Source organism: Lynx canadensis, chromosome E3 (genome assembly GCF_007474595.2).
Source record: "Lynx canadensis isolate LIC74 chromosome E3, mLynCan4.pri.v2, whole genome shotgun sequence".
NCBI lineage: Eukaryota > Metazoa > Chordata > Mammalia > Carnivora > Felidae > Lynx > Lynx canadensis.
In genome coordinates, this window is record NC_044318.1 from 40,874,783 (window position 1) to 40,944,013 (window position 69,231).

Sequence of the window (69,231 nt, forward strand, 5' to 3'; positions counted from 1 at the left end):
ACCAACGGAATGGGAAAAGATACTTGCAAATGACATATCGGACAAAGGGCTAGTATCCAAAATCTGTAAGGAGCTCACCAAACTCCACACCCGAAAAACAAATAACCCAGTGAAGAAATGGGCAGAAAACATGAATAGACACTTCACTAAAGAAGACATCCAGATGGCCAACAGGCACATGAAAAGGTGCTCAACGTCACTCCTCATCAGGGAAATACAAATCAAAACCACACTCAGATATCACCTCATGCCAGTCAGAGTGGCCAAAATGAACAAATCAGGAGACTATAGATGCTGGCGAGGAAGTGGAGAAACGGGAACCCTCTTGCACTGCTGGTGGGAATGCAAACTGGTTCAGCTGCTCTGGAAGACAGTATGGAGGTTCCTCAAAAAATTAAAAATAGATCTACCCTATGACCCAGCAATAGCACTGCTAGGAATTTACCCAAGGGATATGGGAGTACTGATGCATAGGGACACTTGTACCCCAATGTTTATAGCAGCACTCTCAACAATAGCCAAATTATGGAAAGAGCCTAAATGTCCATCAACTGATGAATGGATAAAGAAATTGTGGTTTATATACACAATGGAGTACTACGTGGCAATGAGAAAGAATGAAATATGGCCCTTTGTAGCAACACGGATGGAACTAGAGAGTGTGATGCTAAGTGAAATAAGTCATACAGAGAAGGACAGATACCGTATGTTTGCACTCTTAGGTGGATCCTGAGAAACTTAACAGAAACCCATGGGGGAGAGGAAGAAAAAAAAAAAAAGGAGGTTAGAGTGGGAGAGAGCCAAAGCATAAGAGACTGTTAAAAGCTGAGAACCAACTGAGGGTTGATGGGGGGTGGGAGGGAGGGGAGGGTGGGTGATGGGTAGTGAGGAGGGCACCTTTTGGGATGAGCACTGGGTGTTGTATGGAAACCAATTTGACAGTAAATTTCATATATTGAAAAAAAAAAAGAATAGGAATGAACAAAAATATGGTTGGTGTGGGGCAGAGAGCGCTAGGATGGGAGGCTGTGCAAAAGCCCTGTGGCACCATGGAGGTGGTGCGTCCATAGCTTCCACTGCCCTCCCCATGAGCCCCAGACTTCTTCTGTGTTGAAGAGAGTGTCTGTATGTGTTTACTGGTGCACAGAACTTCCACTCAATTCTCGGTGAGGATAATTCATCCATTCGGGGGTAGTTTTTGAGTGGCAGGCACCGTACCGATCCTCCTGGGACAATGAAGAGGCCCCTTGCCTAGGGCCACCGAGTCCTGGTCGCTGTAGGACAGGCGGGCCTGGTTGGTGCTCAGGTGGCTGGCTGAGGACCCACCTGCCAGGCAGATGAGCGTCCCCACGGCCCCTCCGCCCTGAGGCCCTGGATTGGGGTCACTGGCTTTTAGAGCGGGTCTTGCTGTTCGCGGGCTCTCCTCCAGGTGGTGCCAGTGGACCAGGCATGGGGAGTGTCCTTGGTGCAGGCCTCCCCAGGCCTTTCCTGGGGCCTTTCCCGAACGATGGTGACCGCGGGACATATCTGGCCACGGCGGCCAGTGGTGGGGAGTTGTCTCCTACCGCAGGCTAGCCTGGTCCGGGCCCCGCACCTGCTGTACCCCATCCGGTCTGACCTGCGGTTGGCCTCTTTAAAGGTTTCAGCCCACTGTTCCCGTTCAGAACGCCAGGCCGGGAGCTGTCCTCACCCCACTGAGACGGGGTGGACACCGTACCCAGTTCCCAGGCGGGCTCTGAGCCCCCTCCTTCCCAGGGCCAGCTGCAAGCAGAGTGGGGAGAGCCCTCTGCACACGTGGGGCCCTCCTCGCGACGTGGGGACTCTGGGGTCAGAGGCGTGTCGTCCCTCACCGCCCACCGCAGCCCACACCCAGGCGGAGGCTGCTCGAGGCCTCCTCTGCTCGCCTCTTCTGTTAAGGTCCCTCTGGGAGGGGTGTCCCTCAGGGACACGTGGAGGAGTTTCCCTGGGAGACTGGCCAGGGTGTGGGAGGGACGTGGGAGGGCAGGCGGGAGCCCCTTGGGCGCTGGGTACTGTGTTCACCCTGTCCCAGTGGGGTGAGGACAGCTCCTCTGCCTGGGGGCTTGGCCTTTGGGGCTCTGGCCCCAGGGGTCTGTGCATTCAGCTTACTCCCAGGTGACTGGGTGCCAGGTACACTGTGGGGGCCACCGGGGGTGGGGGGAGGAGTCCTGCAGCCCGTGAGGCTCCTTTGTCACCCTTCTGTGGGCCATGGGGGTGTCCTTTGCTGTTCGTGCATCTCAGGCTTCTGGATGGGGGGCCTGGAAACAAGAGGGGGTCCACCCACCTGCACTACTAAGCCCCACTGCAGCCATGTTGTCCCCTCGTGAGGGTCCCTCGTTACACATTGGTTTCCTTGTTTATTTACTTCCTTTAATTTGGGTAGTGGTCCGAGCCAAGAGCCTGCCGCCTCTGTCTGGGTGCCCCCCCCACCCCCTGCCTCCCGCCTGCCCCTCACTTCTCCAGAATGAGTCCCCCGGCCCACTGAGGGGGCACTGGTTTTGACACCCCCCCCACCCCCCCACCTCGTTTTTTGTTTTTGTTTCTGTTTACATCACGTTTGAGTTCTCGCCCGCACTTTCTCCTGGGCCCCTCTTGAAATTTCTGTCCAGTCTGTGGACCAGGCAGGCTGGGTGATGCCCCCAGGAGACCCGACTTGCACCAAGAGGAGTTTTGTGGAAAGCCCTTTTTCTTCATTTTGTTCGGGACCGGCTCCCTCTGCCCCCCGCCTCTCTCCACCCCACGAGGTTTCATAGGAGTCCCGGGGCAGGCCGGTCTGGGTGTGGGTCTGTGTTCTCTCTCAGCAGCTGACGGTGTGTAGGGGCGAGGTGTGGTCTGAGCTTAAAGACAGAAAGAGGGTCTCCTGCGTCTAAGGGTCTGGCCGATCCAGGCCCCGAACACCTCTCGCTCACCGCGTCGGATTCAGGAAAGTCGTTTCTCCGGTCGGGGACTCAGTTGTGACAGCTGTAAAATGACATAGTTGGGCGGGGGGTTCTCTCGGGCGGTGCTGACCCTACGGCCTCCAGGCCCGCAGCCCAGCCCCTGACCCCACCTCCTCCCCCTGTATCTTCAGCCGCATTCCGGACGTGTGCCGGAGAAGCTGATGGGCGCACCTCACGAAGCCTTGCGTAACCCCGCCGTCAGGCCGCACAGAACAGCGGAGCCTGCTCCTTCCCTCCTGCTCCCACCACCGCGTCCCCGGGGAGTCCCGCCCGTCTCCCTGGATGCGCTCGCTTCCATTCTTGTGTTACCTCCGTGCTTGACAGGCGTATGTTAAACTTTATATTTCAAGTTTCACCTAACACCTGTCGACTTTGCCTCTTGCAGAGAGGGCTTAGCGCTCAGACCACGTCCTCCCCGGCCCCGGCCCGCCTCGGTCACACCACCTGTGCTTTCTTTGGAGCAATAATGTGGGGCATGTCTGTAAATACCGTCCAGAGCTGAGTCGTGAGTTCCCGTAATTGCACATCCTCTCCCGAGGAGCTGATCCTCTGCACAGAACGGCCTTTCCTGTCTGCCCGGTTCCCGGAAGGTGCTCGTCACCGGCTGGGCTGTGCTGTTGTCTCTTCCGGTTCCTCGAAACAACCGCAGAGCCGGTTCCTCGCTGTTCCACGTCTTCCTGGACACGGCCCTCCCGCCCCCGTTCTGCCCACCGATCCAGGCTGGCATCCCTCCCCGTTCCTGCTTCCTGGTCTGCTGGCACGGCCTCCTGGGCACAGGCCGTTCAGGGCCCGTGTCCTCACCCAGGCCCGGTAGGCTCCTCGGTGGGCGGTCGGCCTGCTGGGCCGTTGAGGGAATGTGGCTTCTGGCGTCGTGCCCTTCGTATCCCAGTGGCTGAGCCTTGGGAAAGGGGTTCCCTGTGTCGCGGGGACGAGGAGCCTCCTTTCTGCCCGAGACGCCCTCTTCCCAAGTGGCCTCGGCCTTCGGACTTGTGCGTCGGCTTCGCACTGGCCGATTTTAGCAAGGACCCTCCTAAGTCAGTTTAGTGAGAGCCTCGCCCTGGATGTCGGCTCGGGTCCCCATCTCCAGGGGGTGTCTGGTCCCCCCGGCCCGCTTCAGCAAGAATCTTGACCCCATGCCTCCTCAGTAATTTCCAGCCCACTGACCCCCTGCTCCGTGGCTGCGAATCCCCGCTTTGTCACGCCGTGTCCTGAGCTGAGCCTGGGTGAACAGGGACGTCCCTGTGCCCACAGTGTGCTCTCACTGCCAGCCTGCGCTGGGCTTTCTCTGAGGCACCTGCACGTTCTGGTGCCAGTGATGCTGCCTGGCTTTTGAAGGGCGGCAGATTACGTCACCCCGAGATGGGCCTCTTTGGCGTGAGGATTGTTTCGAGCTGGTTGTTTTGAGAGTCAGCAGACACAGGAGATACTCTGAAGTGGAGTGGAACTTACCCGTTTGCCGGGGATGTTCGCGCTGAGAAGGGGAACCCCCACGTGCAAGGGTGTGCCCCGTCCTGGACCAAGAGGAGTCCGGGCCACAGAGCCGGGCCCAGACCTGAATCTGTGTGACAACCGCACGCTCACTCTTTCTGGTCACCTTTTTCATTCTCTCTTTGCTCAGGAAACTCCAAGAGACCTGGGGGTTCTGTGTTGGGACCCAAGAAAAAAGACCAAAAGCGTATTTCCTGTTATGCCACAGGCGCCCCGGGAGCCCCACCTACCAGGCAGCTTACGCACGGGCTCTTAGAGCAGGTGTGGCTCCTGGTGGGGTCCCCTGCTGGCCTGCAGGTGGCTGTCTCCTGCCTGTCCCCACATGGCCTGTCCTCTGCATGTGCGGGGAGGAAGACTCCCCTCCTCTTACGAGGAGGCCAGTCCTAGCGGATTGGGGCCCCGGCTCTTGACCTCACTCAACCTTATTGCCCCCTTAAAGGTCCATCTCCAAATGCACTTACAGTGGGGGTCAGGCCTCCACCCAGGAACTTGGGAGCAGGGTCTCTCCTACCTCTGTCCCTTCCCCATCTGTCCCTGTCTGGAGTGGCCTAGTTTGTGCCTTACGCATGGGTTGGTCACCTCTGGTGATGTCCCTGGGTCACCAGCGGGTCCTGCAGAAGCTGCCTGGCCAACCGTACTGGACCAACGGTGGTTGGACGGGGGGGGGGGGGGGGGGGGGGGGGGGAGACGTGTGCAGCACCGACTGGCCCTGAGTCAGAGGCCGTGACACCAGCACTCCGTTCCCTCGGGGAGGCCTGGGGTGGGGGGGACGCACCGTCCGGGCCACGGAGCTGTCTGCTCCCTCTCGTGGAACCACGGCAGGCCCTCCTGGGCACTCTCCTCCTCCCCACGTGGCAGGGACAGGGACCGAAGCGGGAGACCGGAGAAGGGTGGCGGGCAGGGCCAGAGGTACGCAGGTGCCGGCCATCGGGCGAGCGCCGGGCTGGAAGCCTGTGCGAGGCAGGGAGCGGGCGGGAGCCACGTCCCCCGTTTACTTCCTTGCAGCCTAAGGCTCTTTTGTAGCTGGGCTGTGGGCAGGCCTCCCGCACCTGAGCGCGGCCCGGGTGGGGCTCAGGGACATGGAGGAGCCCTCCTGCCCCTCAGTGAACAGCTGGCCGTTCTGGGAACCTGAGCTCACTTTGGGGCCCAGTGTCAGACCCTCACGGAGCCTCAGTTTCCCCATCTGTGAAACGAGGAAAAGAAAATCCACCTGGCCATGTTGCTTTAGAGACCAGTAACAGTTCATTTCGGCTGCTTTGCAAGGTGCCGAGCACACGGAAAGTGATGGTCCTGGGGCAGCAGTGGGGCTGGGAGCATGAGAGGGGGTGCCCAGGAGGCACCGGGGGCTCTGATTTCCAGCGCCCTCTGCTCCCAGGCGTTCTCATGCTGCAGGGTTTACGTGAGCCCTCGGTGGCGTGCTCTCCTCGGAAGCCTCGGGGCTGGCCTGTCACGGCACCCTCTGCCCTCACGGTGCTGCACACGGAGAAGGTCTGGGGAGCCTCCAGGCGGGCTCCCGGGGGAGGATTCAGGCCCCGCGGCCAGCGGCGCGGGGCAAACGTGGTGTGCCCACAGGCGCCAGTGCCGTGTAGATGTGATGCCACCCTCTGGGACCAGCCCGTGTCTCCGGGGACCCCCTCCCAGCTTTGTCCGCGCCTGCCACGGCAGGAGTGGGATGGGCGGTTGCCCCCGGGCCCACGCCTCCTGCTTGCCTACGGGCCACCCTGGGCGCTCCCAGCTCCAGGACTGACTTCTGTGGACGGTGGGTGGGCAGGCAGCCGAGCTCAGGGTGTGGGGACCTGGACCCCAATACACATTTGCTGTATTTTTATTGCACTCTTACCACATTGCAATCTATTCCACAAAAATGCTGCAAAATTAAGCCTGTTGCTGAGCCCCGCGGAGGGGCCCGTGTGACGTATTTACACAACCATCAGAGCAAAGTCAGAACAGCAGCAGCACCCTCAGCGGCCGGGGAGCGTCCCCGGGGCTGCCGAGCGGCTCTGAGAAATGGAAGACGTGGTCGTTTACGTCACTCTGGAGCCAGGAGTCTGTCGACCAGCCCGTGGTTCCATCAGGAGCCCCCCGGGCACCGGGATGGGACGGTCGGCCGTCCGGCTGCAGGGCCCCCAGGAAGGAGGGGAGGCGGGAGTTTATTTCAAGTCAGGTCCAGATGTGAGCAAACTTGGTGGGAGAGGCCAGCCAGCCCCGTGGGCTCTGCCCCCTTGTGTGCATTTGGTAGCTGGGCTGGCGTCCGTGTGTGTGGGCGTCGCTCTCTGCCTATGCACATACACGCCACGTATAAATACAAAATAGTACATGAACGCTTCCTTTCCATACAAAAAAGGTGGGTCGCCCCCGCCGCCAGGCCGCCTCCGTCCGTGAGCACAGAGCGCCCGCTCCCGACCTCCTCCGGTCCTCGAGGACGAATACGACGTGTCCTGTCGGACCCACCGCCGAAGGGTCCCGGACTCTGGAGTGGCCTGTCTGTTCCCAAAGTCACTGAACGCAGGGTGTGGACGCACGTGTCCCTCCTCCGTGGCAGGCCGGCGGCTCTCGGTCACTACCTGCGGGGGGGGACTCTGTGCTCAGGGCCCAGGTCGTCCTCCAGCACGCTGTGCGGCCCGTCCTTCTCCACACAGTCCCTGACGGCCTGCAGCACGATGCGGAGCCTCCGGTCCAGGGCCTCCAGGTGAGGCTGGTACAAGACGGGGGCCACGCGGTCCTTGCTCAGGGACTCTGCCATCAGCAGGCTCAGCTTGTACTCCTCCTTGGCCAGGAGCTGCAGCCGCAGGTAGGTGGACTTCCTGACCCTGCGGGGGACAGGGAGGTCAGGCGCCAGCTCGCAGGAGGCGGTGCCCGGCCTCTAAGGACTGGGCGCGGGGCGCTGGGGCAGGACGAGGGACCGCGTCGGCCCCGAGCGGGGAGGCCACGGGTTGGTCCTCGGCCTGCCTAGGCCCCTGCGTGCCAGAGGCGCCACGGTGAGGGTCCCGCCTGGCAGAGCAGGGGGCCACGTGAGGCCTGGCAGTACACGGGCAGACGCAGGGCGGGGAGGGACGGCCTGACCCCCCGGGAGACGGCGCTCGGCTCCGCGGCGCACGCCTGCCTGGGCCGGGCAGACCCAGTGCGCCTCGCAGACTGCTGTCCCGGCCCTGACAGGAGGATCCGGTGGGGAGCCCCGAAGAGGGTGGCAGAGAGTGCTGGGGACGGGACCCCTGTGCGGGCGCCAGTGTCTTCAGCCGTAAGGTGGGCCGTTATGGGGTCTGTGGGCTGTGTGCTGGCAAGGGCCTTGGGGCTCTGGCCTGCGTGCTGCAGGGACTGGGGGGTTTCTGCTTAGCCTGGGGGCGGGCCGGGGCTCCCTAGGGGGCAGGCAGTGGAGGCCTTACCTGCAGCACTGCTGTAAAGGCACCAGAATGGACAGCTCATCGTGGGAATATTTTCCAAACCTGCCCAAAGAAGAGAATTGTCCAGGGTGTCGCCTGCGTGCCGAGGGTACCACAGAGCAGCCCCGGGGACACCCAGGGCCCTGGAATGAGCACCTCACGCGTGCCCTGCTGGGACGCCAGGGCCGTGTGGCCCGGCCCCTGCTGTCCCCGGCACTGGACGCAGGGCCTGGGATGAGGGAGGTCCTGGAAGGTAGCCTAGCCTTCTGGCCGCTGCGTGGGGCAGGAGCTCATAAACGCAGGGCCCTAGGCAGGCAGTCGGTGGTCAGCTCAGCCCAGTGCCATCTTTTATGCTGGGAACTCGTGGCCCCCACATGTCAACTGTCCGGGCGCCCGGTGCCCACTTCTCCGAGGCATCTGAGAATAGCTTTAGTGGCAGCTTTAACAATTTGGGGAGGGCAGGTCCTGTGTCCGTGCCTGCTGATCAGGCAGATGGCCCTCCTTGGTGGCTCCGGCCAGCAGTGGCCACAGGCCCCCCCACAAAGGGGGCAGGGAGGACCGTTTGTCCCTGCCAGCCAGTCCCAGACATCCACATGAGGCATAAAGGGCTCCTCACGGCCCTGTCCTTCCTGGCAAGCACCCTCTCTGGGCCTCAGTTTCCCCAGGGCGACATGGGGACATAACAGGACCCAGTGCACAGGGTGACTGACCCTGAGGGTCAGAAGGAGCAACACGACAGGCACTTTCTGCCGATGGGAGCCAGAGGCCAGGGGCCCCCACCCTGCACCACACACAGAATGTCTTTGGGGAATGGCCCTCCCCGCCGCCACAGTCTGGGCCCCCCAGGTCTGTAGGAGCAAGAACACAGCTCACCCTCTTCCGTTGTCCAAGTGGATGATAAATGTCTCATTCCCAAACTTCTCAAAAGTCTCATAGTGATGACGGTCCATGTTCCCTGTGGACAGAAGCAAGCTGAAAACCCAGGGCTGTCCCCCCCTCCCCCCGCCCCTGTGTGACACCAGAGCCGAAACAACGGAGCAAAGCGTGTGCCGTGGCCACAGCCGGTCACGTGCAGGGTGGGAGCCCCGGGTGCAGGCCGGGGCCGCCGACATACCCATGAGGAAGTCAAAAATGGTCATGTCCATGACGTCCAGCACACGGCGACTGCTGTCATAGGGGGGCGTCTGCTTTACCTCCTCGCAGTAGTCGGGGTCCACTTCCCACCTGCAGGGGAGCCACTGTGAGAAGGCTGAGTTCCTCCTCCGTGTGGACAGGGTAGGCCCAAAGCAGCTCAGCACGGCGGGATTACCGCAGCAACGACGGGGGGTGCAGAGAGGCGTCAGCACGGAATAGCGCCTCGCGCCTCTGGCCGAGGCTGCATTAACGGGAGTGCGGGGCTGGGAGGTGAGCAAGCCATGTCTGGAGGCCGTCATCAGCCCCAGATGCCAGGTTTCTGGCGGGGGGGGGGGGTCGCCGTTAGGAAGCAGAGCCTGGACAGCACGCCCACAGAGACACCTCCACGGCCACCTCTCTCGTCTGAGGGACAGGAAGGGCGAGGAGTGCAAGCCGAGCTTGGACACTGAGAGCCTGTGCTTCTGGGCTGGCCAGCGCCACCGCGGGGGGCACCTCTGATTCTCAGGGTGAGGAAGCCCCGTCCCGCCATCTATTCACAAAGCGGAGGTCTCGTCCGCGTCACAAAGGGAGGCTGGGCGCGCCTCCCTTCCCCGACACCCCTTCACACCCCGTGGCCCTGGACAGGCCCGAGGCCCCTCCGAGCAAAGCGCTGTCAGAATGAGCAGGCGGGCCCGGCCTGGGCTCGGCCTGCCCAGCACTCACTCTGCCTTCTTGCGCTTGTGGTAGGAGCGCCGCCACGGGTTCCGCCACGTCTTCCTCTTGGCCAGGGACAGGTCTGGCAGGAAGGCCGCCAGGGAGCCCTCGATCTGGTCGGGCTTCCCACACAGCGCGTGCTCGGTAGAGCAGTAGTAGGAACACTCACCGTAGAAGCAGACGTTGTTGGCTGGCGGCAGACAGACACAGGGGTGAGTAGGGAGCGGCACGTCCCACGCCCGCCCTCCCGCACGTCCGCCTGGGCCTCCCACGTCCACACCGTCCGTCGGACTCGCGCGGCCCAGATCTCCCATTGCTGCGACCCCGTGGTACGGGACACGGAGGCCCACGGAGCGGGGCTGAGCGGCCCGAGGCCGCACAGCTGTGGGAGACGGGACGGCCTCGACAGAAGCTCTAGAGTCAACGCTCAGAGGCTTAAAAGGCGTAACGGAAGCGTGGACGCTCCGCGGCGGGAGGGGATGTCTGCGAATCGCACGTCCGACGAGGGTCTGGCGTGTGGCACACGTCAGGAACGCCTCAAGCGTAAAAAGCTAAATAATCCAACTGACGCACGGGAAGGGAGTTCAACAGATACTGCAAAGGCGCGAGGGGCCAACAGGGACGTGGGAAGATGCTCCACACCATCGGTCGTCAGGGGAATGCGGTGGAGCCCACAGAGACGCCCCTTCTTACCCACCAGGCCGGGTTTGGTCAAGAGAACAGGCGTTTACAGGTGTTGCGGAGGATGGGGAGAGACCGGGGCCCCGGACAGAGCTGGTGGGGCACAAACGGGGGAGTCCCACACAGAAATATTGGTGGCTCGGGGGCTGGGGGGGGCGGGAGCTGGGGGTGACTAACAGGGACGGGCTCCTTTTTGGGGTGAGGAGAGCGTGCGGAGATCAGCGGGGCTGTGGCACGACGTGACGCATGTAGCAAAAGCCACCGAATGGCACACTTCTAAATGATGAGTTTCATCAAAAGATAGGGTGGGGCAAATTTAACTCGATCTAACCAATATGTATAGGCAGTTACTTAATAAAACGCCCTGGTCATTTTGTTGCCCAAAAGAAGTTAATGAATTCCATGGCGCCCGAATCACGTCTCGATGAAACAAGTAATTTAGAAAGCGGGCACCTCTTGCTGACCAGGCGACACGCCAATTTGTTGCCAGAGGCCCCTGCCGGTCAGGGGCGCGATGGCGCTCGTGTGAGTATTTACCGGGAGAATCTTGCGTTCAGTGACTTGTCTGTTTGGTGGAGAGACCCTCGAGAGCCCGGGGAGTGCGGCAGCCAGAAGCCCCCTCCCGGCTGTGCAAACGGCCAGTTCCCCAGACGAGGGGTCTCCTTTCGTGCGGCTGCGCGCCCTGCCCGCATGGCAGTCACGAGGCTCCCGAGTCTTCTGGCCACGCGCTCGCTCCCCGTGGACTCCTGACGTGAGCCTGGCAGGCCCTTCTCGCCGCAGTCTCCGTGTCTGGTGGGCAGTCTCCGTGGGCAGCCGTCCAGAGGAGATGGGGGGCCGGTGCAGGGGCTCCCGCCGCGCCCCGCCCCGCCGGCACACGGGAGTCTCCGCCTGGATGGCCTGCCTCTCTCTTCCTGCCCCTGACCTCATGATCCCCGAGCCGGTGCTGGGGAATTGCTGTGAGGACAGTCTGGGAAAGGCCGGTCTGTGGTCTCGCCTGCGTGTTGACGCAGTTCATCAGCGACCCCCCGACACACAGTGCAGCCATAACCGAGGCGGCAGCCCCACTTTCAGGGGGACAGTCTATCTGATCCTGTTGGCCGGAGCTCTGGGATTTGCTACGCTAAGAGCCTAAGCTGGCTTTGCTCAGAGAGAAACAGCACGGTCCTCGACAGACATCCAAATCTGGTTTCTGAAGGAGCAGCCAGGGTGGGGCCCGGAACACTGCCCAGAGGTGCGAAATCAGTGTGGTGTTTCACCTCCTTGTGCCTCGGTTTCCCCACCTGAACGAGGGCCCCGGTAGTGCCTGCTCATGGGCTTGGGAGTATTAAACAGGAAATGCGGGTAAGATCAGATGTCTGACACTGAGTCAGAGGGCAGTGCAGGTGAGCGGTCACTAGGTCACCCCCGCACTTGGACGGGGGAGGGGGAGGGGGACGAGGGGACATGAGCCCTTTCTCGTCTCAGCGATGACGTCTCAGCAGACGGCGGGGAGAAGGTGGGGGCCAGAGTCAGCCCAGGAGAACCTGCTTCCCTGCCACTCTGGGGCCACCGCCTCCAACTCCGGGGACCTCGGGGGTGGGGTGGGGGCAGGACGGGTGACCCCGAGCGAGAACCTGGTCTCCGTGGAGCTGGAAAGCATGTGGCTCGAGGGCTGAGCATTGGGACCGGGAGTGTTCCAGGCCTTTGCACGGCAGGGAGGAGGGTCCAGAAGAACGGGACGCTTACCGTCCTAACCCCACCTGGATGGATCTGGTGTGGGTGGCTCTCAGGTGGGGCTGGAATGCTGGGGAGCCACCATCGCTCAGGAGTGGCCTGAAGGTGTCCGGGCACAGCTCTGGGGACCCTTCTTACCCTCGTGCGCATTTAAACTGGACGCTGTGTCCACAACGTGTGGGTAGAGGCCTTGTGCCTACCCAGCCAGACCCAGGCCTGCGTAGCAGGAAAAAGAGTGACTTGAAAGATGTGGGGCTGAGTGGCTGGGAGGGAACAGGAGGGGCTCCCAGAGCTGCTCACAGTCTGTGTCTTGTCCTAGAGGTGTTTACGTAGGTGGGTTCCCCTTGTAGAAACCCACGGATGCGTGTACCTTCCAGGATGTATGAGATGTGTCCATGGAGATTTACCACAAAGTACAAAGACTTTTGTGGGGCTTGGCACAACTGGGTTCCGACCCAGCCTGCCTTTGTGGGGCTCGGCACAACTGGGTTCCGACCCAGCCTGCCTTTGTGGGGCTCGGCACAACTGGGTTCCGACCCAGCCTGTCTCTGCACTGTTGCTTGGCGGGGGCGCTTAGCTGCTCTCCTGAAAGAAGACGTATCTGCTTAGACTAGGAACCGATTCTGCTTTTGTTTATAGGAAGGGATCCACACCCTTCTTCACCCACCACATGTGGGACTTCAGTGCTGGGATTCTGGACACTGGTGGCTCCGTGGCCCCTTTGAGAGCCCCCGGCAAAGCTGCCACGCGCCCCGGTGAGACCTCGAGACCCAGAAGCGGGGTTCCTGCAGGGAGGTCGCTGTGCACCAAGAAAGCAAAGTGTAGAAAGTTCTTGACTCATTTTCCTTTCTTGACATTTCCTCCACTTCATTTGGGGCGGGTTACTGAGTCCCCTCTCGGCGGTGCCCATCACCAGATGACCAGGTAAACGACATGGGACGCACCCACCCAGGGCCACGGGACCCTGACATAAAGAGCAACACGCAAGACACCACACAGCGATGTGGAGGGACCTCAGAAGAGTGCTGTCGAGCAACAGAAGACAGACAGACCGCCGGTCACCCCCACTGTGCAAAACCGTAGAAGAAGCAAAGAAACCCTCAGATAGGGAAAGCACATAGCGCTGTTGGGGGTACAGGGCAGGATGGGACCGGGGCAGACGGGCCAGTTCGTTGCTTCTCTGCTCGTGTCAAAACTCCTCGAACTTCGCACGTTGATACTGTCTACACCATGCCAATCGTACCTCAACAAAATGCTTAAAATGGGGAGGGGGGGGCGAGGAAACAACCCGCCCCCACAGGCTGGCCTAAGAATTAAAGGTGGAATCCCACAGCAGGTGCATACCAGTGCCTGGCATACCGCAGGTGCCCAGTGATGTCCGTGTTCCCTTGCTGCGGTAGAATCGCCTAGAACATCCCTGCCGTGTGGTGGCCAAGGTGGAGGGCCCGCGGTGCAGGCCTTGCGGGCAGCAGCAGCCCTGTCTGAGGGCGCTGGGGGCTGCTCACGGGGGGACAAACTTGTTTCAGGCTGAGGGGACACTATCCAGCCCGAGTGGCCCCACCCACGGCCCGCTCTCAGCAGCAACAGGCCTTTTCGGCCCCTCCGCCGGCACCAGAACAGTCTCTCGGCGGGCTCTGTGATCGAGGCCCCAGAACCCGTCCAGGTCAGACCTGTGGAGGAGCATCCCTCTAACGGGGAAACCGGGTGATGGGCGTGGGGGAGCGGGCGTGTTTCATCTTAAGTTCTGAACACTGAACGACGTCACTAGAAATGCTGCAATGAAAATCGGAAAGACCACTGACGGGGGGCAGCGGCCTGGGGGGTCCTGTGGGCGTGGCCTGGGGCTGTGCGGGCGTGGCCGTGGTCCAGAGGGCGTGGCCTAGTGTCCTGTGGGTGTGACCTGGGCCGTGCTGGCGTGATCGTTGTCTGGAGGGCGTGGCCTGGGGGTCGTGTGGGCGTGGCCGTGGTCCGGGGGGCATGACATGGGGCCGTGTGGGCGTGGCCTAGTGGCCTGTGGGTGTGGCCTGGGCCGTACGGGCGTGGCCGTGGCCTGGAGGGCGTGGCCTGGGGCCGTGTGAGCGTGATCGTGGTCCGGAGGGGTCTTGTGGGCGTGGCCGTGGCCTGGAGGGCGTGGCCTGGGGCCGTGTGAGCGTGATCGTGGTCCGGAGGGGTCTTGTGGGCGTGGCCGTGGCCTGGAGGGTGTGGCCTAGTGTCCCGTGGGCGTGGCCTGGGGCCTGTGGGCGTGGCCGTGGCCCAGAGGGCGTGGCCTGGGGTCGTGTGGGCATGTCCTGGGGCCGTGTGGGCGTGGCCGTGGTCCAGAGGGCGTGGCCTAGTGCCCTGTGGGTGTGGCCTGGGCCGTGCGGGCGTGGCCTAGTGTCCTGTGGGCGTGGCCTGGGGTCCTGTGAGCGCGGCCAACCCAGACTCCGAGGGCTCATCGCCACGTGGGGCAGCAGCCGGGGCAGCAGGGGCGGCTGACGATGAAGGTGCTGGGGACGTCCAGGCTGGAGGACGAGAGATCCCAGAGTCCCTGACAGGCTGAGGTGGAGGAGGAGCTTGCTGTCTCGGGGGTGGGGGGGTGGGGATTCCAGGGGAAAGCACTAGAACCCAAGGTTGGAGGGGCAGGTGTCCACCCTTGGAAAAGAAGGGCCTTTCCAGCAACTCAGGCTGTGCAGACAGGAGCTGAATTACCTCTGAGCCGACGGGCTGCCCGTCACCGGGGGCGTCCAAGCAGCCTGCAGCCTTGGGCAGGCTTAGACAAGGCTGATGAGAAGCCCTCCAAGCCCCCTCCCCTTTGGTTTCTGGTCGGGTGGTGAGACGCTGCCAGCACAGGGCATAGGGGCACATAACCTCTTCGTGGGTTTTATGTGCACGAACTAACAGATGGACCCACACCACCAGGAGGGTATCTGTCTCGGGGTGGGTCCCACTTATCACCGCACTCCACTTCTCTGCCATTGCCGGGACCTTCCAGAACCGAATACGAGGTAGAAGGTGTCCCCACCCTCAGGCCCAGCAAGCACGGGGTGCTCAGCACGGGGCCTGGCCCAAAGGAAGTGCTCACAGGGACGGACGGACAGATCGCAGAGCCCTGAATGCCACATCGAAAAGCTCCTGGGGCAGGTGATTCGGTAGGGCAGGAGTCTGTGTGCGTCTGAGACTATTAGCACCGCTCTGTGGCAGGCCCTTGTGCTGGCCCTCGAGGGCGCCAGGGGAGGCCGCCACTCTACTCGCTCTCCCTGCTGAGCCGGGGGAGGGAGGCAGAGGAGTCCTTGTTGCTGTGTGAGGGTCTTGCTGCGGGGGGGGGGGGGGGGGGGGGAGGGAAGGGGCAGGGTGGTGGTGCCTAAATCCGGGAGGAAGTTCAGGGAACAGAGGTCTCCTCCAGCCGGACCACTTGGACGAGACTCTCTGGGGAGGCTGAGATTTTTCAAAAATGCACTCATTTTCCTTTAAAACAAATGGTAGGAAAAAACCTCTGTGCCCAGCCCAGGGGATCAATTCCATGAGATGACTTGGCCATTTCTGGCAGGCTTTTGACACTGTGATGTAGATACACCCCGAAGCGGAAGGGGCAGCCCTTGGGTGGTCCCGTGAAGGCGGTGGGCTGCATTATGCAAGAAGAAACTGTAAGTTTCTTTCTTCTTCTTCTTCGTAAAGGTAACTAAGCTCGCTGTTCTGTGTGCAGTGAGCCAGGAAAGGGGCCTCCCCGAGTGCAGGTTACCTGGAGAGATGAAGAAGGTTCTCCAAAGCTTCTTGTCTCTCGTGACGTCCCGGATTTCCTTGGTCATGTTGACCATCCTGCCGGCCACCGGAGGGACCCGGCGGAAGTCCAGGATCCTGGCGGGAAAGTGACAGGGGAAGGGTCTTCACCTCCATGCCCCGGCCCTCGCTAGGCTGGTGCGGAGTGAACGCTCCCGTCTCTGAGTCCCGCTAGGCCCAACGCGGGGCCCACAGCTCTGACTGGTGCCGTCGGCCACCCACGAAAATGGGCCCCACGAGGACCACGGCGGGTGGTGTTCTGCTTCCCAGCACCGGCCTGCCCGTGCCTGGGCCCCCAGGGCTCAGGTCGGAACAGCGTTAAATTAGCTGCTTTTAATGGGACGCTAACTGCGCTGCACTCGCTCACTTAAACGGGACGCCTATGGGCCTGCAGCGGCCTCTGGGGGCAGCGGCTGCGCGTGGGGAATGTGGGCGTCTTGCGTGCCGCCCGCGCTCCGCCCACTGCGTGAGCTGTCCTGCGTCATCAACAGGCCTCACCTCTCCGAATGAGGAACCCTCATCGGCTTCGTGGCAACTGTTCCTTTCACAGAAAGGCCTTTTTCTGGGTTTAGGCTGCACAATAGTTGACATTGTTGAAAATCTGACTTGGGGTTTCTGTGGCCCCCAGACAAGATTTTTGATCTTTAAAAAACAAAGCAAAGTAGGGTTTGCAAACTTGAGTGTGCACACGAATCGCGTGGTGTAGAGAGGGTCTGGGGTGGAGACCGGGAATCTGCATTCTAACCAGCCTGGGTGACCTGGAAGCCGCGGCCCAGGGCACACCCCGAGCTGGAGGTCAGGACCCTGCGGGGCGGTCGGGGAGGCTCCTCCCCCTAGACTCTTGGAACTGACTCCAGCCCCAGCCCCGTGACTGTCCCTGCAGGGCAGGGATCTCTGGGCCAGCAGGGTGGCTGCTGAGAGGCCCTCCCCCACGGCCCCCGACACCGCTGCCCACCTCGCCTGCAGCAAGGGGCCACGTGGAGCCCAGGGAGGAATTCATGTTCTGCCCGGTAGAGCCAGCCCAGAAGACGGGCGATGATGGGGGAGGAGGCTCATGTCCCTTGGTGTCACCGTGGCCCCAGAGGTTACACCCTGCAACCTCTGGGTTAAAATTCCCAGCACTCATAGCCCTTTCCGCTCTTCCTTTGTCATTCCCAACGGGCCACGTCCACACTCTGATCACCAACTGCTCCCGAGGATCTCCTGTCTGGCACCGTTCGTGGTGTGGGGCCTACCGCGGGGTGTTGTAACATCTGCAGGCCAGACTCCAGCTCTGTGCGGCAGAGACTTACCATGCCTCGGTTTTCCCATCTGTACGATGGGGCTAATTATAGGATTCCCGACACCTCGGCAGGGTGTTGGGAGAGTTATTCGGACCCACCCGCACGGTGCTCAGGCCCGGGGCGCAGGCGGGACGGCTCACCTGTCCAGGTGGAAGGCAGCGATCTCTGCGTTGTGCCTCTCATAGTCAGAGAAATAAAAGAAGTCAGGGGGCGTCTCCTGCTCCCTCGTCTGCCTAAAGAAAACAGGGTTTTTCATCACTGTGCGAACCCTCCGGTGAAAGGGTGCAGGAGGCTTGTCCCGGCTGGCGAAAAAGCCGGCTGTCAAACTGGCAAGAATTTCGTGAATCGGTTGTTAAAGTCATTTTATAAACATAAGTCACGTTTTATCATTTGCTTATTTAAAAAGTTTATCTATTTTGAGAGAGCGAACGCATGTGAGTGGGGGAGGGGCAGAGAGCGAGCGCGAGAGAGAATCCCAAGCAGGCTCTGTGCTGTCGACACACGGCCCGATGTGGGGCTTGAACTCATGAACCGTGAGATCATGGCGCCCAGAAGTGACCTTTTGTAAGTGACGAGTATTTAAATCGCACCACTGGCCGGTTATTTAATGACGTTCGCTGGTTTCTTCTTCTTCGGGCTGCTACCCACCTTGCATCTGCAGGGGCAAGCAGAGGTGACGCGTGCCCCCGCAGCCCCCCTCAGTGACCTCTTCCTGGGAGCATGCCGTGAGCCAACGAGGAGGTGCAAGCTCTCCCGTCAGGCTTCTCCCCCGCGAGCGAGCTGGTTACCAAATACCGCTCAGCCCACCCGCCGGTCCGCAGCACCGGCCGAACACAGATCCTCTAGGAAGGCAGATGGCCAGGCGGCCCCCGGCCCCTGAGCCTAGGGAGTGTGTGGATGGCAGAGGGCCAAGGGCATCACAGGAGTCACCCCGACGCAGAGCAAGGGGACCTCCCTGGGGCGTGAGCTGGGGCCAGGCTCAGGCGGCACCACTTGTCCCTCTGGCTGCTCTCAGCCCCCCACCAGCATCCCCGCCCAGACAGTGTCCCCCTGGGGGGCGGGGGATGTGAGGGAGTCTGCGAAGCTCCTTGGGGGCCACCCGTGGGACCCCTCTCTGAAGCCCAAAGAGGAGGCGGTGCGTTTTCCACCAGGCACCTGCCGTTGGGGACTGTACAGCCGGCCTCCTCCCGCCCCCCCCCCGGCGGCGGCAGCTCCCTCTGCCCCCCTTCCCCTCTCCTGAGCCGGAGTGAGGGCCATCTGCTATTTCTGACTTGTCTCCACTCTGCTGCCTTTGCTGTCACTGTTCCGTCTTCCCAGAACGGGCTTCCTCTCATGTCTCCCGAGGGCTAAGTCAGCATTCCCGAATGTGGGTCCCACCCAACCAGGTCCAGGGGCTTCTAGCACAAAAGGAGCCCTCTGAGAGGTTGGCGTTTGGGGAACATGCCTAGTGGAGCACCCTCTGGGGTCTCAACAGTGCATGTTACCACCATAAAGGCCCTGATAAGGCCTGCGGCCGCTCTGTTTCTTTACACTACACTGACTACAGAGCCCGTTTTTTTCGTAGTACGTTACCACGCGGTGCACTTTTGGGAACTGCCGGCTAAAGCCTACAGTGCAAGCCGTTTCTAACCGCTGCTCAAAGGCAAACTCCCTCGCAAAACTTTCCTGGTGCCTTGGTGGGGGTGACCTGAGGCTCACCCCGGACCCTCCCGGACCGGTGGGCAGACAGGAGGGTTCTGTTTGGAGCAGTGCTGTGGGTCACCCCACGATGGCCCCGCACGAAGCCAGAGCCCAGCCCCAGCTGCTGCCCCACCTGCAGCATGTGTGGTGGGGTGAGCAAGGCGGGGCAGCCCCCGGCTGGCCGTGCGTGCAGTCCTGGCGTCCACATCTCCTCCCAGGGAGACAGAAGAACTCTAGGAGCCCTGGGCTCGGACATCCACGCCCCACAGTGAGCTGCAGACAGGCCCTGAAGGAGTAACACGTGACCCTCCGCCAGGGGACAGGAAATCACACACAGGACTCTCTCTAGTCCATACAGGCGAACGGCATCGTGTAAGCACAGATACTGGGCAGACGCCTGGGGAGCAGGGACGCATGACGACTGCAAGTGTTTGACCTCGGCAAGCAGGGAATTTCCAAAATCACGTCAGAGCAAAAACGCTCCCTGCATTAAATCCAGCTCTGTTCTGTGCCCCTGCCCGTACCTGCAGGACCACGTCCACCTTCCAGGCTGGGGGCAGGGACTAACTCAGCCCTCCACCTGGTAAGAATTTACCAGATGTCGGGGACCTTCTCCGTGCTGGAAGACGCAGGGTGGGGAGAATCACGTGTGACCTGGCCGGTGAGGTGGAGGCTTGAATGATGTTCCAGCCCTAAGAGGCCCGTTCAGGGGCTACGGCTGGCCTTGCTGGGCAGCACAGACCTCCCCGCCCTTGGGGGCCACCTGTCCTCACCCTGTCCAGGGGGCGTGAGTCCAGGGGGCAGGTCTGGTGACGACCCTGAGGGTCGCTGAGGGCCCAGAGTTTTGCCTGCCTGCTGCACCCCACGTGTGCACACAGGCGCACGCACACACAGACACACACTCACAGGCACGCCTCGCCATGACAGGGCCGTCAGGAGGGTCTCAGAGAGAATAGGGCCTGGTCCTTGCCTCCTCTCTGGCACGGCCATGCAGGCGGCTGCGAAGGAGCCTTGGGCGTCATGGAAGGACAGTTGGCTTTCCTCGCATTTGTGGCGGAAGAGACTCCGGGCCAGAGAGGGGTGTGACTGATGTGATTCCAGTCTTAGCACATCCCGCCGCTGCTGCCCTGCTCCTGGCCTGGCAGCGGACGGGCGGTCGGGGGCAGGCCCAGCCCAGGCTCTGTGGCCAGGCCGGGGGTCCTGGGCCCTCAGCCCCGAGGCCTTCCGGCCGGTTCAGCGCGCCTATGGCTGTGAGCCCCGGGCAGGTGCGGGGGGCCCGGGCAGGAGGGAGAGGCCACGAGGGTGGGTGAAGCCACAGGCTGCTGGCCAGGCTCAGCCTCCCAAACGTGCCCCCCGTCACCCCGTATCTGGGGCACCCACCTCCAACCCAGGACTTTTGCCCGCACAAACCTCCTAGCCGTCTCCAGCTCTGCCCTCCTCTCTCCTCACCCCTGTGGCTCCATCACCAGACCACTCCCAGCCCAGCCCCAGGCCTTTCCCACTTCTGCACCTTTGTGCCGGGCTTTCCACCGGCACTCGCCTTCTCCATCCTTCCCAAGATCTGTCCCAACCCCACCCCCGCCCAGGCCTCCCACGGAGGAGCTTAACACTGCTATACTAGACCACTGTATGCAGGGTCTGGGGACAGGAGTGCCTAGCCAAGCGCCCGCTTTAGAACGGGTGTGCCACAAACAGATGAAACATTGATGGAGGGAGGACGGCGAAGGGGCACGAACCGGTCCACGGCCTTGAGCTCCTCCCACCCTCGTTTCTTCAGTTTGTACCAGTGTCATCATCAACACCATCACCGTCACCACTCTCCCCTCCACAACCATTATTCCTACTGCATACTGACCCCTTATTGCCTGAGGTGCCTGATGTGATCACAGCGGCTTGATCTGTAACGCTAACACGTGAGCGTTTCTGTTTACCAGTGCTTGGGCTTCCGTTCATTTCTCCCTTACTCCAGCCCACTCCTCTGATCAGGTCAAACACGTGAAAAGCGGGTGGCTCTGAGCCCTGCTACTCTGCGAAGAGACCAGCCACTTCTCGGAAGCCCTGTGACCAAGTTCCAGAACGGTTCCTGGTTCCCTCACATCTTCCACCTCAGGGCTTTTTCCAGTGACCTCCGTCCCCAGGCTGTTTACACAGAGAGGTGGCTCTTTCCCGCAACCCCGAGGCCACACACGAGCCTTCCGCCTGGCTGTCTTGGCCTCCAGATACCCCTGTGCAGAATGACCCTGGACGTGCAGAGAGGTGGTGACGAAGTGCTGTTTGTGTGCTCAGTGGCTGTCTTCACTCCGGAGAGGCTGCGAGGTGCCCCTGGGGCCTCTGTGCTCTTCGGGCGTGCCTCCAGATGTGTGAAATACCCCTGGGTGATTTTAAGGCTCCTATAGGCTGTGAGCAACTTGGGTAGGGGTCCTAGCTTAACCCGTCCTGATAAGGGCCAGGCTGGGCGCTCAGGCAACACGCAAAGATACGAGGGGCACGCAGGGTGGAAGGTAGGCTTGGTGTGGGCCTCTCCAGTCATTCGTGCCCTTGGGTGGGAGTGAAGGCGCCCAGGTCAGCACCCATCGCCAACTGGGGGGGTGGGGGGGGGCGAGTGTGCTAGACTTCCAGACCCTCCGTTGCTCCAGCTGTCAAATGGGTTCATTCCGTGCATCTCCACCCCCGCAAGGAGAACAGGGCTCTGGGCGTGGCCGGCTGGCTCCGGCTCCGGTCGCCCAAGGGGTCAGCGCCCGCTCGCAAGCGGGGAGCGTGAAGCCGGGGCTGGCAGGAAGACGCTGGGGACTACCTGGTGAGGGTTCCCAAGGGCGAGGCCGGCTCCCTGCTGGTCTCACCGCTGAAGGTCTGTGCCGAGACCACCCAGCATCGCGGAAACCTAGCCGTGCGCCGGCGGGACAAGCGTGGGGTCCGCCCGGCCCCTCGCCCGCCGGAGCCGTCTGGCGAGACGGCGTGAGCCGCAGCCGGACTCCTGCAGGGTGTCCTTGCCGCCAGCCCGCGCCTGCGGGGAGAACCCGGGGGGTCCGAGAGCCGGGTGTCGTTGCTGTCTGTAGAGCAGGGCAGCCGGGGCGGAGGGATTTCCGGCCTCACGCTGGGCAGGCAGGGGAGGGACACGGCCCCCCCCCCCCTCCCGGGGGGGGGGGGGGGAGGTCTGCCGGCCTCCCGCCACCTCCTGCGCGTCCCCAGAGAGCCGGAGCTGCCGCCGAGCCAGCCATTTGGGGACGCGCTTCGGAAAAGTACTGAGCCCGCCGCACCCGGCGGGACCCCTCGCTCAGCTGACCCCGGTCGCCCGGCCCCCTCTCCTCCTCCAGGCGCTGAGGCGGAAGCTGGGCCCGGGTGTGGGGGGCAGGCGAGGGCGCGGCCCACCTGGGCCTCTTCCGGGGGCGTGGGCCGTGGAAATGCGCAGGGGAGATGCTATCGGGTACTGTGGGGGTTGGCTCGGCACCCACAGCCTGCGCCTGGCCTGGGAGGAGGGGTGGGGAGACCAGGCAGCCGGCACGGGGAGCACGGCACCGGGAAGGCACGGTCCTCCCCTGGTGACTGAGAGGGCAGGGCTGGGTGGCAGGCGCTCCGAGGGGCTCAGGGATGGGAGGAGCCTCCTAGTCTGGCCACCCCCTAACCCCGCCCCCCACGGGGTCACTGCCCCCGACACGACACGGGGAGCAGTCGGAGCCTCAGAGCCCCACCCTGATGGGCCTCGAGGTCAGGGTGGGCCCCACCCGGCCTCGGGCAGGGCTGAGCGGGCAGGGAAATGGAAAAGTGTATGGCTGACTTCCCTCGGAAAACAGCAGCTGAGGGATCAGGTGCAGTCAGTCCTTGGCGTCAGCAACCGAGGGTCAGGGCGGGAAGAAGGGCAGGGCCTGGTGCATTCAGGAGGCCCGGATCCCAGGGAAGGGAACGGGCTGGTCCCAGGGCAGCCCCCGGGGCTACGCCGAGCACCCTGACACCTTTAAGCCCAAGCCGGCTAAACCGTGGCAAGGGGCTGCTCAGGACCAGTTTTGGGGGCTACACTTTCCCATTCCCTCTGTCCTTCCTCTCTGGGGCTGACCGCACCGAATCCCTTCCCGTAGAGGGACTTGCTTCCCTTAGCTCAGAAGGAAGCACAAGAAGAACTGATGATGCACTTTATACTACAGTGAGGATGACTACTATGTTGGCCTCTCCCAGAAAGTCTGTGGCCTGAATCTCCGTACATGGCAAAAGGGACTTTGCAGTTATGATTAAGTTGGTGACCTTGAGATGGGGAGATTATTCTGTATGCCATCCCCGGGGTCCTTATGAGAAGGAGACAGAAGGAGATCTGACTGCAGAAGAGGCCACACAGTAGCTTCCAAGAGGGAGGCTCGGGGAGAGGATCTGTTTTCTCACCTCCTCCAGTTTCTGGAGGCCACCTGCATTCCTCGGCAAGGAAACACGTTCCCTCCGAGGGCCTGTAGAAGGACCAGCCTGCAGGTCCCTTTTAGATTGCTGACCCCCCAAACTGTGCGAGAACACGTTCGTGTTGCTTCAAGCCGCTAACGGTGAGGTCGTCTGCACCAGCTGCACAGGCAAGGAATACAGAACCTTTGGCAACACCAGAGTGGTAGGGGGACACGGTGACGTAGCAGCTTTGGGGAGGCTGTGGAATGCGGCCTGCTTCCTCAGAGCTGGTCCTGCCATCACGGCTCCCTTCATTAGACTTTTAAGACCTGACGCAGAGCATTTTGAGAAGAAGGCACCTCTGTTTTCACAGAAGCCAAAGAGGCAGAATCCAGTAAGAATCACACGAGCCTCTGAGGCTTTGGTCCCTGTCCCCCCGTCAATGACAAGGAAGTCTGAGGTCAGGAAACGGAAGAGGCGTGTGCCGAATCACACGGCTAGGAACGGCAGGTCCTGGGTTCTCTTCAGGGGCCCCCAAAGTCAGACATGGCTCCAGCCGGCCCTGCACGTCTGTGTTTTCTCCCGGATCAGAACCACCTCTGGGGGCTAGGACACCCCACGGGCCTGGAGCTGAGTCAGGGCCAGGCTCCCCGGGTGGGACTCCAGCAACCGCGACGACCACTCACGTCCTCCTCTGCACTTACGCCCCCTGACCCAGTTCCCACCGTCACTATTAACGTCTCGGTGTTCCTTAACTTGTGGGAAAACAGAAATCTTGTGCTGGGTTAAAAATACAGGAAATTGGCCGCTTTTAACCAAAGCCTGTGGGGGAAGAAAAGCCAACAGACACCCGGCTCTTACTATGAGCTGAACATCTTGCTGAGCACTTGGCGTGGATTCGCTCCCCACACCTTGACGACCGCCTGGGAAGGGTCCCCCTCCACAGACAAGTGACAGCCAGCGAGGTCTCAGCTGCCACAGGAAGGCCCTGTGCTCAGGTCCACGGCCCTGCTTCAACCCAGCGTGCCTCCGATGCGCAAGGCTGGGTGAGGACTGGGCGGGGACGCGTTCTCTCCGCGGACTCCTGAGGAAAACGGCTGGCGGAGAAGGGTCTGTCTGCCCTGACCCCCACCCACGCCGGGCTGCTGGGGAACAGGGGAGCCCGCAGCCCCCTCGGAGCAGTGTGTGGCAGGCGAGGCCGCTCGGAGGTGATGCCTCCGTGGTCCTTTCCACCCCTGCTGCCACGCTGCTGGGCTTACACAGAGGGGAGGAAGCATCCAGTCCCGCTCGGGGGAGCGAAACGCCTGCCAGGTCAGCAGGTTCCACGCGGCGAGTCCGGGGCCGAGGCCGGCCGAGTGGGGCGCGAGAGCCAGAATGGAACCGACAGCGCCCTGTGAGGTCAGACTCCGGAGAGGGGGACCCAGGAGGGGCCCACATAGCCGTCACACAGCGGTTTCAGGCATCCTGGTCAGAGCTAAGGCCCCCCCCCACCCCACACCCCAAGATCCCTGAGTGCAGGTGGGAAACTGAGGCCCAGAAACAGCCACATAAACACCTTTCGTGTGTCAAGGAGAGGCACGGCCACACCGCCCGAGCCTGCTGGACGGGAGCAGAGGGAAGACGCCAGCTTAGAGGCCGTGGGAGAGACCGCCAGGAGGCCGCACCCACAGATGTCCCTGCACAACCATGTGGCTGGAGACGCGCTCGGCCCCGCCGCTGCATGCCCACAGCCTGCCAGGGCCGCCAGGCTCCCTGCGCGGCCTGTCGCGTGAACAGGCTGGTGACCTAGCCGACCCCAGGCTCTCCACCAACACCCTCACCGGCCGGGGATGTGCAGTGTGGCCGCCCGCACGGCTCCCTCTGGGACCTTGCGCCCGAGGGGATCCCACCCAGGGTGTGTGATCAGCACCACCTCGTGCCCCCAGGGCCCCCCGCGGCACTCCCAACGGACCCCGTATCACCATGCGGCCCTGCTGCCACCCCAGTACCATTTGTCACCATCTGTCCGTCGCGCTGTGAACGGGCAGAACTTGGTGGGGTCTGTGTGTTGCTGCCGCAGGCCCTTTGCACTTGCTCTTGTCCCCAGTGCTCTGGTCCTTGACCATCTTTACCTTGTGCTTTTTGTTTGTTTGTTTTTTTTCAGAGGGAAAGAGAGTGCATGTACAAGTAGGGGAGGGACGGGGGTGGGGGAGAGAGAGAATCCCAAGCAGGTTCCATGCCCAGCCAGACTCGGGGCTCGATCTCACAACCGTGAGGTCATGACCTGAGCTGAAATCAAGAGTTGGACGCTCAACCAACTGAGCCACCCAGGTGGCCCCACTGTCTTTTCTAACGAACAGACTCGGCCCCACTCACGTGCCGAGGTAGGAGTTGGCCAGCTCCAGCCCGTGCGACAAATCAGCCTGTCACCTGACCACGTAAGCAGTTTCACTGGGGCGGTCCCATCACTTTCTCTGGTTCCTCTTCCCTCTTACGAGGACACCTGAGGCTGCATTCAGGGCCTACCTGGCTAATCCAGGGTGACCCCCCTCATCTGCAGGTCTCCGTGCCCGGGGGCTGATACCCTGGGGGCAGATGTCACAGAAGGGACGGGCCCTGGTTCCCATTTCCAGGATCACCTCAGGAGGCAAAACACCAGACAAGGTGAACGCTTTCCCTTCTTCGAAACACACAGCGGGTCCCTGACTCACCAAATGAAGGCACAGAAGCAAAAATTACCCTTTCTATCCTGGATAATCTTCCCATCACTCACACAGCAGAAAACAGCCACCTTGTCATTAAAGAGATATATTAAGCTGTTTAATATCAGGTTTTCGGATGGCGGAGGTTCTAGAAGGAGAGAGGAGGGCCTCTCCCTGGCAGCTGACTTCACCGTGACCTTTCAGCCCTATAACCCACTGTCAGTATTTCTTGCTACTTTTGGTGGCTGTCACCTGCCCTGGTGCCATGTGAGTGTGGGGGGCCTACTTGGTCAAACACGCCTGCCGGTCTTTAGTGATGGATGTCTGACCCGTGTTGTTTGAGCTACAATGGCAAGTTCGAGGCCCTCAGTGGCTGCAGAGGGGACATGGCCCCTGGGGCTTGGCTGCCACCCCAGCCGGTGCCCACTAAGCCTGTCCCTGCTCACCACACCTGCAGGTGTGGACGCCAGAGAGCCCTTGAGAGCGAGGGCGGCGGCAGGCCTGGGAAGACTGGGGAGGCCCCAGTGCAGACTCGTCATGGGGGGAGGGGGGCCCTGCATAAAGCGTGCCGAGCAGAAGACGTACTCAGGTGCCCTTAGCCCCGGAAGGCATGCCTGTCCCACAAGAACTTGGAGGTGTGAAGGTTACAAGAGCTTCTAACCCAGACGTGAAGACAGGCCAGCGGACTGGCCTTTGCGGGGCCTGGCAGGGAGGGCGCTTGGGGTGCAGCGGGAGCGGGGCCGTGGGCCTGGCTGTGCCCTCTGCTGCTCAGTCACCCGGCTCTGGTCCCGTCTGGATATGAGACGGTTGGCCAAGTGCCTGGGTCTAGGGCGAGCGCGTCCAGGGAGGGACCTGTGCGGTCGTAGGACTTTCCCCGGGCGTGCGCGTCCTTGCGCAGTGAAACCTCTGTGGTTCGCCGTTCTTTTCAAGGTAACAGACGAGATGCCACTGTGTCCCGTCTCCTGAGGGGCCTGAACGTTCAGCACCAACGTGACTGCTATGATGCTGTTTTCTCTCCGGTCAGAAAAACAAACTACTCTAGATGGCGGGGGCGGGGGGGGGGGTGGTTTGTATTCCAGCTCGTTCTCCAAGGCTTGTTTAAGGAGACCCAGAGTCTGCAGAATTCCCTTCTGAGGAATGAAAACAGGCAGACGAGAGAAGTGCTAGCCTCCGTTTCCTTCCCAGCACAAGGGAACGGAGACCTGTTTTCCTTCCCTCCTGCTAGTCTCCCCTCTTCTGAGACAATTAGAGTCGTGGCCCGCACGCTGACAGGCACCCCGGGACCGTGATAGCCAGAGAAAAGCACAAAAAGACACTGTCGATATTGCTGTTTGGGAGAACATTTTGGGGCAAAACAGGACTTGCTTGTTTGCCTTCAAACAAAGGGGATCATCTTCCTCAGATCCCTCCAAGGACACGCACGCCACAGAGTGAGCCAGGTCCCCCACGGCGGCTCCCCCCACGGACTTCAGCTTCCCCATCTGCACAGCGGGGGCAAAGCAGGTGCCGGCTCGGAACCACACTCCCTGAAGGTTTTGCTCAGTTTTTCCCGTTTATTCCTTTTCCTGCCAGACTCTTGCAACCGGTTTAGAATTGTTAACAATTTCCTTTCCTTTTTATTTTGCTAAGCAGAGGGATTCCGGGGTGCCAAGTAAAAGCAGGAGAAGACGGTTAACTTCTGCGGTCAACCTGAATTAATGCAGTCTTGGCTGGTGGTCAGTCCATGGGGGGCTCGGGGGCAGCTGGGGTCGGTGAGGGAGGAAACCCTTCTCCAAGGCCCCACACAGGGCTCCCGGCCACAGACCCTGCAGGTCAGGAGCCCCACTTTGTCCCCAAGGGTGCCTGTCCTGCCGTGTCTTCTCGAGCTGATTGAGTCCGACGCGCTCTCAGTGTGGCGGAGCTCAGCGTGACCAGCTTACTCGGATGGTGCTGCAGGGCAGGGAGCCCAGGGCAGACGCCGGCCGCTCTGGGCCACCGGGGTCCCAGCAGCTCGGCCTCCTGGGGGCTGGCAGGGCTGTCCAGATATGCCTGGGAAGACCCAGGAGAGTCTCTCCAAAGCCAGGTTCAGGTGTTGCTTATTTGGTTTTCAGTTAATAGGGTCCATTTTTGTTCTGACTCTAAAAATAACCCACAAAGCTGGAGACGGCCCGTGTGCCACACAGCAGGGGGCCCGTGAGGTTAATGGCCGTGTGACACGTGGAATCGGCTTGTCCCTCCCAGAGCCTCGGGAGGCACGCGGGCTGCGTGCTCGGGACACAGCCGGAGGCCCCCAGGGGGACGCGGCATCGCAGCTGAAGAACCTCAGGGTCAGGTGCCTGACCCTCCCTGCAGGTCGCTGCAGGGACCAGAGCACACCCCACCTTGTGGACCTCCCCTGCCCTGGGGTCTGGAGCACCTGGCCTCTGAGCCTCTGGGAGCCCTGTGTGCGCGCCTGCAGCGGCCCGGACAGCCTGCTGGGGTCCTGCTCCTTCGAGCAGGCACCACTGTGGCCCGTCTGGCGACCCAGACGCCAGGTGCTGCTCTGAACCCTCAGGAGCCCGCATATGCCCCTGGCTGGTGGGTTACACACATTAAAGCCCCTCGGAGTCTGTCTGTTTAGTCACTCGTTCACTCTACTTCACTCACTCATTCTGTGCACCTACTATGTAGCTGGGGCTGCAGACACAGAGTTGAGGAAAATGACCTGGGGCGCGCCCCGTGGAGCTCCTAGTCTAGTGGGACAGCAGATAGCGGTTACACCCCAATCCCTGTCATTGTGACCGGTGAGCAGGGAACAGTTAGATAGACGCCGATCTCCGGCCCTGCGACAGGCCAGCAGGGATAGACCCCGATCCCCGGCACTGCGACGGGCCAGCAGGGAAAGGTTAGATAGATGCCGATCCCCGGCACTGCAACGGGCCAGCAGGTAACAGACCCCGATCACTGGCACTGTGACCGGTGAGCAGGTAACAGTTAGATAGACGCCGATCCCCGGCACTGCAACGGGCCAGCAGGTAACAGTTAGATAGATGCCAATCCCCGGCACTGCGACGGGCCAGCAGGGAAAGGTTAGACAAACCCCGATCCCCGGCCCTGCGACGGGCCAGCAGGGAACAGTTAGACCCCGATCCCCAGCACTGCGACAGGCCAACAGGTAACAGTTAGATAGACGCCGATCCCCGGCACCGCGACGGGCCAGCAGGGATAGACCCCGATCCCCGGCACTGCGACAGGCCAGCAGGGAACAGTTAGACCCCGATCCCCAGCACTGCGACAGGCCAGCAGGTAACAGTCAGATAGACGCCGATCCCCGGCACCGCGACGGGCCAGCAGGGATAGACCCTGATCCCCGGCACTGTGACGGGCCAGCAGGTAACAGATAGACGCCGATCCCCGGCACTGCGACGGGCCAGCAGGGAAAGGTTAGATAGACGCCGATCCCCGGCACTGCGACGGGCCAGCAGGTAACAGTTAGACCCCGATCACTGGCACTGTGACCGGTGAGCAGGTAACAGTTAGATAGACGCCGATCCCCAGCACTGCGACGGGCCAGCAGGTAACAGATAGATGCCAATCCCCGGCACTGCAACGGGCCAGCAGGGAAAGGTTAGATAGACGCCGATCCCCGGCACTGCGACAGGCCAGCAGGGAAAGGTTAGATAAACCCCGATCCCCGGCCCTGCGACGGGCCAGCAGGGAACAGTTAGACCCCGATCCCCGGCACTGCAACAGGCCAGCAGGGAAAGGTTAGACAAACCCCGATCCCCGGCCCTGCGACAGGCCAGCAGGTAACAGTTAGATAGACGCCGATCCCTGGCACTGCGACGGGCCAGCAGGGAAAGGTTAGATAGACGCCGATCCCTGGCACTGTGACGGGCCAGCAGGTAACAGTTAGACCCCGATCACTGGCACTGTGACCGGTGAGCAGGTAACAGTTAGATAGATGCCAATCCCCGGCAGTGCGACGGGCCAGCAGGTAACAGTTAGATAGATGCCAATCCCCGGCACTGCAACGGGCCAGCAGGGAAAGGTTAGATAGACGCCGATCCCCGGCACTGCGACAGGCCAGCAGGGAAAGGTTAGATAAACCCCGATCCCCGGCCCTGCGACGGGCCAGCAGGGAACAGTTAGACCCCGATCCCCGGCACTGCAACAGGCCAGCAGGGAAAGGTTAGACAAACCCCGATCCCCGGCCCTGCGACAGGCCAGCAGGTAACAGTTAGATAGACGCCGATCCCTGGCACTGCGACGGGCCAGCAGGGATAGACCCCGATCCCCGGCACTGCGATGGGCCAGCAGGGAAAGGTTAGATAGACGCCGATCCCTGGCACTGCGACGGGCCAGCAGGTAACAGTTAGACCCCGATCACTGGCACTGTGACCGGTGAGCAGGTAACAGTTAGATAGACGCCGATCCCTGGCACTGTGACGGGCCAGCAGGGAAAGGTTAGATAGACGCCGATCCCCGGCACTGCGACGGGCCAGCAGGTAACAGTTAGATAGATGTCAATCCCTGGCACTGTGACGGGCCAGCAGGGAAAGGTTAGACAAACCCCGATCCCCGGCCCTGCGACGGGCCAGCAGGGAACAGTTAGACCCCGATCACTGGCACTGTGACCGGTGAGCAGGTAACAGTTAGATAGACGCCAATCCCCGGCAGTGCGACGGGCCAGCAGGTAACAGTTAGATAGATGCCAATCCCCGGCACTGCAACGGGCCAGCAGGGAAAGGTTAGATAGACGCCGATCCCTGGCACTGCGACGGGCCAGCAGGGAACAGTTAGACCCCGATCCCCAGCACTGCGACAGGCCAGCAGGTAACAGTTAGATAGACGCCGATCCCTGGCACTGCGACGGGCCAGCAGGGAAAGGTTAGATAAACCCCGATCCCCGGCCCTGCGACGGGCCAGCAGGGAACAGTCAGATAGACGCCGATCCCCGGCACCGCGACGGGCCAGCAGGGATAGACCCCGATCCCCGGCACTGCGACGGGCCAGCAGGGAACGGTTAGATAGACGCCGATCCCCGGCCCTGCGACGGGCGAGCCGCGGATGTTTGTGTGGCTTTGGGAGGAGGGGTACTTGCAAGGGTGAGTCCTCAGCGGGCTCGTCCTCCTGACAACGAGATGCTCGTTAGTTCTCCCACCTGATGGCTGAGCCCCACAGTGTCAATATGCCGCACAGTCTATGTGGGAGCCTGGTCGCTGCTCCAGTAGGAGCTGACAGCCCGCAACCAGCCAGAGAGGAGCGGGTCCCACGCCCGCTGAGCTCTGGTGGGGGGACGGTGCTGGTCCTGACTCCCCATGTGCCCACTTGCATACGTGCACACACACATGTCCACATGCACACCCGGTCTCTTGTGGGTTCCCAGGACTCGGGCCCTGGGGGGAGGCCGATGGCGTCAGCAGGCTGCTCTGGAGACGTCCGGCAGTGCGCGGCTGGGACCCTCGCCTCCCTCCTTCCTCACTGCCAGGACCCTAGACCCCGCTGCCCCGTGCTCTCAGGGACGTCCTCCACACCTGCCCACATTGGTCTGGGAGCTTCCTCAGAAGCGGATCAGGTTGTAGCACCGCCCCCATCACAGCACATCCACTGAAGTCCCGGCCCCGGTGCCCAGAGTCCCCCCACACACCCTGGGTCCCAGTCACCCCGAATCGTCCTTCCGCGGTGCCTCTGTTGGCCAACGCCTTCTCGTCTGCTGAAGCTCAGATCACAAGATCTGCCCCATCCCCAGCCGTGTGGAGAAGGCTGCTCCTGGCTAAGCCCCGTGATGCACCTGCCCCACTGCCCGTGGGCTCTTCTCCTGTCCCGCTTCCCCAGCTGGGGCACTCAGGGAGCCCCACGGGAAATGAGCTGACCGCCGTAAAACCTCGCTTTCTTGTCGGGGTGCTCTTGAGGGTCGGCAGGGAGCCCCGGTGCCCTGAGGCAGCACCACACTACCCCGTGCGCAAAGCCGCACTCGGCGGCTGTCACAGGGAGGCCAGCAGGGCGTGCCTGCTCGGGTCTTCAGCCTACCCTGCCCTGCCCTGGCCTCTCCATACCCGTGTGGGCCACCGGCCTCAGACGGGACCACAGGTGGCCCGTTGCTAGAATGTTCTGTCCTAGACCTTCACGTGTCTGGTCCTCGCCTTACGGCTTACACGCCCCCTACTGCCACGTGGCCTGGAGCCGCACCCGCATGCGGGCGACGCTCTGCCAGTTCCCCGGGGGGAGGAACCTACACACAGCAGGGGAGAGGCCTGTCGCCAAATCGTCTCTGCCGCGTTGCTCAGCCGGAACCCTCTCGGGACGATGTGACCTCTGAAATGTTCGTGTCCTCCCCACTAGAACTTAGGCTCCCTGCCAGGCTGGACCTTATTGCTAGTAAGTCTGCCGTAAGCCAGGCCAATGGGGGTGCAGAACAAGGATGGGCCCAATCACCAGGACTCATAAGGGGTCTACAGCAGAGACAGGGGCTCTAGCAGTTTCTGGTGGGGGGGGGGGGTGGGTCACGGTCTGACCCGTGAAGCTGGCTGGGCTGCCCACGGGGGAGGGTGCTGGCGCTCCTGGAAGCCAGTCAGGAGGAGGGTGGGAAGCGGGCTCGCAGATTGGCCCACGCTAAGCATAGACACAAAGCGGTCCTTGTTCACCTCCGGTCAGGCCCAGGCCTCTGCTGGCTCCACACCCAGTGGCTGGCTATTGGGCAATCAGTTTGCCTTAGGGGCCCGGGTCAGGGCACCGGTGGAGAGAAAATATGGATCATTTATCAAGAGAATGACAAATCCTTGGAAACTCCACTAAGTGTCCGCTCACTGGTCCTCAGAATCTTTATTTCCCCAAGCCTTAGTATGTGAGGCAGTGCCTCGAAGTCCTTCTGCACCCAAGAAGAACTCCTATTCACCCTGCAAAACCCAGCTCGAAGGTCTCCCAAGGTTGTTTGGCAGCCAAGACTCCTCCTTTCTCGCCCTCCCACCCCGTACGGCCTCGTCAGTGGTCCTGCGTGGGTCTGTGCCCAGGTCCGTCCATAACCCAATCTGAACTCTCACCCCCTCGGAGCTGTTCTGGCCCCGTGCCAGGCGCCCAGCACAGTGAGCACAGGACGGGACAAGACCACAGCTTCTCCTAGGATCAGTGAATCCTTCTCAGGAGCATCTGTTTTCAGAACCACACCTGCTGTTCACACAGCCCCGTGGCCGCCCTCGGGTCTCTGGGCTTTGACTGCGTTGGATGCCAGCAGCGTCTCACCTGCCCACCAGAGCCCTCCCAGGTCACCTCCGGGCCTCAGGACAGCGGCGCGCGTGGAGGAAGCCCGTGGCCCGAGTAGGGTCAGCCTCGGCACTGCCCGGTGGGGACCACGGACAGCCTACCGCAGCCTCCCTGCCCGCATAGGCCTGTGGGACAGGGGAAAGCCAGCAGCTCCCAGCTGCCTCTCTGCATCAGGTAGCCGCCACACGGACATCACTTCAGGAATTCCTGACCCACAGCGGCCCCAAGGCAGGGCACCCCTGCCAGCCGAGGAGCTCAGGCTCTCCGGGGGCCCCACCCCACATCCAGACGGGGGCCCAGTGAGGACCAGGGGCTGCTCAGGGCCGACCCAGAGTTCAGGAAAATGTCCCTGAGGCGGGTGCCTGTCGGGGAGTTTGGCCCCTGGTCAGACACTGGCCATGTGGGGGGCCTGCAGGTTAATGGGGGGTGGTGGTCGCTCAGTGGTCTCCAGCGTGTGGCTCCCGGCGTGGCCCCACAGCCTCTTGGGCCCTCAGCTCGTGGGGGAGGCGGCTGCCCTGCGCCCAGGGCAGGGCCGAGGTCACGGGGAGCGGGCCTTCAGACCAAGGTCGTAATCACAGAGGGGACTCTGCTCGCCTGCTGGTGCCTCCTGCTCTCAGCATACACTCTGCCTGGTGGACCACGCTTGGTCAGGCTCGGGGCTCTGCGTGTAGAGACACTGCCTCAGCCGGAACATTCTTGTGCAGCTGCCTCTGTGCATGCATCTCGACTGCTCGGAATTCCTGGGCCTCAAACAGCCGTTTGAGGACGGTTTCTCTGGGTTACACACACACGCGCACGCACACGTTTCCATTCTTTGCAGAGACAAGCAGATGTCTCTTGGGTCTGCGGCACCCACGGGACACACGGTTGAGGCCTCCAGCCACTGGGCCAAGGCTTGGCGGTGCAGAGAACAGGTAACTCAAGGCGGACAAGACATGCTGGACTGGAGGCCCTTCCCTGTGCTCCATAAACACAGATAAACGGCAAACAGGAGGCGAATCGGAGTGTTTAGGCCTCTTCACCATGTGCCGGCTGGGAGACGTAGCAGACCCCAGCCCCAGCAAGGTGGGTCCCACCACAGCCCTACCTCAGCCTGGTGACGCTTGAAGGGCCGGGACCTGGCATCCGGGAGCCTGGACCACAGCCCTGGCCGGCTGCCCTCCCCCCGTTGATATTTAAACCCTCTGGACCCTCAGTTTCCTCCTCCTTGAGGGGGAGTTGGCGATACAAATAAAGCCTACTTCTGTGGTTGGAAAGGTCAAAGGACTTGGTGCGAGTGACAAAGCTGTCAGCTATCCATCACCTGCTCCTTCACTGGCCAGAGCAGCGACCGAACAACCCTGATAGATGTGCAAAGAGGAGGAAGTCCGAGGGTCAGAGCCCACACGGCAGCCTTGGACACATGTTCTTTCTGCATCTATGCGGAGACACGAAAGCAAAGGGGGAAGAGAAGCAGGTGCGTGCTCCCCCCACACAGGGGCGGTCACCACCGACGAGTGTCACGGAGCTGTGCGCGCACAGTTGGCCCCGATGCTATCCATTGATTCTCCCAAACCCAGGGAGCCTCCTGCCCTCCTAGGCAAGGGGAGCAGGGACCCGAGGCCCAGACCTTGGGATCGACACGTTCACTGCCTGTGACCTCTCCAGGCCATGTGGACAACCTCTCGCCTGCCCGTTAGTCCCCAGCACAGCCCCCACAGCGAGCAGAGACATCGGATTCCAGCCCAGGCACCAGGCTCCACCCTGGGAACCTCGCCCTGGGTTGTAGACCGCTGTGTGGCCTCTGGACGGCTCTGGCAGGACCTCTTACAGCCAAACACAGCCCCACCCTGTGACCAAGCACTTCATTCCGTACCCCCAAGACAGGGTCCTCCAAAAACACAAGCATGGGCACAGCAGCACAGGGTTCCACGCACAGAAGGACAAGGGATGGCTGTCTGTGTGCAGGAACTGGGTTTTACAAACACTTACAATATTTGCTCTTGGTCTAATCTAATCTCTCAACACATAGAAAATGAGGTCCCAAGATGGTTGGAGGGCAAATTGACGAACAGTGAGGATGAAGACTTTAGTACCCTTGTCAACCACGGCACTGAGAAGGGGTGTTGTTGGTGAACAAGGAGACTGCGCTTATCTGGGTGCCCAAACGGGTTGGACTGTGCCCCAAAAAGATATGTTGAAGTCCTAACCCTGAAACCTGAGAACCTCCCACGTCCTGGCCCTGGGACCCATGAACATTCTGAGTCCTGACCCTGGGACCCGCGAAACTCTTGCATCCTGGCCCTGGGACCCGCACACTTCCCGCATATTGACCTTGGAACCCGCGAACCTTCCGCGTCCTGGCCCTGGGACCCTCAAATGTTCTGAGTCCTGGCCCTGGGACCCGCGAACCTCCCGCGTCCTGGCCCTGGGACCCGCGAACCTCCCGCGTCCTGGCCCTGGGACCCACAAACATTCTGAGTCCTGACCCTGGGACCCGCGAAACTCTTGCATCCTGGCCCTGGGACCCGTGAACCTCCCGCGTCCTGGCCCTGGGACCCGCGAACCTCCGGCATCCTGGCCCTGGGACCCGCGAACCTCCCGCGTCCTGGCCCTGGGACCCGCGAACCTCCCGCGTCCTGGCCCTGGGACCCGCGAACCTCCCGTGTCCTGGCCCTGGGACCCGCGAACCTCCCGCGTCCTGGCCCTGGGACCCGCAAATGTTCTGAGTCCTGACCCCGGGATCCACAAACCTGACCTTACTTGGAAGTAGGGACTCTGCGGACGTGATGGTTAATAGGAGGTCACGCTGGAGCAGGGTGGGCCACAGAGGAGGTCCCTTCTGAAAGCCCTCCAGCCGCCTGCCCTGCACTAGCCAGCCCCGGTCATACTCAGAGGTGAGGGGAGCTTGTCTGCCCCCGTCTGCCGCCGTCTGCCCACCTGATTCGCTTTGTGCACAGGCCCCACCCGTGAGCCAGGCCCCCATCCTGGGGCCGCACTGCCGGAGCACTCTGCTCTCTGTCCCATCTGAGTGGCGGGACGGCGGAGTCCGCACAGAGTGTGGGTCCGAGGCACGAGGCCAGGCCCAGAGGCTCGGTGGGCATGTGTGGGATGGCTGTGAATGTTTGTGCTGGGGGGTGGTCACAGCCCGTGTCATGGGCCTGCCCGGAAGGCTCCTTTTCGAGAAGCAGGCTGAAGTCTGTCGCCACAAGCCGTACTCTCTGGAACGTCCAACTGAGTCCACCCACTGTGGCCAAGCCACCGGCTTCTCGCAGCCGCCTGGGGGGCACATGGTGCCCGCGGCCACGCCTGCTTGCTCTGTGGACACGTCGGCCCCGCAGACCTCAGCCACACAGCTCACCGCCGACGTAGCGTATGTGTTGTCTCAACGTTCACCCGTAAATGCTACGCTGAAAGCACGGCCACAGCCTCTACCAAGGAGACACATGGAACACCCTCAGGACAAAAGCCTTGGGCTGCAGGGGGCACCTGGGGGGCTCAGTCCGTCAGTCGTCCGACTCCTGCTTTTGGCTCAGGTCATGACCTCACGGTCTGAGCTTGAGCCGCGTGCCTGTCTCTGTGCTAACCGTGAGGAGCCTGCTTGGGATTCTCTCTCCTTCCGTCTGCTCCTCCCTAGCGTGTGCGCTCGGTCTCTCAAAACGCTAAATAAACTTAAAAACGAAAACTCTCGTGCTTCAAAGGACACCACACGCGTGATGAGGGTCTTGGGCTCAAAATACATAAAGAATGCTTACAACTTCCTAATGAAGAGACAGCCCCTCTGGAAAATGGCAGATTTGAGTAGACATTCCTCCAGAAAAGATACACAAACGGCCAACAAGGACGCGTCAAGACGCTCAACATCATTAGTCATCAGGAAAATGCGGGGCTAAACCACTAGGAGACAGACACCACACCGCAGGGGGGCCGGGATCTAAGAGACAGATAATAACGGCCACCGGCCAGGATGCAGGGTTGCCGCGGACATAAGGGGAGCGGCTCCCGTGGGAAACGGTCTGGCAGTCTCTCCGACAGGTCAGTTCAGTTGTGAGAAGATCCAGCAACTCCGCTCCTACGTGTGGACCCAAGAGACACGAAAACACACGTCCATGCAAAAACCTGTCCGTGAGTATTCATGGCGGCAATATTCACAACAACCCCAAACTGGAACTAGCCCCAATGCCATTAACAGGTGGAAGTACAAATAAAATGTGGCCCGGCCCCACGATGCACTATCGTTCGGCCCAGAAAGGAGTGGGGCGCTGGCACCTGCCACAGTATGGGTCATCCCGGAGGACGTGGTGCTCGGCAAAAGAAGCTGGTCACGTTTATGTGTGATTCTATTGGGAGGAAACTCCAGAATTGGTAAATCCCGGAGACCGAAGATGGATTGGTGGCGTCTGGGCCTACAGGGTGGGCGAGGGGGACCCGGGCATTGACGGCAACACTGCATGGGGTTCTTCCTAGAGTCACCAAAAAGTTCCGAAGTGGATTGTGGTGATGGATGCTCATTTCTGTGAATGCACTAAAAGCTGCTGAGTCGTAGGCTTTAAGTGAGTGAACCGTACGATACGTGAATTACATCTTGCCCCTAACTTGTTAGAAACCTTACTTTAACCCTAAAGCAAGAAAGTCCAGAAACTCGTGAGCTAATGTGCTAGGGGTGTGTTTTTCAGTGACTTTTAAAAATGTGTAATGCTAAACTTTAAGTGGTCATCCCCATGCACAGAAACCACACTTTGCAGGACCCCCAGTCTCCACCCCCATCTCACCAGCCACCCTCTTCTAGAGCCTCGTAACTTATATCCTTCAAGATCTTGGAGGAAAAGTACTACCATATAATTAATTCCTAATATTGGACTGACAACTTACAAAACTTTCAGGAGTTCAGAGAACAAAGTTTTTCTTAAAAAGAACTATTAATCATGGATTTTAGTTTTTTAATGCCATGGTCATAAACCACAGCTGTTTTCATATTCAGACCACAGCCACTGGGGACAGGAATGGCGTGTGCAGCCTCCTGGGGTCCTGGGCCTGGGCCCCAGGGTCCTCAGGGGAGTGGAGGCCGCTGGCAACAGGACCACAGTCAATGCCAGGCTCAGGGCACGGTCAGCGGAGGGGAGTCCGGATGCCAGGAAATGCCTGGATACGACCCAGCAGAGCAGCAAGAGGATGGGACGAGAGGGGTCAACACCATCAGCTTGTAACCCCTGCCCTGTGCCCACCGTGCCCGGCCAGTCCTCTGCCTAGGACCACGCTGTGTGCAGGGGAAGGGGCCTGGCTCGCCTCAGGATGCCGACCATGGCTCTGGCAGTCTAGCTGACAGGTCATGGGCATACACGCTCCCTTTCTGGCCTCATTTTCCCCAGTTGCCTAGAGATTCTCAACCCTGTTTCCACGGCTTCGGCCTGGCCTCAACATCCGCCTGGCCTTTGCTGAGCACCGGTAGAAACCCTGTCCCAGATGGTCCACGGGTGGCCTCAGCCTTCAGATGCCAAACAGGTAGGACCAGACATCCCTCCTGCTATAAACAGGCTGGGTGCTGAGAATTCAGGAGAAAAGGGGCCGACGTGAGCTACGTGAGCTTTCCGGGGACCCATGAGCCTGGCTGTCCTACCCTGCCAGACCGCTCTATTCCTCCATGACCATGGAGGTGATGCTGCCCACCATGGAGGAGGAACCCCGGGGGGGGCTGGGAAGGAGTGGCTTGGGGAGGCCATAGTGGTGGCCAGAGGGGGGTGAAGTTAGGGGAGGGGAGACCTGGAAGAGGAGGAGGCTGGGCTGGGGCAGGGCCAGGGGAGGCCGGGAGAGGCCAGAGGAGGGAAGGCTAGGAGGAGGGGAAGCCCAGGGGAGAGGGAGGCCGGGGTGGGGGCGGAGGCCAGGCTCCCTGGACTTTTGGCTCGACCTCAGGCAGTCTATACGACTTCTCCGAGTCCTGGTTCCCTCATCTTTATGTGGCAAGAGTAATACTGCTTCCTGTAACCACAGAGGCATTTTGAAGACACAACAACAACTGTGTGACCCCGTGGCACAGAGCCTGGCCCAGGAAATGCCAGGACGGCTGTGCCTGCACAGAGCAGCCACTCAGGCAGTGCCACCAATGCTGCTGTGTTTCCGCCCACACGGGGCCTCCTGACCGCAGGCATTCGCACAGATCACTCCATGGAGGGGCAGGAAGGGCACCGTTGTGACATTAAGGGACCTAGAAGTAGCCGTTCTACTTCAGCTCCCTGTGAGAGGCTGCGACCTCTCAACTGCTTCCCCTCGGCAGAGGGGCCGAAAGCGTGAAGAAGCCCAAGGAGGGTGGAAAGTTTCACAAGGAACCCATGCCTGCTCCAGGCCTCATCTCCTTCCCGAATGTTCCACGAGAAGCCCATACCCACTCCAGGCCTCAGTCCCCTCCAGAATGTTCCACGAGGAGCCCGTGCCTGCCCCCAGGCTGCATACCCTCTAGCTGTCTCACCCCAGTCATCCCTCGTGACTCGGGGATACATGAACCATGCTGGCTGTCCACACACCTGCCTCCAGCCGTCCTCCTGAGACAGCCAAGCCCGTTAACGGCTCCCTCTTCTATACGATTCTCCTGACGGAGGTGCCAGCTTCCCTTCCTGCAGCCACAGGGAAGGAGGTGCTGTGCTCACGGACCCTCGACACAGTCAGGGGTGGCATCAGCACTCCTCAGCATGGGGCATGCCCACTGTATCCCGGCAGCCCCAGGCCTTCGCCCTCCCCTGGTGCCTTCGTCTTGCCTGTGTGAATAAGGTCCCACCTGCTCCAGGCAGCCCCAGACCACAGACAGGTCAAGCGGAGCCTTGGGGAAGCCCCCAGCAGGACATCTGGCCCAAGGAATGAGAGCAAGAGTCCCAGAAGCACCCTGACACAAAATCATACCTTCGGTCACAAGTTACACACTAGCAGCTATATTTTCTTTGGCCCGAAAGGTATTTGGAATGCTTCTCGATTAGTGACCATCATCCTCAACGTTTGAAAATTAAGCAGAAGAGATGTTCCAGCTTATTCTGAAAATCGTGTATCAGGACAAATGGCCACGATCTGGTGAACAAAAGACAGCTTCCCTTCGTCCCACCACCCCCCAGAGCGGCAGGCTCACACAACTTGCACGGTCCTTGTGGGCACTCGGGGGTGCAACAAACCCTTGCCGGTGCACAAACAGCCTTGTTGGGGCTAACAAAGGGTGGCAGAGCAACCTTGGACCACACGGATACCCAAGCCCCAGGATCACCGGAGCGGGCATCAAAACCACGACGCTCCTTGTGAATTTTCTGGGGATGGCCTGGATGTCAAGTATCCCTTCTCCACCATTCCCACAAATTTTCGTGTGCCAACGAGTACCCTAATGTTTATTTTGGTAGCATGGTTTCTGCTTTATTTGGAGCAGGAAACTACAGGTGAGGGGTCAACCCAGCCCCCTGTTAGTTTTATAAATAAAGCTTTATTGGCACACAGCCACGCCTGTTTACCGACACGCTGTTTGGCCGCTTTGGGGCTAGGACAGCAGAGTCGATTAGTGGAGACACAGACCATGCACCCTGCAAAACCTACAATATCTATTGGCTGGCCGTTTATAAAAAAGTGTGCTGACCCCCAAGGCACGCAGGAGAGGCAAAAGTCACCTCCTTTAGGGGCGTTCTTTGGTGTCCATATTCGGGCTCCTTGTTTCAAACACTTATGCTCCCTGGGGTAGAAATGATCTGCCAGTGGATGAAGGTGGAGAGAGGGAGGACTGGGGAGGCCAGGAAGGGGAGCGGGTAAGGGTACCGGACCCTCGTGCTGCCCGCTTGCCTTGATGGGGAGAAAGCCCCGAGCAGTCACCCATAGTTCACCCGAAACACCTCTGGGAGGAAACACTGCATTTTCCACTAGAAACTTGGTGCCTGCGTGTGCCAGCACAGACCATGCCCACACCTGGCACCCTAGTCCCAACCAGCCCCCCGTACTTACTTCATGGGTTTGAACAGTGCTTGCCCATAATTCTGGAATGTCATGATGAGCTTGAGCTGCGTGCCCCCCGACTTCATGGCTGCAGGAGAGAGGGAAAGAGACACGGGGTCACTTGCTGCCCTCAGCTCGTCCCTCTGTGGGTAAGTGAGCAGCTCCCACCCTGGTCCCGAGGCTCCGCCTGGGCCTCTGGATGTGGTTGCGGGCTGCATTCTGTCTGGGAGGTCTGGGGTTTCCTGCACTGACAGTGATACACATCCCACCTTGATATTTAGGTGCTGGGTCTGCAGGGCGGGGGGGCGGGGGAACGGAATCTCTCAGGCAGTCTGACCCATAGACAAAGGGAATGGCTTCTAGAAAGGATGGCCAGGTATAGGTACCTGCCAGCCACGCCTCCCTCCCCCAGACACCTGCACGACCTCATCACACACCCACCCACCCACGCCTACACACCGCTGCTTGCCCCGTCTAAGTCTCTGGGGTTCTGTTGGAAGCCTGAGCAGGGTTAGTCTGAGACGCTGAAGACCCCCTGGCTGGAAGCAGCTCATTCATTATAGGGGCCTTCCGGGGGGTCCCGATGGACATGGCTCCAGAAGCAACATTATGTTTCCCAGATGCTGCACCAGCTCAGAAGTCTAAAGAATCCCTGAAAAGACCCACTCTTCCCCGGACTGCGGTTCTCTCTTATGGATGGGGCTAAAGGAAGGGAAACAGGGGTCTCCAGGAGATGTGGGGTAGGAGGCTGGGCTTGGCCTGTGGCCACCTCAGGAGCTGGGTGGGCTGGCCCACCCCACCGTCTATGCGGCAAGGGCCAGACCACGTGCAACAGGTCACGCAGAGGGCCTCCTGTATCCGCACCAGGCACCAGCTCTGCCTTCTGTGACAGGCGGGAGTCAGGGCGCGGCTGAGCACATTTCCAGCCCGGAGCAAGCTTGTGCACCCGCCCATCCCAGCGGGTGGGAGGGAGGTGGCTGGGGCACCTGGCCGTGTGGCAGTCCTTTGCCAGCAGGGAGGGAGTGGTCGGCACAAGGCAGTAGAACAGCCAGGAACCAGGTAGACACCGCCCCCCACCATGTAGGGGAGCGGGCTACATGGGTGGAGGGTGCAAGCCAGGGGAAGGAGGCTGAGGCAGCCACAGCAGACGATGGTGGTTTGTATGACAGAGGTGGGGAAAATGGAAAAATTAAAGAATATCTGGGGGTCCAAGGAATCATTTAGTGGAGTAGGTGTGGGGTATGGAGGTGAGAGAGGAACCTAGGATGACTCCTGGATTCCAGGGGGTCAGCGAATGGGTGGGGAAGAATGTGCATGGAGGTGAAGATCAAGGCCAGGTGACTACAGGATAACTGAGGGGCAGCATACTGGGGGTGAGCCATACTGAAGGGCGCCATACTGGAGGGCTCCATACTGGAGGGTGCCATACTGGAGGGGTGCCATACTGGAGGGTGCCATACTGGAGGGGGCCATACTGGAGGGGCACCAGACTGGACGCCGCCATACTGGAGGGGAGCTATACTGGAGGGTGCCATACTGGAGGGCTCCATACTGCAGGGTGCCATACTGGAGGGGTGCTATACTGGGGGAGGGTATCATACTGGAGGGCTCCATACTGGAGGGGTGCTATACTAGGGGGGGCATACTTGAGGGGGCCATACTGGAGGGGCACCAGACTGGACGCCGCCATACTGGAGGGGAGCTACACTGGAGGGTGACATACTGGCGGGGCATACTGGAGGGCGCCATACTGGAGGGTGCCATAATGAGGGGGCATACTGGAGGGGTGCTATACTGGGGGGGGCATACCGGAGAGCACCATACTGGAGGGCACCATACTGGAGGGGTGCTATACTGGAGGGTGCCATACTTGGGGGGGCATACTGGAGGGCACCATACTGGAGGGCACCATACTGGAGGGGTGCTATACTGGGGGGGGGCATACTGGAGGGTGCCATACTGGAGGGGCACCACACTGGAGGGCGCCATACTGGAGGGGTGCTATACTGGGGGGGGCATACTGGAGGGCGTCATACTGGAGGGGTGCTGTACTGGGGGGGTGCTATTGGGGACACACTGGAGGGTGACATACTGGGGGGGCATACTGGAGGTTGCCATACTGGGGGGGCATACTGGAGGGCTCCTGGGGGGGCATACTGGAGGGCGCCATACTGGAGGGGCACCACACTGGAGGGCGCCATACTGGAGGGGTGCTATACTGGGGGGGGCATACTGGAGGGCGTCATACTGGAGGGGTGCTGTACTGGGGGGGGCATACTGGAGGGTGCCATACTGGAGGGCACCATTCTGGAGGAGTGCCATGCTGGGGGGACATACTGGAGGGCTCCATACTGGAGGGGTGCCGTACTGGAGGGCACCATACTGGAGGGGTGCCATACTGGAGGGCACCATACTAGAGGGGTGCTATACTGGAGGGTGCCATACTTGGGGGGGCATACTGGAGGGCACCATACTGGAGGGCACTATACTGGAGGGGTGCTATACTGGGGGGCATACTGGAGGGCACCATACTGGAGGGTGCAATACTGGAGGGTGTCATACTGGAGGGGTGCCATACAGGAGGGCACCATACTGGAGGGATGCTATTAGGGGGGCACACTGGAGGGTGACATACTGGGGGGGGGGCATACTGGAGGGCACCATACTGGAGGTTGCCATACTGGGGGGGGCATACTGGAGGGCATCATACTGGAGGTTGTCATACTGGAGGGGTGCTATTGGGGGGGGCACACTGGAGGGTGTCATACTGGAGGGGTGCTATACTGGGGGGGGGCATAGTGGAGGGCACCATACTGGAGGTTACCATACTGGGGGGGGGCATACTCAAGGGCGCCATCCTGGAGGGCGTCATACTGGGGGGGGTGCTGTACTGGGGGGGGCATACTGGAGGGCTCCATACTGGAGGGCTCCATACTGGAGGTTACCATACTGGGGGGGGGGCATACTGGAGGGTGCCATACTGGAGGGCACCATTCTGGAGGAGTGCCATACTAGGGGGGCATACTGTAGGGTGCCATACTGGAGGGCGCCATACTGGGAGGTTGCTATACTGAAGGGTGCCACACTTTGGGGGGCATATTGGAGGGCGACATAGTGGAGGGTGCCATACTGGGGGGGACATAGTGGAGGGCGCCATACTGGAGGGCGCCATACTGGGGGGGACATAGTGGAGGGCGCCATACTGGAGGGCGCCATACTGGGGGGGACATAGTGGAGGGCGCCATACTGGAGGGCGTCATACTGGAGGGCTGCTATACTGGGGGGTTTTGGTGTGGAGGAGCCCTGAGGCTGGGGTCTGTGCCCAGCTCCCTATGGCCTGGCACCCTGGAAGGAGTCCTCATCCTCCCTACTGTTGGTTTGTGTTAGATGGCATTTAGATGCCTGCCCAGCCTCCGTCAAGGGGCTGTGGCCAGGGTCAAGTCAAATGAGGGAAATGTATTGCTTGGCACAGTCAATTCACATGCGGCACGGGGATGCCAGTCCTATTTACCTCCCAGGACTGCTGTCGCAATCAGGCGGGTAATGCTCGTGAAGCATCTAGAACTCCAGGGCACACAGCACATTCGAGACGGCTGACAGTCACGAGCGTGGAGAATGGCCGGGAGCTTGACGCTCTCTGAGCATCTTCCGTGGTCTCGGGGCCTCTGTGACGGCCGAGGCCCAGCCCGCCCCCCCCCCCCGCCCCGGTTCCCCACCTGGCCACAGCCCGCTCCTTCCCGTGCAGCGTCCGAGGCCGGTCTTGGGGTCCAGGTGATGCTGGAGGCACAGTTCCCCCAGACCAGCCTGCGACGTGGGTCTGCGGTGACGCTCTTCCAACCTGCACCCTCCTCAGGAAAGCAAAGCCAGCAACAAATTCTACTTCACTCCAAAGCACCGGAAATAACCTCAAACGCCCAACCCGGGGGCAGACGCACAACACAGGTCACCCCGTGCGAAGGAGCACAACGCAGCCTTCTTGCTGCCTCCCAGGAACTTCTGCGGACACGGCAAACGGCTTAGGATTTCCTCGCTAAGCAAAGTGGCTTCTGAACCCTTCCGTTCGGTGAGCTGCCTCCTTGGAAGGTGTCTACCAAGTGCGTGGGAAAATCCAGATGCACAGAAAAGCTTCAGTGGTGACCCCCCCGGAGTAGAGCCACAGATGATTTTAATTTCCTTTTTCCCTTATCTGTGCTTTCTAAGTTTCTACAATGAACATTTATTACGTTTTTAATAACACGAACACAGAAGTGATTATTAAAAAAATTAGAGGCCCGATTAAGCCCCATTCGATGTCCCCATTTGCACGTAATAACTGGGGTCACTGGATTTAATTATTCCTTCCAGGGCCAATCAGCGACAGCACATCAGCTCTTTCCAGGACCCGTGGTCCTGGTTTTCTTGAATACTAAATTATCATGCAGATCTGGCCCGTTTAGTCACTCTTGTTCTGGAAGGCGACTCCCCGTGCACTGTCGCCCCTTGTTTCCCGCTGTGCTACGGGCTCCTCCCCACAGACTAGAGAAAAACTAGAAATTAAAGTACGTTAGAACCTCCCAGTGACTAAGGACTCCCTGCTGTGGACACCGCCCTTGTCTTGTCTGGGGACGTGTGCCTTCCCGTCTGGGTGCACCGTCCCGTCTGCCGAGCTGGGGTTGCCAGCCGGAAGGCGCTTGGACTTCTGCTCGAAAGTCAAGTGTGGTCTCCCTGCCAAAACCCACAGGCAAACGGCCTTAAGCCATGGTGAAGGTCACGTGTGCACCTGGGGTGGGAGAGAGGCAGACACCCCCAGACGCCTGTGCTCGGAAGTGGGTGGCCTCGCTCTGCTGCTGCAGGATGGACCCGGGGACCCGGGGGGCTGAGGGCCCAGGTGGCAGGGCCCAGAGGCCGACCAGGCCTCAAGAGGCAGGGTGTCAGTGTGGGGTTTCTTCCTGAAGGCAGACTTGAGGGGTGAGGCCCGGTGCAGGGTTGCGAGGTGCCACAGAAGCAGAGGCAAACTCGGGGAGAGGCCCAGGTGTGCGGCAAGAGCCCCGCGTGGACGTGCCCTCACCTGGCTGGGTCTCCACGTTTCCCAGGGGACGGGGGCCCATCCAAACCTGGCCAGCCTTAATCCCAGGAGGCGACCCCACTGAGCGGTTGTGACAGGTGAGGCCAGGCTAAGGCCAGGGTTGTCACGGCACCTGCCCAGATGCCACCTCCTCTCCATCTCCGTGTCCCCTCCCAAACCTGGGCCCCACTGTCATCCGGTCACTAACACACGAGGGGCACCTGCCGGTGTCTGGCCTGGTTCCCTCTACCCCACCGGCGTCGCCTCTCCTCTATGCCCTCTCCTCCCTCACCGGCTTCCTACAGGTGACTGCCCCATTCAGACCACGGATGTCAGCTCTGTCTCTCCTGCTGTCGCTTGGGAACCGTACCCTCCAGTATGCGTTCACAGTACGGGGTAGGTTAGCACTGAGCAGCGATCATTAGCACACATGCATCGGTCAGCACACGTGTCAATCTGTGCGAATAGCACACCCCATACTTTATTACCTAACGTTTGCGGACGCTGTAATTCCGTGGCCACGAAGACGCTTGGACAGTCTGGGGTTTTGCTCACTGTCTTTCCCCAGAACACAGCTCTCCCCAGAACAACCCTAACAGGCTTTACATTTCTTGGGATCCCCCCGAGGAAGGATGGGGTCGGGCCAAGGACCGAGAGCCTCCGTGGGAGGAGAGAGACAGCCCTGAAGGGAAAAGGGGTGCCGTCCCGGCCAGGGACCCCAGCACCGCCACACCAGTCGTGGGGGGGGGGGGGGCTCTGATGTTACTGCCTTTGGCCTCTGTCACCTCGTCTGGGAAGTGGGACCCATGTCTGTCCTTAGGGATTGCGGTCAGGCAGGTGGTCCGGATTATTTTCACAGCCACTGCCTGTTTTAAGGGTCAGAGGAAGCAAAGGCCTCGCCATGGACAGCTCAGATTTGAAGACTGTGGTGCCAGGAGCACCTGAGTCCCTGCCCACCCCACGCACCTCACCCCCTGGCGGGAGTGGGATCTGACCCGTGTTCCAGACCCCTGGGTGCCATGCAGAGCCCCGTGTACTGCCTTTGGGCGTGGAGGGACGTGGACCCTCGGAGAGCAGTGGGGGGCGTGTCCACTCGGCCGTGACTGGTGGGTACCCTGGTGCTGGCATCGAGGGGGCTGCTCGGAGCGAGGGGTTGGAAGCGGCCACAAGGGCCTGGGTCCTCCCGTCCCACTTGCCGTGAAGCCTTGGCAGGCCTCCACCAAACTTCGTGCCTCACAGGCACCCCCAGGATGTGTGAGCGGTAGCTGCCCCCAGCCTAGACGGCCACGCGCACCATGCTCCTTAGGACTGCTCACTTTTATTTTGATAATTAAATGTACGTCAAAGAGAAAGTCCAGCACAGCCCCAGCTGGAACCCCGCACCCTCCCTGCAATGGGAAGGGACACAGTAGAATACATGTCTGTGGGATTCCGGGGCCCCAGCTGTCGTCTGCTCAAGGAGGAGAAAGCAGGTACCCACTTGGTGGGCTTTGTTCTTGATCTCGGACCAGATGGCTGGAAGGGAAACCGGGGGTGGGGGGGGGTGGGGGGGGGCGGGGCTCAGCTGTATCACCTTCTCTGGCCTGCTGCCTGCCATCGTCCTCTGGGTGGGCTCTGTCCTTCCTCCCTGATGACCTACGGTGCCTCCCGCGGATTGAGCCTTGTCACTGGTCAGTTTACAGGTTGCAGAGCCAGCATCTGGGGTCTGGGCCCCGAGTGGCCCCCAGGGCGGGAGGGGGACTGTGGCCTCCCTGGGGCTGGAACTGCCTTCCTGAGGAGCTGGCCTCCGACCAATTAGGGTGGCCCCCAGGGGCCCCCAGGGCGGCTGCCCACCCTGGCCGTCCCAGCCACAGCCTTTGTTCTTGGAAGCTCACTGGCCAATTAGTCCCGACCCAGCTAGATCAATTAGCGCCCAAAACTTCAGTCTTAGGGAGCAGCTCTTTGTTCAGGGACCGACCACGGTCGTGTCCCGACCTGGATGCAGTATGGGTGGCGTCTTTCAGCTGGAGGCTGCCTGAATCCTCTCGTGCTAGTGACTTCTTTTCCTTATTAAGCAATTCCAAGTACAGAGCGGTTAATTGTGTCATTTATTCTTTGCATCCATAATTGTGCACGATAGCGATTTAATTATCACTGGCCCGAGCCGAAGGCGCTGCATGCCTGATTTCAGGCTGAATAGAGGTAGATAACGTCCCAAGCCTCTTTAAAGGCAGCGAACGCCGTTACCAAGCAGCCAGGAGCCCGGCTATAAATAAATCTCTGTCGGCCACAGCAGCTGTACCGAAGGCCACACGTGCTTCAAAGTGGATCGAGCGGTTCCGAACGGGGGCGATTTAATGGAACCGTTCCGAGGGGAAGCTCTGGGAAGCTTGCAGAAACGATGTTTCCGGGCTCGCGTTTGGTAGCGGGATGCACAACTTGAAGGTGAAAGGGACAGAGCTCTGAGCAGGGATGCGCGAGACCTGCCTCCTGGGGGCGGTTCCCGGTCTGCAGAAGGCGCTTTGGAAGTGGGTTGGATCTCCAGCTCTTTAGATTTAGACTCGCCTGTACACCACGAGTGTGGGTCAGTGTGATTTCTACGTCTTTCTCCCATTTCGTGTTCAGGAGGGTGGGTGGCATTGCCGAACCTTGGCCCTGAGGCAGGCTTGGGCTCCAGGAAAGGGGCTGCCATCCGGGGTCCCCCACGAGACCTTCAAAGGCTGTGCCCGACTCCGGGTCACAGCAGTGACAGGCACAGAGGCCTCCAGCAGCAGACAGCTCCTACCCGGGGCCTGCATTTACAGACCTGCCCGGCTGGCTCTCCTGAGCCAAGGGCCCCGCCAGGGGCTAAGGCCTCAAGCAGCTGGGTTTTTAACCAGAACATCCCACTGGAGGTGGGAGCACACACCGCCCAGGAAGCGTGCATCTTTGAGGGACTCCTGCAGCCCCGGAGCAGGGGCCAGCCCTTCTCCTCCTGCTGCCTGTGGACCAGAGCCTTTTCACAAGTGTGAGCTCACCTGGGGGCTCACTGAGGCAGCAGGGAGTGCGGGGCCAAGGGTCGACCGAGGCCTTCCCCTGGCCTGTCCAGCTCGCGCTGCTCTGGGCAAGCAAGGAGGCTCTGGTCTGCCCTGGAACGCTGCCCCAACACACACCTGCCGGCGGAGACGCTCCCTAGCCTCTATTCCCACATCTTTCTCTTACTCGCTCATCGAAGCCTCTCAGCAGCCCTGTGATATAGGTTTCGTAGGGCCACGCCGCTCATCAAAGTCTCAGAGGACAGAAGCGCTCCAGGGTTTCAAACATCTCAGCTGACAGAAGGTGCAGATAACGTGTCCCTCCCACACATTAGGTAGCGGCCCCGATAGGTCTGGGCAGAACCCCGTAATTAAACATACTCTTACTGCCTCAGAGGAACATGTGAACGTTTACTCCAAGGGAGAGAAAAAAGGGTTCATAAATAGCCTTGTGAATTAAGGTTTTGCCTCCATACACGTTCAGGTTGGGTCAGGTTTTGCTGTTGAGCGAGTTACACTTGGATTTCAGATTTGCAAGTGGAGATTATAGGGTCTAGGTCATAACCATCTTTTATGTTCCGCGTGAGAACCCAAAGTACCTGAGATTAATCTGCCAACCCAGACTCACACCAGGCACCAGGGGCATCAGTCAGACTCCCAGCACCGACTGGGTCCTGCACAGTGACTGGGAAAGACCCGCGAGGCCAGAGCAGTCTAGGGGTGAGCGGGATCAGCACAGACCGCCCATCAGGAGCTCACTCCCCCTTCACACCACCAGGCCTGGGCCAAGCAGGACCCTGGGATGAGATCCCCAGCCCCTGGCTCAGTCCACCGTGGTCAGGAAACTTAGGCACCCCTGCCCAGGGGCAGGCCAAAAGTGGGTGGGAGGTGCCTCAAGTCCAGACCCCTGGGGAGGCAGAGAGAGCAGGGTGCCTGTGTTCTCCCTGAGCTGCCGGGCCCTGTCCTCTGCATCGCGCGGGGGTCCGGGGAGAGCTGGAGGCCGTCTGTTCCCTGAAGGACATGGTGAGCCTGGCCAGCCTCTGGAATCCCAGCAGCCCTTCCTGCACCTCAGACCCCGCACTTGAGAGTGGTGACCCTGCAGACTCACACGCGTCATCTTATTAGAACAAGTGCAGTGTACCTGAGCGGGCACAAGCCCATTGGACAGATGGGGGAACTGAGGCAGAGAGGGGCACCACGGACAGCCGCAGAGCAGGCCCTTTTAATACTGTATTGTCTAAAACCATTTCTAATTTTAAATTTTTTAATTTTAAATTTTAAAATGTTATTCTTTCCCTGGAAAGCCCAGCCCTCCCTGCCCCCTTCTATGACAACTGCAAGCACTTCATCTAAGCCCCAGATCAGATGTCTTTTCTCACAGAAGGTCCTCCGTACCCCTCCTTCCAGATGAAGGTCATCTCCTTTCTATTTTTTTTTTTTTTTTAATTTTTTTTTTTCAACATTTTTATTTTTATTTTTGGGACAGAGAGAGACAGAGCATGAATGGGGGAGGGGCAGAGAGAGAGGGAGACACAGAATCGGAAACAGGCTCCAGGCTCTGAACCATCAGCCCAGAGCCCGACGCGGGGCTCGAACTCACGGACCGCGAGATCGTGACCTGGCTGAAGTCGGACGCTTAACCGACTGCGCCACCCAGGCGCCCCTCATCTCCTTTCTAAACCCTCCTCCTAGACTTTGTGCAAACAGCGTTCAAAGCATTTGTCTTCCTCAGTGTGTCCGTTTCCTGGCCTCCCTGGGCCTCTCGGGTCATCCACGGCGGAACCTTGTCGAGGTTCATTCACCCTCAAACCGCTAGGCAGAACGGGGCCTGGAGGTCAGCAGGTGCCCGAGAAACTCTGCTCAACGGGTGAGGAGTCAGTTGGTCGATGCCCGGGATATGTCTTTAATGGCCTCGTCTACTCTCAAGAGTGAAGGGGGCACCCGGCTGTGGCTGTCCGGGGACAGTTCCTGTCATACACACGGCCTGCTTCCCAGCACCGCCTGAAGCCCCTGACACCGGCAAGAGGCAGAAGGGAGGCTGGGCTTTCCACGGGGAGAGCTGGGACAGGGCTGGGGTCTGGGGAGGTGCTCAGACCCCTCCTGCACAGCCAGCTAAGAGAGGAAAACGCCAGCTTGTTCTTGCCAGCTCTCCTTCATGCGGGTGAGCAGCCCTGGCATGTGGCGGGTGCCCAGCAGACAGCTCGGCACCGGCCAGAGAGGGCCGGAAACAGGCCCTAAAGGCCCCCCGCAAAACCCACTTGCCAGCCTCACTCCCCTGGTCAGCAACTGGACAGAGCCCCAGGGCGCTGGGGCCCTTTCAGCACCGTGGCTCCTCGGGAAAACGCCAGGAAGACTGTGTCAGAGAACCGTCCGTCTGTTCCACAGCACAGGGTGGGGACCTACACATGTCACCCCCCGACTGGCCTACCTCCACCCCTTCCCGGCTGTGTGTACCGAGGCCAGCTCCTGGCAGAACCCCCAGAACTATTCTTTCCACCCCAGGGCCTCAGCCCATCCCTCTCGCCACTGAGCCACCACCACCGGTGACTAGCGGGGACCTTCACAAACGATTGCTTACAGGCCTGAGAACAATGGCACCAAACCTCCGTGCTCAGAAACTGCCCCTGACACATTTGCCTGAAATCGGTAACTGGATGCCCCTTTTTGTCCGAGTCAGCAGATCCCAAAGTACTCAGAGATGTTGCCTCTGAATTACTAAGTGCTCGGGCCTCCACCCCGGACAGTCGAGCCCTGGTCACTCCTCGCGCACAGGAGATGACAGGAGCAGCTGGAAGAGCTCTGATGCAGAGCTGCTCCCGACCCGCACGCCTGTGAGTTCTGCATGTGTCCCCCTGCTGTGCTGAGGGAGGGGCCGCAGCCACCAGGGGTGTGTGTCCCCTCTTTACCCCTGGAGGGGAGACCTGCGGTCTGGGAGGTGCTCCTCCGGGGGACCTCCTCAAGGGGGTCAGCGGAACGCAACAGCAAGGCTCTGAGGCCCCTCTGTCTCCCTCGCCAGCCTTGTCACAGTGGGCAGCAGCCCCTGGCCCGCTGACGGCATCGAAAGCATCGCTCCCCTCCCAGAAGGTGCCGCATAAATCATCCCAGGAGGTGATGCTCCGGCAAGGAGCCGAGGAGCGATAGCTCCCCACCCCCCACCCGTCTCCTGCGGAGGAAGGCAGCCCCTGCCTTCTGCAGGTGCCCGTCTGCAGCCCCAGACCTGCACCTACCAACACTGGTGATCTTCTGAGCGCTGAGGTCATGCAGCAGGGCTTCGATGGCGGGGTTATGTCTGGAGTAGAGCTCGTACCGGTTAATGCCGATGTGGAACTTTAGCCAGTTGGGGTAGGAGTCCACTGCCGCCTCCCCGGTGGGCAAGAACTCTTCGTTCTCCGTGCCTTCGCGCGGCCTGCAGAAAATTAAGGTGACCGGAGTCAGCAGGGAGGGAACGGAGTGCTGAGGCCCGGATGGATAAGGAGGAACTGGTGCCCACGCCAAGGTTTTCACTTTGGGTCCAAACCGATGCAGACGTACTCAAAGGGGCCTCTGCTCAGACAGGACCCTGCGGACGTCGGCACTTTTTCTGCGGCTGCCGTTCTAGTAACTAATGACATAGCTAAAGGCCGTAATTCCTACTTGCGCTCGGGAGACACCCAGACAGCTGTAACTACGTGAGGACCAAGTCCAGAACATCAGCGCGAGGCCCTGCCTCGTCTGTCCTGGGGTCACCCAAACAGCCCAACAAGCCTGATGTCAGCTTGGGGGGTGAGAGGCCACCAGCTCTTCCTGGGGGCAGACCAGCGAGCCGTCTCTGACCGCGCGCTATGCGCACACGCAGACACGCCCCGCCCGTCAGAAACGTTCCCTGGGCACTCTCTTTTGGTTCCAACAACCAGGGGCAGAGATGATGCAAGAGGCTAAACTTGATTTTTAATGAGAGCAGTCTTGGGTGGGGAGCGAGGAAAGGAGCAGGCACTCGCTCCCGCTGAGGCCCGAAGTGGCGCATCCTCCGACATCTCCGGAGCCGGGGGCCAGTCTGGGGGAGCACAGAGACTCCTGCTGGGCCGGAGGGAAATGGAGCTTCTTCTCCTAGCTCCAACTCGCCCGCAAATAGGGCCCTTCCGGCCCCAAGTCCTGTCCCGCAGGGGCCGCATCACTGACCATCGGCCCTGGGCTGTGTCTCTCCTGTGAAGAGCTCCAGGTCTGGGCCACTGCTCTGATTCTCAAGTTTCTGAGCGTTTCCTTGAACCTGGCCAGCAGTCAAAGCTCAAAGGCCACCGAACACCTTGGTGTATTTAGACAGAAAAGCCTGGGCCTGGTCAAGTTTCAGGGTAGAAAGGATTTTTATGAGATGTTTTGGAAACCTGGCCTTTCCCTGCGTTGCTTGGGTAACCTCTTGCAGGTAGCTATTTACTCCGGCCTGGCTGCTAGTTAATATTTCACTTCTCTGGGTTCCGCATCTGCCTATTCTGCTCCGTGTGGCTGAGGAGGGCCTGGGGGGGAAGGGCTTACACCAGGACAGTTTAGAGAAGTGCTCCTGGGATATGCTTCTCACCTTTTATGAAGCTGTCACCCAACGCAGCTGGCACCATTCCAAGGGAGCCTGCTGTCTGCACCCTGGCTGGGAGAGCCCTTTTGTTCTGCCTCATTGGGGCCAGCACGCCCCTCTGCTAATTTTGTTCTCGGCCACTGGCTTACAGGGCTCATTAGGCTTCTGCAGACCTTCCTATGTGTCCACTAGAGAAACGTCGCCGAGCGTCTGGAAGGCCTGACAGCCGGCAGCTCCCCCGGGAAAGGTTAGGGGCAGTGGCTCCTCTCATTCATGCCCTTGCCAGCCCGTGCCTGCATTGCCCCACCGGGCTTCCGGAGCCAGAGACCAGGACCTTGTAGGCCAGCATGGCTCTCCTGTGAAGGCAGCACCGACCCTCCCTTGGCTCCACAGGGAACAGTCCCCAACCACCCAGCAGCCCTTCTCAAGGAGGCAGTCATTCTGGAGACAAAGGCAGTGCCCTGAGCAAGAGACAGCATGCCGCCCCACCCCACAAAGCTCCCCTGGGTGGGGCGTTGCTTGGCCGTGAGGGTCCATACCCTCCCAGGGTTCCTGAGCCTCTGGCCTCTTTACACAATGCCTGGGATGTGCAAGGCCCTTTCCTGGGAAGGGAGCACAGGCTGAAGGCCCGGTGGAGGGGTCGGGGCCTGCCCGCACCTCCCCCCGCCCCTGCCCCCTCCGTGAAGCCTCACTCACCAGTCAGGGTTCTCAGCTGCCGCCTTGGGATTGAACCTGATGTCGCTGTTCACATTGAAGAGCACGTCGTCCTCCGTCAGCGGTGGAACAGCCATCCGGTAGAGTGGGTGTTCAAACAGCCTAGCCAGGAGGGAGCCGTCCCCGCTCGGGCCAGGGGGCGGCACCGACCGGCGGGGTCCGGGGTCTCGGAGCAGCGGTCGGTGCGCGGGGTCTCGGGCGCGGGGGCCGCCGGCCTCCTGCCCCTGCGAGCCTCCTTCGGCCGGCTCGGCGGCAGCCGGCAGCTTCTCCAGCGAGTGGGACGTGAGGTTGGAGGAGGGGTCGGAGCTGAAGTCCTGCAGGATGCGCAGCGTGTGTTTGTTGGGCCAGCCCGCGTCGCCGGCCGCGGAGGCGGCGGCCGGGGGCTCCCCGGGGCGGCCCCGCGCCTTCGCCCAGCCGGGCGCCGCCGCCTCGGCCGCGGGTTGCGCGCACGAGCAGCCGGGCTCCCCCGGCGGCCGCACGGCGCGCTGCTCCAGCTTGGGCAGCAAGTCCAACACGATGTGCAGAGCGCAGGCCACCAGGAACACCATGAGGATCAGCACGCGGAACCTGCGAACCAGGATCATCTTCATGGCCGCGCGGCCTGGGGCTCCGGGCGCCCTCCGGGAGCGCGCCCCGCCCGGGCCCCGGCTGGTCCTGGCCTGGCCCGACCCAAGTGCCGCGGCGCGGCTCAGCGTCCACCGGGCGTCGGGCGGCTACCAGCTCGGGGGCTGCCCCCGGGCCCGCACCACGTGGAGGGCGCCCGCCGCCAGAGCGCCCGCTGGCCTGGCCATCTCGGGGCCGTCCCCTGTCGCCTCTCTGGAGCGGCCGCGCCCGGCGGCCCTCGTCCGCGGAGCTGGGGGCGCAGCCGGGTGAGGCCCCGGGCACGCAGCGGCCGGCGTGGGGTCTCTGCGCTCATCCGGCGCGCAGGAGCGCGACGCCACGGCCCATGTAGGCCAGGGTGCGGCTGCCGGGGGGGTGCGGCGCGCCACCGCCTCCCCCCAACCCCAACAGCGGGTCCGTGGGCCGCGCTAGGGCGCCGGGCGGGCCAGCCGGAGAAGGGGCGGCTCCTGAGGGCAGGGCCCCGGAGGCGGGGACCTGAGGCCGAGCGGGGGTGGGGGTGGGGGGGGGACTGGGAGGGGCCGGGCACCGGGTTGGGGGGCGCACGGAGCGGCCGGGGAGGTCCCCGGGCAGGTGCAGCGCCCGCGCGGCCGAGCCTCTCGGCGCCCCGCGCCCGGGCCGGCAGATATCCGAGAGCCCGGAGCCGCCCCCCGCGTCAGCGCCCGCAGATTGGCGGAGACGCGGCCCCACGAGTCACCGCCAGGCCGAGCCGACTCCGCTCCCTTTTTCCTTTCTCCTCCCCTCGGCCGCGCCCCGCGCTGCCGCTGCAGCTCCGGGCCCGCTAAGGAGAGGGCGCCTTCTTCCCGCGGTTGCCGAGAGAGGCCCGGGGGGCCCGGGGGGTGCGCTGTCGCCGGGGGGGGGGGGGGAGGGACCCTCAGGCCAGGCTGTGGCTCCCCGGGACCTCCGTCCGCCCAGGGCCGGCCGCCGCCAGCTGCAGCCTCCCGGCTCCTCCCCAGATGAGCGGAGGGCCGCAGCCCCGGCCAAGTCCCTCCCCGGAGCCGCTGGGCGTCTGCGCCGCCGGATGAGCTCCCTGCCGGGCGGCGACCTTGTGCCCCCCTCCCCGCCCCCGCCTCGGACGAGAGGAGAGGAGGGGAGCTCGGTATTTGGCCCCAATAGCCAATCTGGGGCGGGGGTTGGGGGGTGCCCGAGCAGGGGGGAGGCTCCTGCACCCGGCTGGGGCCCCATCCCACCCCAAGGGGACACGCCTGCGCCTTAACTCTGGTGGCGCCGGGGCGCTCCCCGCCTAAGATTTGCTTGGCACTGGGAGGTACCTGGTGTTTGCGGAGGCCGCACCTCCCTCGCTCGCCCCTGTGTGTGTGTGTGTGTGTGTGTGTGTGTGCGCGCGCGCGTGTCATTTGCTTCACAAGATGCATAAAATCAGCCACCCATACCCAGACGTGGCCCTTCTGCATGACCTCTTCTGGGCCCACACAGCCTCTGGGCCCCCAGCCCCCGGTAGGGAATATTAATGTGAATGTCAGGCCAAAGTCCTGGTGAGAAGGGTAATGACCTGGCTGGGGAAGCCGGTCCAAACACATCCACCATCAAGCAAACAGGCGAGCGCTCAAGGCACCGCACGTTCTCAGCCTCTCCGGCAGCAGAGAGAAGGGAAGCAGTCTGTGGTGGGCGCTTGGGAGGGAGCCCTTGCCTTCCCCTCCACTTGCTGTGCTGCCCGGGCGTCTCACTGCCCTCTCTGGACTTCAGTGTTCTCTTCCGTGCATTCAGGAAGAGCCTCGTCATTGAATCTCTGTGTCTGGCCCAGTGCCGAGCATGTGGTAGGCGCCCACTAGATACTTGAGGAGGGAGAGGAGTCTCAGCCCAACTGATCAGTGCGGTGAGGGTTTCGGAGGCCATCTGAAGTAAGTGAAAGGCTGCTCAGCCCTTCTGGAGCTGGAGGTTAGAGGGGACTAGGTGTGAAGGTGGGCCCGACCTGGAGCTGGAGCTCCCCCTCCACTCTACACCAACTGCACCATTTGTGTGCAGAAAAGGGAACTTTGGGCGAGGTTACCTAGAGAGAGGCCTAGGAGATGATGTCTGAACGGAGATTGGTGAGCAGCCCCCGCCCCGGGGAGCAGGACCTTGAGCCCCACAATGTCTCCCTAGACTGTGGGGTTCTGCAGCCTCTGTCCCCCCTGCCCTCCGCCGGCCAGTGTCCTCAGGGTGGCCGTGGGGTGGCTTGCCCCCAGGAACCATAGACATCGTGTAGGGGGCCTCACGTCCCACCCCCGCTGACCTCTCTTGGGAGCCGAGGTGTTATTTGGACTCCTGTTCACCACTCGATGGCTCCCTTGTGGAGTTCTTGGTTCATCTCAGCTATCACCTTGAGGAAGTATTGTCTCACTGTCCACATGGTTTCGAAGCATCCCCACCCCCATTCCCTCAGTGTCCCACCACGCTGTTTCCCTAACAACAGCCGTCACCATCTGAAGGCAACTCTTGTGTTCCGGTTTATGGCTCGTCTCCCCCCAAATGCACATGCTCCACTAAGTGGGAGCCTCCCATGATGCCTCGCTCACAGCTCTGTGCTGGTGCTGAGCGGGTGCCCAGAGCAGACCACAAGCCACCATCCAACTTGGGTTAGGTGTCAGCGGGCTAAGGTGCACACGTGAAATGGCCTTTGAAAACAGAGCCCACACCACAGGGGACATAGCATGAAAACCCTCGGCCAGATGTTTCTGCCTGGTTCCTTGTACTTTGCTCTGGGGAGTAATTGCATGCGGTCCAGTTGATTCATCCATGGAAATCACAAAAAGCAAACACACACATTCACACCCACAGAGGCACATCCAGTCACACACACACACACACACACACACACACACACACGTTTGCAGAGACACACATGCACGTGGGGCCGGAAGCTCCCTTAGGCTTCTGCCTTATTGTCCCTGAGCAGATGCCGGGTGGGCCAGGCTGGGCTGCTCCGGGAAGGGCCCCAGGAGCCGCACATGAGGCCTTGTCAGAGACCAGGGAGAGATTTGGGGGACTTTTTTCTCCTAAAGGCTGGAGCTCCCATGAGCCAATGTAGAATATGTCTGGTGGTAACAGGAATTACATAGAAAAATAAAGTTGGTGCAGCAGAGAGGGGATTGGACATTCTGGGTGAGGTGAGGGCTATTTATACAGAGTGGCCAGGGAAGACCCCCCAAAAAGTGACATTTGACTAGAAACGTGCCTGTGCGGTAATTAGCAACTTGGAAGTCTGAGGGAGTGGAGTTTGGGCAGGGCACCGAAAGTGCCAAGGCCCTGGGGTAGGAGTGCATCTGGCATGTTCTTCAAGGTTGGAACTGAGTGAGGGGGAGACAGCGGGCCGGGGTGGCCATGTCAGGCCAGCATCCAGCAGAGGCTTAGGGACAAAGAGGGACATGCGACCTCAGGACCGGAAAAGGCCGGCTGGGGGCTGCGCCAGCACAGCAAAGGGGGGCCGGTTATTGGTGGGAGGTGGCCACTCAGACCTGGGTGGGGTGGGCTCCCCGCATCTCGGGCTCAGACACCCCCTGAAGGTAGAATCAGGGGTCAGCCATGGGGCAGGGGAAACTGAGGGCCCCAGGTTTGGGTGCTGGGCATGAGCAGTCTGATTTTGGACTGTGAGTGCCAGCGTACAGAGCCACGGGTAGATGTGCCCGCAGGACCGGGTGGGAATGGGCGGCGGGGCCGAGGCCTGGGCCCCAGGACCTCTGCCCCTGAGGCCGGGAGGCGTGTGAGCAACCAGGCGAACAGAGAAGGGGCACCGTGAGCCAGGAGGCCACGATGGCCTGCCGGTGTGGCCCAGAGGCTGACCACTGGTGGTCTTATCCAGACGGCCCTGGTGGGGCGGGGTGAGGCTGGCAGGAGTCCTGAGGGAAGCAGAGGGTGGTGGAGACCAAGGGCAGATGTGACTTTTGAGGAACTTTGTGTGGAAAGGAGTGGAGAAATGGGGCGGTGGCTTGAGGGCAGGGCAGGACCCGCCTCCCTTTCCCACCAGTGAGAGAGCCTGGGTGCTGAGCTGAGCTCTGGGTTCTCTGAGGGTGCTTGAGCAGGAGTATGGTCCCCAGGGCACCAAGGATATATACAAGGGTATCGGCCAGGAAGACCCTGCAGGGGCGAGGGGAGGGTGACGGGCTGCAGTGGTGGGGATGGCGAGGTCTGGGCCAGCAGGAAAAAGGGTCCGCGGTGGACCGGGGAGGGAGGGGCTTTCCAGGCAGAGAGGGAGCAAGTTGCCTGGGCACAGGATGCGGACGTGGCCGGGTCCGTGGGGACACTACCTGGGGCAGCCAGGAGGTCTGTCCAGGCTCCCCCGCTACAAGTCCCTCCTCGCTCTTGGTCAAAGCACACTGGAGGCGAGCCTTGTGCCCTGAGCCTCCCCAGGCGCGCGAAGCCACCAGCTGGCCTGGCGGAAGGGCCCCGTTAATACAGGGCTTCTGCAGGTGGCGGATGTGAGAACCAGGAAGAGTAGCAGGGTAGGAAGGGCATGCGGGTGACAGTGGGGTGAGGGACAGGGGCGGTGCGGAAGGGCCAGGACAGAAGTCGTGTGGAAAGTGGGCCCCCCCTCCACGAGGATGAGGGTGGAGAAGAGACTTTGGGCGTGTGTGACGAGGTGAGGGGACAGAGCTGCTGGGGAAAGACTGTCCTGGGAGCTGCGGGCTCCCCTCCTGGCCAAATAGCTGGGAAATATTCCAGAAGGGCCTAGGAGGGAGGTCCAGAGGGACCCACCCACTAGGTTCTGGCACCTATACCTCTGGGATCCTTCGATGTTTTCCTAGGGATTACTCATCCGGGACCCACCAGGGAGGCTCCTGGGGCTGTTTACTACAGGCCAGCCCTGGCCACGGGCTATTCTGGGAGCTGGAGGCGGGCAGGTCATGGTCTTCACCGGGCACCTGTGTCCAGGCGTCATGGGCTGTGCAGTTTTAACCCTTGTCTGGTGGAGCTGGACGCAACGGGCAGGGTGGTGGGGTAATGGGCCTGGGCCTGTGGAACTTACACAGGGAGGTGCTGTTAGCAGGAGAGACACCCCCGCAGGAGGAGGTGAGTTGAGACCCGTGTCCTCTGTGCTGGGGCAGGGGGACAGGAAGCGTTCGGGGGACAAGGGGGGCCTCTGGCCGATTCGCTCCCCAGCCACATGGCCACAGCCTGAGGGGTCTTCGGAAAACAGAGCTTCTTTGTTCCAACTTAAAGCAACAGGTCAAGAAAGCAAAAAGGAACAAATAAAACAATAAACATGAGTTTATTTTTTTCCGTTGTGGATTGCTCAAATACGTGATGTATGTTCTATCATACTTGGAACAGCCATGAAAACTGGCCATCTGTTGACCGTAGGGAAACTGTCAAGAAATTGCAAAGGCAGATAGGTAATCTGCGTGTGCTCACTGAGCGTGCATACACACACACGTTCGTACAAAAACATACGCGTGTGTGACCTGTAATCTGTTCGCTGAACACAACGCAGTTTAATAAGAGCAAGGTCTATGCCTTAAAAATGTCTCTACCTGGAAGTCAATATCACAAATAAAAACACTCATATATATATATAACTTGGGGGTCACGAAGGAAACCAGAAGGCAAATTGCATGCTATTTAAAGATGAGCATAAGTGGGACTAGCACCCGTTAAACCTGCAGGACGCCACCACAGGGGCGGGCGGAGGGAGGCGGGGGCCATGGCCGCGCTCCCAGAACCCCGTAAGGACCAAACGTCCCTGAACTGAACTTTTGGTCCAGGAAGCTCAGAGAAGAGCAGTAGGAAAAAGCCCAAATGAAGACAAACCAAAGCAAACGCAGCCGGGAGCGAGCGGTGCAGGGGGCGAGGAGCGGGGGGTGGCTGAGGAGATGGAAAAGGCCAGTGGGACAGCCCATGAGTTGTGACAGCCAAGCAAGGGCCAGAGGGGGGTGCAGGGGAGAGCCCTGGAGCGAGGAGGGACAGAAGAAGGGAGGGCAGGGGAGAGTCCTGGAGCAAGGAGGGACAGAAGGGGTGCAGCGGAGAGTCCTGGAGCGAGGAGAGACAGAAGAAGGGAGTGCAGGGGAGAGTCCTGGAGCGAGGAGAGACAGAAGAAGGGGGTGCAGGGGAGAGTCCTGGAGCGAGGAGGGACAGAAAGGGGTGCAGGGGAGAGTCCTGGAGCAAGGAGGGACAGAAAGAGGTGCAGGGGAGAGTCCTGGAGCGAGGAGAGACAGAAGAAGGGAGGGCAGGGGAGAGTCCTGGAGCGAGGAGGGACAGAAGGGGGTGCAGGGGAGAGTCCTGGAGCAAGGAGGGACAGAAGGGGTGCAGGGGAGAGTCCTGGAGCGAGGAGAGACAGAAGAAGGGAGTGCAGGGGAGAGTCCTGGAGCGAGGAGAGACAGAAGAAGGGGGTGCAGGGGAGAGTCCTGGAGCGAGGAGGGACAGAAAGGGGTGCAGGGGAGAGTCCTGGAGCAAGGAGGGACAGAAAGAGGTGCAGGGGAGAGTCCTGGAGCGAGGAGGGACAGAAGAAGGGGATGCAGGGGAGAGTCCTGGAGCGAGGAGGGACAGAAAGGGGTGCAGGGGAGAGTCCTGGAGCAAGGAGGGACAGAAAGAGGTGCAGGGGAGAGTCCTGGAGCGAGGAGAGACAGAAGAAGGGAGGGCAGGGGAGAGTCCTGGAGCGAGGAGGGACAGAAGGGGGTGCAGGGGAGAGTCCTGGAGCGAGGAGGGACAGAAGAAGGGGATGCAGGGGAGAGTCCTGGAGCGAGGAGGGACAGAAAGGGGTGCAGGGGAGAGTCCTGGAGCGAGGAGAGACTGAAGAAGGGGGTGCAGGGGAGAGTCCTGGAGCGAGGAGGGCCAGAAGAAGGGAGTGCAGGGGAGAGTCCTGGAGCAAGGAGGGCCAGAAAGAGGTGCAGGGGAGAGTCCTGGAGCGAGGAGGGACAGAAGAAGGGAGTGCAGTGGAGAGCCCTGGAGCGAGGAGGGCCAGAAGAAGGGAGTGCAGGGGAGAGTCCTGGATCGAGGAGGGACAGAAAGGGGTGCAGGGGAGAGTCCTGGAGCGAGGAGGGCCAGAAGAAGGGAGTGCAGGGGAGAGTCCTGGAGCAAGGAGGGACAGAAGGGGGTGCAGGGGAGAGTCCTGGAGCGAGGAGAGACAGAAGAAGGGGGTGCAGGGGAGAGTCCTGGAGCGAGGAGAAACAGAAGAAGGGAGTGCAGGGGAGAGTCCTGGAGCGAGGAGAAACAGAAGAAGGGGATGCAGGGGAGAGTCCTGGAGCGAGGAGGGACAGAAAGGGGTGCAGGGGAGAGTCCTGGAGCGAGGAGGGACAGAAGGGGGTGCAGGGGAGAGTCCTGGAGTGAGGAGGGACAGAAGGGGGTGCAGGGAAGAGTCCTGGAGCGAGGAGGGACAGAAGAAGGGAGTGCAGGGGAGAGTCCTGGAGCGAGGAGGGCCAGAAGAAGGGAGTGCAGGGGAGAGTCCTGGAGCAAGGAGGGACAGAAAGAGGTGCAGGGGAGAGTCCTGGAGCGAGGAGGGCCAGAAGAAGGGAGTGCAGGGGAGAGTCCTGGAGCAAGGAGGGACAGAGAGGTGCAGGGGAGAGTCCTGGAGTGAGGAGGGACAGAAGAAGGGAGTGCAGGGGAGAGTCCTGGAGCGAGGAGGGACAGAAAGGGGTGCAGGTGAGAGTCCTGGAGCGAGGAGGGACAGAAGGGGGTGCAGGGGAGAGTCCTGGAGTGAGGAGGGACAGAAGGGGGTGCAGGGAAGAGTCCTGGAGCGAGGAGGGACAGAAGAAGGGAGTGCAGGGGAGAGTCCTGGAGCGAGGAGGGCCAGAAGAAGGGAGTGCAGGGGAGAGTCCTGGAGCAAGGAGGGACAGAAAGAGGTGCAGGGGAGAGTCCTGGAGCGAGGAGGGCCAGAAGAAGGGAGTGCAGGGGAGAGTCCTGGAGCAAGGAGGGACAGAGAGGTGCAGGGGAGAGTCCTGGAGTGAGGAGGGACAGAAGAAGGGAGTGCAGGGGAGAGTCCTGGAGCAAGGAGGGCCAGAAGAAGGGAGTGCAGGGGAGAGTCCTAGAGCGAGGAGAGACAGAAGAAGGGAGTGCAGGGGAGAGTCCTGGAGCAAGGAGGGCCAGAAAGAGGTGCAGGGGAGAGTCCTGGAGCGAGGAGGGCCAGAAGAAGGGAGTGCAGGGGAGAGTCCTGGAGCAAGGAGGGCCAGAAAGAGGTGCAGGGGAGAGTCCTGGAGCGAGAAGAGACAGAAGAAGGGGATGCAGGGGAGAGTCCTGGAGCGAGGAGAGACAGAAGAAGGGAGTGTAGGGGAGAGTCCTGGAGTGAGGAGGGACAGAAAGGTGTGCAGGGGAGAGTCCTGGAGCGAGGAGGGCCAGAAGAAGGGAGTGCAGGGGAGAGTCCTGGAGCGAGGAGAAACAGAAGAAGGGAGTGCAGGGGAGAGTCCTGGAGCGAGGAGGGCCAGAAGAAGGGAGTGCAGGGGAGAGTCCTGGAGCGAGGAGGGACAGAAAGGGGTGCAGGGGAGAGTCCTGGAGCGAGGAGGGACAGAAGGGAGTGCAGGGGAGAGTCCTGGAGCGAGGAGGGACAGAAGGAGGTGCAGGGGAGAGTCCTGGAGCGAGGAGGGACAGAAGGGGGTGCAGGGGAGTGTCCTGGAGCGAGGAGGGACAGAAGAAGGGGGTGCAGGGGAGAGTCCTGGAGCGAGGAGGGACAGAAAGGAGTGCAGGGGAGAGTCCTGGAGCGAGGAGGGACAGAAGGGGGGGCAGGGGAGAGTCCTGGAGCGAGGAGGGCCAGAAGAAGGGAGTGCAGGGGAGAGTCCTGGAGCGAGGAGGGACTGAAGGGGGTGCAAGGGAGAGTCCTGGAGCAAGGAGAGACAGAAGAAGGGAGTGCAGGGGAGAGTCCTGGAGCGAGGAGGGCCAGAAGAAGGGAGTGCAGGAGGGAGTCCTGGAGCAAGGAGGGACAGAAAGGGGTGCAGGGGAGAGTCCTGGAGCGCGGAGAGACAGAAGAAGGGGTGCAGGGGAGAGTCCTGGAGCGAGGAGAGACTGAAGAAGGGGGTGCAGGGTAGAGTCCTGGAGTGAGGAGAGACACAAGAAGGGAGGGCAGGGGAGAGTCCTGGAGGCGAGGAGGGGACAGAAAGGGGTGCAGGGGAGAGTCCTGGAGCGAGGAGGGACAGAAGAAGGGGGTGCAGGGGAGAGTCCTGGAGCGAGGAGGGACAGAAAGGAGTGCAGGGGAGAGTCCTGGAGCGAGGAGGGACTGAAGGGGGTGCAAGGGAGAGTCCTGGAGCAAGGAGAGACAGAAGAAGGGAGTGCAGGGGAGAGGTCCCTGGAGCGAGGAGGGCCAGAAGAAGGGAGTGCAGGAGGGAGTCCTGGAGCAAGGAGGGACAGAAGGGAGTGCAGGGGAGAGTCCTGGAGCGAGGAGGGACAGAAAGAGGTGCAGGGGAGAGTCCTGGAGCGAGGAGAGACACAAGAAGGGAGTGCAGGGGAGAGTCCTGGAGCGAGGAGGGACAGAAAGAGGTGCAGGGGAGAGTCCTGGAGCGAGGAGAGACAGAAGAAGGGGGCTGCAGGGGTGGAGAGTCCTGGAGCGAGGACAAACAGAAGGAGGGAGTGCAGGGGAGAGTCCTGGAGCGAGGAGAGACAGAAGAAGGGGATGCAGGGGAGAGTCCTGGAGCGAGGAGAGACAGAAGAAGGGAGTGTAGGGGAGAGTCCTGGAGTGAGGAGGGACAGAAAGGTGTGCAGGGGAGAGTCCTGGAGCGAGGAGGGCCAGAAGAAGGGAGTGCAGGGGAGAGTCCTGGAGCGAGGAGAGACAGAAGAAGGGAGTGCAGGGGAGAGTCCTGGAGCGAGGAGGGCCAGAAGAAGGGAGTGCAGGGGAGAGTCCTGGAGCGAGGAGGGACAGAAAGGGGTGCAGGGGAGAGTCCTGGAGCGAGGAGGGACAGAAGGAGGTGCAGGGGAGAGTCCTGGAGCGAGGAGGGACAGAAAGGGGTGCAGGGGAGAGTCCTGGAGCGAGGAGGGACAGAAGAAGGGGGTGCGGGGGAGAGTCCTGGAGCGAGGAGGGACAGAAAGGAGTGCAGGGGAGAGTCCTGGAGCGAGGAGGGACAGAAGGGGGTGCAGGGGAGAGTCCTGGAGCGAGGAGGGCCAGAAGAAGGGAGTGCAGGGGAGAGTCCTGGAGCGAGGAGGGACTGAAGGGGGTGCAAGGGAGAGTCCTGGAGCAAGGAGAGACAGAAGAAGGGAGTGCAGGGGAGAGTCCTGGAGCGAGGAGGGCCAGAAGAAGGGAGTGCAGGAGGGAGTCCTGGAGCAAGGAGGGACAGAAAGGGGTGCAGGGGAGAGTCCTGGAGCGCGGAGAGACAGAAGAAGGGGTGCAGGGGAGAGTCCTGGAGCGAGGAGAGACTGAAGAAGGGGGTGCAGGGTAGAGTCCTGGAGTGAGGAGAGACACAAGAAGGGAGTGCAGGGGAGAGTCCTGGAGCGAGGAGGGACAGAAAGGGGTGCAGGGGAGAGTCCTGGAGCGAGGAGGGACAGAAGAAGGGGGTGCAGGGGAGAGCCCTGGAGCGAGGAGGGACAGAAGGGGGTGCAGGGAAGAGTCCTGGAGCGAGGCTCAGGGCTGGGAGCGGGGCGGGCTTGAAAGGCCCCAAAGAGACGGTGCCACGCGATACCAGCCCGATGGCACATCAAAATAGGCATTTTAAAGAAAAGTTCAAACGAAGCCCTGAACGATGGCTCGAGACCCATCATCATAGGAGAAGTTGAAAACGGTCAAATATTAATCCCTAAACAAAGAAGGCAGGCCCGTTTTGCCTGACCTTCATCAGACCTTCCGGGAACAGATGTTCCGGAAATTGCCCCAAAGTGGCAGGAATGGATGGAGAGTCACCGGTCTTTTCGGGGACTCCTGTACCCTGACGTCCCCCAGATAAGGCCGTACCACCTCCAAACAGCGATTGCTCCGCTCACTTTGCAGATGAAGGAGAAAACCCTCCGATCCCCTGCAGGTGCTGAAAATCCACTTCGTAAATTCAACACTTAGTGGTGTTAAAAAGTCTCGGCCAACCGCGAAGAGCAGGAAATTGCCTCTTTCCAACTGGGGCACCCACGGGAAGCTGCTGCTCCTTCCCACTCACCAGAGGTTTGTTACAAACACTTGCTCAAACGAGGAAGAGCTTTGGAAACACACATGCGGCCGAGTCCTCATGGGCTTGGAACTTTCCAGGGCTTCTCCCCCGCCCCCACCATCTTTCTGCACCGGCCCTACTATCCAGATCACTGGGCATATCCCGGGCCCCTGCTCAGTCCCCTGCTCCCTCCCTCTGCTCCTTCTCTGCCACCCTCCTGGGCCGGCGTGATTGCCAGGCGCCTGCACCTGGAGACACCAGCTCGGTCCCAGGACCCCCGTCTCCACGCACCCCTGGCCTCCAGTCCCCCACCCGCATGCACCCTGGTCTCCAGTCCCACTAAATATCATCGGTGCCCTGGCACCCCACGTCCGCGTCTGCAGAACTGATGTCCAACTGGCTCTCTGACCTTGGGTGGCAGGAACATCTCACACCCCGCGTGTCCAAGATCCCGCCCCCGCCACACACACGCCATATTCCTCCTAGCGAAATATTTACCTGGGCCGGAAGATGCTGGAATCATCCTGAACATAAATCTTGCTAATGCAGTTTTCAACACAGGTCCTCACCACCTCCACTGCTTCCTGAAGTTGCCACTGATGGCTGGACCGTTGGGACTGCCTCTTCCCTGCCCTCCTGACCTCCACTGCATGCTGCATTTGGCATCAGAGTGACCGTATTGAGACAAATCGAATAGGTGGGTTCTCTGCTCAAAGCCCTTCATTTGCTCTGCATCCAAAGCACTGGCCGTGGCCTGCAAGGCTGTCAAGAACCTGTCTCCTCCCCACCTCTTTGATTTCTCTTGTACTTCTCTCTCCTCTACTTCCTAGGCAAGCAGGCGTCCACCCCAGGGCCTTTGCAGGTGCCACTGAGGGACTATTTGCCCAGATATCTGTGGGCTTCTCCCTCACTTCTTTTAGATCTCCGTTTTATTTATTTATTTATTTATTTATTTATTTATTATTATTATTTTTTTTAATGTTTATTTATTTCTGAGGCAGAGAGAGACAGAGCATGAGCGGGGGAGGGTCAGAGAGAGAGGGAGACACAGAATCCGAAGCAGGCTCCAGGCTCTGAGCCGTCAGCACGGAGCCTGACGCGGGGCTCGAACCCACAGACCGCCAGATCACGACCTGAGCCGAAGTCGGACGCTTAACCGGCTGAGCCACCCAGGCGCCCCTAGATCTCCATTTTAATGTCAAGTCTTGCCCCCTTGCCCTCGCTTGATGCCCCTCACCCTGCTTCCTTGTTCTGCATAGTCTGTCGTCACCTGACATCATGTATGTGAGGCCTCAGTTTTCATTTCCATGCCACATATTTAGTCACATGACTTAATTGTCACCCACCTAGGAAGGAGCATGATGAAAAGATTTGCTGTGTGTCTGCCCCCCTGCTCTCAGCCTGGCAGGGCCAGACCTGAGCTTCCCATCACCATCTACACGAGGAAGGAAGCTGGAACTCGGTGCTGGTGAAGCAATCTTAAGGGACCTTGACCACACCTTGTGTCTGTACTCTATTATGGAGGAAAGTGAGCTTATGTGATAAAACGACGCTCTAGCATTTATACAGTTTGCCTTGGGGGGAAATAGAGCCAGTGGAGAGCTCCGTGGGGGCAGAAGCAGGGAGCGTGGCCCTAGCCACACAGGCAGGCAGGTGCAGTCCCGTACTCAGTATGTGGGTCTTAAAAAAGCTATTGCAGGGGCGCCTGGGTGGCGCAGTCGGTTAAGCGTCCGACTTCAGCCAGGTCACGATCTCGTGGTCCGTGAGTTCGAGCCCCGCGTCGGGCTCTGGGCTGATGGCTCAGAGCCTGGAGCCCGTTTCCGATTCTGTGTCTCCCTCTCTCTCTGCCCCTCCCCCGTTCATGCTCTGTCTCTCTCTGTCCCAAAAATAAATAAACGTTGAAAAAAAAAATTAAAAAAAAAAGCTATTGGAGCATTACGGGTTACAAGTAGAAAACGTGCTCACTGACGGCTGACCAGGCTGCCCTCAGCAGAGTAAATTGGTGACGGTGAAGGAAGAAGCCGCCGTAATTCCCAATCGCAGGGCGAAACCAGCGCCGAGGGACCCGTCTGAGACCGTGCCTCCCAGGGAGGCACCGGGTCCGTACGCGGGCCACGGCCCAGGGCTCTTCCCCCGGCTCTGGAGGAGAGCACACATTCGAGGCGCCGGAAGATTCTCACGGTGTATCGCCCTCTGGCCGTGGAAAACACACTCAGTGACCGCTCGGCCGCTAGCGGGTAATTCACGGTCACGTGAAGATCCCAGAGTCCACACTGTCAGCCCCTGAAGACGGGAAGGAAGGAGGACGTGGCTGAGGGTCTCTTCGGAGTCTGTTGGGTCCGTGGGTCAGCGGGGCCGGGACCAGGCTGACGTCTGCTCTGGCCAAAGTGGTCCCTGTTGCCAGAGGTTGCCTTGCACGGCCTTCCCTCTGCTCTGCTCTCTCTTTCCTCTCCCGAGGCCCCGTGTGAACCTCGCCGCCTCGGTGAGTGTCATCCCCCAAGGTGACTCTGCGGGAGGCCGGGACCCCACATGATCCCGTCACCTGGAACCCATCCCAGGAAGACTCTGACGGCTGTGACTGAACTTTGAAGCCCGCAGATCATGATGATTTGAAACATTTCGGAAAACGGCCGGGGCCTCTGCTCCCTGAGCCCTCAGCAGGACCCTGCAAAGCCAGGACCCGGTGGGAAGGGGCCCCAGGCACTGAGGCCTCCTCCCTTGTCTGGCAGGCAGTTCGTGCCCGGAGACCTGCTGGGAAGGGCCCAGGGACACAGTAGACCCGGCCGCCTCGGGGGTGGGAGAGGGGTCCTTACCCTGCAGGCACAAGGGGCGGGCCCGTACTGGGGCCACATCACCGGTGCCGACGCTGCTCCAAACGCAGCCCGGAAGAAGAGAGGGGTGGCGGTGGGCCCAGCGGACAGCCACCCACAGCGGCTCGCACACGGTAAGTCGCCCACACAGGGCGGGTTTTACTGCCGCTGTTACTTCCTGCAAGAGAGCCGGGGCCGCGGCTCACACAACTGCCTCCCGCAGCTGCATATTCTCTGGGGCCGGAGTTCAAGCCCCACGACGGGGCGGTTGTCCTGTGGGCCAGCTGGAGCCAGCAGGCGAGCGGGGAGTCCTGCAGTGGGCTAAGCCTGGCCCGTCCCTCACCGGCAAAGTGACGCTGAGTGTGTGCAGACGTCTCTCGGGCCTCGGTGGCCCCGCTCTGGAAGGGGACGTTCACGCCTCGCGGTGCGGCAAGGAAGCCATTCACTTGGTGCCTCTCACACGCTGCTGCCGCCGCTCAGACCCCTCCGTTCCCACGCGGCTCAGTCCCTACGCTTAGAGCACCTCTCCGTTGCCTTGGTGGGTCGTTGGGGGCAAGGCC

General features: G+C 61.0%; 1 protein-coding gene across 1 annotated transcript; it reads right to left on the reverse strand.

The window, feature by feature from the left end:
* Positions 1-6,254: 6,254 nt before the first annotated feature.
* On the reverse strand, positions 6,255-54,904 carry FAM20C (FAM20C golgi associated secretory pathway kinase). Its single transcript, XM_030300985.1, has 10 exons — positions 54,241-54,904; positions 52,226-52,404; positions 40,971-41,049; positions 17,226-17,318; positions 15,765-15,880; positions 9,662-9,842; positions 8,940-9,049; positions 8,699-8,780; positions 7,829-7,888; positions 6,255-7,255 (listed from the first exon to the last, which is right to left on the reverse strand). The coding sequence occupies exons 1-10, from the start codon at positions 54,846-54,848 to the stop codon at positions 7,006-7,008; spliced, it is 1,758 nt and encodes a 585-aa protein (XP_030156845.1). The 5' UTR covers positions 54,849-54,904; the 3' UTR covers positions 6,255-7,005.
* Between the last annotated feature and the right edge of the window lie 14,327 nt (positions 54,905-69,231).

Bases quoted from the DNA above. Each gene is read 5' to 3' on its own strand.
- FAM20C (XM_030300985.1), bottom strand. From the start codon at position 54,848: ATGAAGATGATCCTGGTTCGCAGGTTCCGCGTGCTGATCCTCATGGTG. The intron at 41,050-52,225 runs GTAGGTGCAGGT...TCTCTCCTGCAG, and splicing joins TCAGAAGATCACCAGTGTTG to CCATGAAGTCGGGGGGCACG. The intron at 8,781-8,939 runs GTATGTCGGCGG...TTCTGTCCACAG, and splicing joins CATTTTTGACTTCCTCATGG to GGAACATGGACCGTCATCAC.